General features: G+C 33.9%; 1 protein-coding gene across 1 annotated transcript; it reads left to right on the plus strand.

The window, feature by feature from the left end:
- The first annotated feature begins 20,157 nt into the window (after positions 1 to 20,157).
- LOC123538559 (protocadherin-1-like) lies at positions 20,158 to 26,783 on the plus strand. The gene is made up of 5 exons (XM_045322741.2): positions 20,158 to 20,324; positions 22,468 to 22,723; positions 24,208 to 24,338; positions 24,870 to 24,938; positions 25,484 to 26,783. The coding sequence occupies exons 1-5, from the start codon at positions 20,267 to 20,269 to the stop codon at positions 25,732 to 25,734; spliced, it is 765 nt and encodes a 254-aa protein (XP_045178676.2). The 5' UTR covers positions 20,158 to 20,266; the 3' UTR covers positions 25,735 to 26,783.
- Positions 26,784 to 72,089: the final 45,306 nt, after the last annotated feature.

A 72,089-nucleotide genomic window follows, 5' to 3' on the forward strand; every position in this document is an offset into this window, starting at 1 on the left:
TCTATCATTCAAACTTTAATTGCCGATATAATGTTGCACTCACATACTAATGAATTCAGCTAGTCTTATCTTTATTTATTAGATGGTTTTTAGTAACAGAATAAGGTCTGTCAGAACATCTCATATTAATATGTAATATTTCCACCGACACAACACATTAACAAAGTATCATGATAATGTATGAACATGGTATATCTATTGTTTTTTATAATGAAATGTACGACGAAATTTGCGGAACAAACAATAAAAAGTGAAATACTCGTTTTAATATAAGTTATACGTATAACTACATGTATCAATTGCTTAATGCTGTCCAAAAGCGAGATACATCTTTATGTCAAATCTCTCATTTTCATTAATATATTTATAAAAATAAATGATTCATTTAAATTTTGCCTTTTTTTGTGATTCATTTAAATTTTATCTTACTTTCATAAAATTTATATAGCAACATTATTCGTCCTATGACGAAGACTGGCTTTACGGAAGTGCAAACATGTAAACATTGGAAAGTAGCTAAAATGCATTACAAAAAAATGATTTACCCTTTTTAGTATCATGTTAGTAGCTATGTTATCTCCCAAGAACATTTTTCATTATGAATGTATCAATACATCTTTGTAGGAATTTGCAACCAATACTGTGATAATAATTTTCGTCTGTCATTTGCAAAATATTAATGAGATGACTTTAAATTGAGTTCGGCTTGGTAGTGTATGAGTTCCGTGCACAAGGACGTCTCCGCAATGAAATGTTATGCTCCCACCCATTCATACGGGGGACATATAGCGTTGCTGCTGTCAGTACGTACGTTCGTAGTCCGTACGTTCGTCCCAAAATCTTGTGTGTCCAACTTTTTGGCTTCAAACATTCAGAGATTAACCTAGATGTGCAGATGACCATAAAGGAAGGCATTTTTTTTTCTGTGAAGTAACTATTTTTCATCGCAGTTATGGCACTTTGATAATTTTGCTATATAGAATATAGAAAACAAAAATGTGTGCCCAACTTCTCCAACACTATTAGCCTGATTTGCTTCAAACTTTCTCAGGTGAACACGCTTGTTAAACATAAAGGAAGGAGGTTTTCTTTGACTGTTTTTACCACAGTTATGGCCCTTTGATGTTACTATAGAGAATATTCTTGTGTGTCAAACGTCTCCTATACAGTTAGTTTTTGATATTTTGATAGTTTTTGCTAAATGGAATATAAAGAAATGACATCCAGTAGATAGCATAGTTTCTTGTACAGACGATACATGAAGGATGATCGACTAAAAGTTTGAAGCAAATAGTATTCAGATAAGGCTGTGCAGCTGAGCAACTTTGAATCTAACTCTTCATAAAGTGTATGAAGAGTTGAATACACCAAATTTTGTTACTATGGCCTACTTTATGAAATTAATAAAGAAACATAATTCCAGAAAAATAGCCACAATATAAAGAATTCCATTCTTTATGGTCATCTTCACAAGAAGCTCTTTCGTCTGTGAAACTTTCAAGCTTAACCTTTCAATAGTGTTTGAGAGGTTGGATACACCAGATACACAAGATTCTTCTTTATATTCTATATAGGATAACCATCAAAGGACCATAACTTCAAAAAAATAAAAACAGCAAAAGTTCCTCTATCAACAAAATTTCCCTGAATTACAATGGACATAATAAATTATCAGAATTTTTTTCAGCTCTTTTTGCCGGTATAATCAGATTCCATAACGATATTTTCTATCATCGTGTTTTTCTCTAAATGATGTATAAGCCTTCCGCCAAACCTATCAATGGCATTAGCATGGCTTATGTAATTCTGAATCAACCGTTTGATTCACCGTTGACTCGCTTGCAAAAAATATTGTGACTAACGTCGAACATTAATGGACCTGTAATTACAACCGGCAATTTCCTTGCGAGTTCAGCGTTCGTCATCAGATCATAAAACTACTTTTTTTTATAAAAACGGATAATGCCCGAAATCACATAAGAGGAATACATAATTCGATAGTTGTAGCAATTTTAATGTTACATACAATTTACAACTATCTGTACTGAATCATTGCTATTTCTTTTCCAAAATACACTTATAATAACTATTTTACTGTAATACAGGCTCCAGACAAATCATTACTTCCCTGTGAAATTGGCGGCGAGTCTTTTCAAACGTTTCTTTATTCCAACCCATGAGATTTCTTTAAGATAATGTTGGTATTGTTTTACCTTAAAGAGTAGTCAGGAAAAAACCCGGTTATGATGTCTAGCAGTATAAAACACTAACTTTATATAAAGGACATATTATTTTAGACTTTTCTTTTCAAAATTATCATGTTAAATATCCAATTATGTTGAAATGCAATGTTGTTTTCTCCAAACAAAAAAACATGAAATAAAATGAATAACTATTTGTCAACAGAAATTTTACAATTATAATCCTGGTCTAAGTATTTCAGGAATAAATATCATACATTTTGTCCTTCTAATGTAAAATGCTTTCTGATTAGGGTGTAATTAGTGAAGTTTCAAAGAAGGTACACTTTAATTGTTCCGTTATCTAAAAGAGACAACTTGAAGAATGATTGTAATGTTTTTCACCCTTATTCGTAAAAGAGATTATGCTATTACAACATTTCCTTGTAGAATTTAACTGCCCCAAACCAGAATGTCACATTATAAGAAAAAATAGATAAACAGTTTGCAAAATTTATAATCAGTTACCTTATTGTTAACGATATATTTTAAAAGAACTTCAAGATATAAAAGAAACCGCAAGACGCTGTATTTCACGAGGAGCAGTGACTTTTCTTGAAATGTCTATCGCAAGAGACATGATTCATACAGAATTACATACTTTATAACTCATCCATTAAAACTATTACACTAACCAAACAAATTATTAATATACAATTCTAGCATTCATAATTTACATGCACATGTATCCCAGCAAAATGACTGAAAGTAAATATTTTCGAATCAGACTTTTCAAGCTTCACAATAAAAAAAAATCATTAAGCCCATCGTACAGATCGGATAAAATCATAATTTCAAAGAGAATGCATTTATGTCTATTACATTAAAATGATTAAAAGTATCTAAACAAAACAATCAAAATCAAGAGATTAAACTATTATTCTCGGAGACGATTAACATTATTAAATTAGTTTACAATTATCTAGATCGTGAAAACTAAAGTAACTGTTGCAACTAATGATATAACCCGCTTGTGGATTTTGAAATTCTATTTGATGAGATCAAAAGAAGCCTGCATAAATGACCGTTTTGTTTTCTTTGGATTTAAAATATGTGCTGCTTAAACTACGTAACTCTTTATATCCCAAGTGAATATTCACTTTGATTTTCATTATAGCTATGGAAAGTTTGAATGGATAAGAAATGCATTAGCATATCTAAGATCTAAATGCACGTGAATCATGAAATGTTAAGGAAGATCTACGGTTATACCCTATTTATAAAATCTTTCAGAAGGAAAAAACTTAAAAAAAATACTAATATTTATACCTTTTATTGAGTATGTAATAGCACATTGACAGAAACTAAGAAGCTGAAAAATCTATATATAATATGTCTATTATTATTGTCAAATAGTATTTACATCAACCGAAAGACCCGCCAGCTTAGCTCAGGTGTAACGTCGGTCTACGGATCGCACGTTCGTGAGTTCGATCCTCGGGCTGGGCATATGTTCTCCGAGACTATTATATTGTCTAATAGTATTTACATCAACCGAAAGACCCGCCAGCTTAGCTCAGGTGTAACGTCGGTCTACGGATCGCACGGTCGTGAGTTCGATCCTCGGGCTGGGCATATGTTCTCCGAGACTATTATATTGTCTAATAGTATTTACATCAACCGAAAGACCCGCCAGCTTAGCTCAGGTGTAACGTCGGTCTACGGATCGCACGGTCGTGAGTTCGATCCTCGGGCTGGGCATATGTTCTCCGAGACTATTTATATTTGTCTGAATATAGTTTACATCAACCGAAGTGACCCGCGCAGCTTTGTCCAGGTTAACATCGGTTACGATCGCCGGTCGTGAGTTCGATCCTCGGCTGGTCAATATGTTCTGCGAGACTATTTGATAAACGACATTATGTCTGAAATCATTAGTCTTTCACCTCTGATTCATTTTCGGAAGTTGGCAGTTACGTGCGGAGAACAGATTTGTACTTGTACAGAATCCAGGAACACTGATTAGATTAACTGCCCGACGTTACATGACCGGAATACTGTTGAAAAACGGCATTAAACCCAAAACAAAACTGTTTTCACACATGTACAGTTTGCTGTCGGGGTACTTGTATAAAAAACTTGATCGTATGAAACATGACAATGAATTTTAACAAAGCGATCAGAGTTAAAAGTCAGCTTGATTAGTCGAGGACAGTTGACACGGATGGTATTTCAAAAAGCTATTTATTATTTATGTAACGCAGTTTTAAAACCATGTACTTGTGTAGTTTCGGATTACTCTTAATAGTCATTCCAGACCATATTAGTTGTTATGCTTAATGTCAAAAGTGGTATCACCAGTAATTCCAATTATTAAATTTCAAATTGCTTAGTAATACATGTTTACAAATAACAGTTACTGGAGTATTCTAAACTGCACGTTACATGTGTACGTAATTTAAGAATTATACAGAGTGTACCTAAAATAGAATATATGTTGTTTTTTTTTCTCATTTCAAACATTGAACTATTAGAGTATGCCCTGTATAAATCAAATCGGACTTTAAGTGAATTTAAAGTTAATCTTTCTATTTTCCTTTAATTCTGGAATTTTTCTTACGGACTATAAGATTGTTATACATTAATTATACACTGTTGAATATTAGTTTATGTTTAAACAAGAGCATCTCTATGGAAAAAAACTGGGTCCCTGTGTTCTTTACTTTATGTTATCATCCGACAAAGTACCTCAGTAAAATAATAGCACTCTTCTAGTATGCTAATAGAAGTCAGTGGTTAGTCAAAATACTATAATTGTGCTTAAATAACAGTCTAAAGAACTACCTATATTTAGGTATGATTTTCCATGATACTGGCCATGAATTTAAACCGTGCAGTCACAGTAAGACGTAATAAATTCAAAGATATACTATATCATTCATTAAAGTATTGTATCGTTAGAAAATTGCTTATGCATGTTGAGATGTCTATACTTCTTGTGGTTGTAGTTGTTTGCTGATTTCTCAGAGCTAGTACAAGAGCTAGTACAAGTCTGCTGCGGCGACTTAGATATTTACTGTGTACTATTTTAAACCTTATACACAATACTGACTATGCATCCAAAAGTGTAACTTGCATGTTTTAATAGATAATGTTAAGCATTAATCAATCTTTTCCGATGTGAATTTTAGCATACTATGACCTTCCTTCTCCTTCCTGGGTTTTCAGGCAATTATGCTAAACATAATTATTACAATTATAAAGCTAAACGTTTTGTGTCTGCCCATAAAAAAAAAATATTTGAAAACTTGTCTGGCTCTTGGAACACAGCTATTATCTGGATGACAGAAAATTAAAGGTAATTTGATCTGAAATGCAAAAGATTAAACATTGTGTGTTTATCAATGACCGTGGAGTACTTTATAAATTAATCATAGAAATTTGAATAAGCAGTTGTTGCCTTTGTATCTGATTTAGGTTCCTATTTTAGAAAACCTTTATATTGGATCTCAAGTTATTCGACGTTTCTTTTTTCAGTGTTGCCTACAGGACCTAACGATATATACGATTTGATAGCATTTTTAATGTTGACACATGGGATCCCTAAGCAACATGACACATGACACATGACAAAGCTATAACAATTATTTATGATTTATTAGCAAAATTCAATACGACGTTACCTTTACAGTCAGACAATTTCTGTTATTGTACTTTTGTATCCGACCTAAAGTTAAATTCAACCGCATATATAAAACTGAATTTAACTTTCGGTGAAATTTGATGGCAATGACTATGAAAATACTTTTAGAAAAGTTATAAAATTAATACTGTCCTCATATTTAGGATCCATAATATACACTATGACATTTAATGAAAAGAACGCACGATCAAATAGGTAAATTGTCGTGAATTAAGAAGTGTATTCATACGCATCTTCTTGTGAAACGACTCTATCATTCAAACATTAATTATAGTGTTGCAATCACATACTAATGTATGTCACTAGTTTTCTCTTTATTTATTAGACGGTCTTTAGCAACAGAATAAGGTCTGTCATAACATTTCCACTGATACAACACATTAACAAAGTACCATCATGAATGAACATGGTATATCTATTGTTTTTTATAATGATATGTACGGCGAAATTTGCGGAACAAACAACAAAAAGGGAAATACTTGTTTTAATACAATTTATACATAGAACTATCAATTGCCTTATGTTGTCCAAAAGCGAGGTACATCTTTTATATCAAGTCTCTCGTTTTCATTAATATAATTATAGAAATAAATGATTCATTTAAATTTTGTCTTATTTTTATAAAATGAGTTTTTTTCAATGTTTAAAATCTATATAGCAAAATTATTCGTCCTAAGACGAAGAATGGCTTACAGAAGTGCAATCATGTATACAGTGAAAAGTAGCTAAAATGCATTACAAAACAAAGACTTTATCTTTCAAGACAATTTGACATTGTGTATTGATCTATACCACTTAGTAGGAATTTGCAACCACTTTTCGTCTGTCATTTACAAAATATTATTGAGATGATTTCAAATTGAGTTCGTCTTGGTAATATGTGAGTTACGTGCACAGGAACATTTCCGCAATGAAATATTACGCTCCCATGCATTTATGTTGGAGCATATAGCGTTGCTGCTGTTCTCAGGTGGAGAAGTTGAATACGAAGTCTCGTGTGTCCAACTTCTCCAACGCTGTAAGCCTGATTTGATTCAAACACTCATAGGCGGAAACTTAGATGTGCAGATGGCATTTTTTCTGTCAAGTAACTATCTTTATCGAAGTTATTGCCCTTTGATAGTTTTGCTATACCAAATATAGATAAAAATCTGCGTGCCTAACCCTTCTCGTAATATTATCCCGAATTGCTGCTTCAAACTTTCACAGGTAAATACGCTTGATGAACATAAGGAAGGATTTTGTCTCTGACTATTCATACGACAGTAATGGCCCTTTAATTTGCTGTATGAAATATAGTGAAAAGTCTTGTAACTATCTTTATCGCAGTTATTGCCCTTTGATAGTTTTGCTATACCAAATATAGATAAAAATCTGCGTGCCTAACCCTTCTCGTAATATTATCCCGAATTGCTGCTTCAAACTTTCACAGGTAAATACGCTTGATGAACATAAGGAAGGATTTTTTCTGTGACTATTCATGTGACAGTTATGGCCCTTTAATTTGCTGTATGAAATATAGTGAAGTCTTGTTTGTCGGACTCCTCCTACATAGTTAGCCTGATTTGCTTTAAGCTTTCACAGGTGAACCTGCTTGATGTCTTCAGAAATCACGTAGTCATCGCACACTCTTTCAATCGAGAAACTCCGATTTTATTCACAAAACGCACTGACGAGAGTGTTATGCGCAATGACAAACAGAACATTACGCGATGTTCGCACATGTCTTTGTGATACGAAGAGGGTATTTTTTTGTTTCTTTGGTGTATGGTTTCTGCGATTTCATGTTGTAGAAAAGTGGATTCATGTGCTATTGAGTTTAGATCATTATCGGACAAATAACCTAAGTGAAATAATAACACCTTCATCGTTATCCTATCATAAGACTTTAGTATGATTATAGAAGTTACTTACTAATGACCCCACAAAATCCAGCAAAGCTTTTTGTACAGACCATATTTACATAAAGAAATATTTGAGTTTCTCTTCTTTAATCCAAATCTGACTTTAAGATAGTTCTGCACGTTTGATAAGCCGGAAGTGATAGCGTAACGTCATTTATCCGGAAAACGTAGAATAAAATCTTGATTCGGCGTAATTCGGCGTAACGGAAATGTAAATCACTTTATGAATTAATGGCAACTTGTGATTAAATCTATTACAGTGACACTGTTACTATCTTTCTAAGTTATTATATGATATTAAAACATCTGATATGTTAGAATATTCAAAATAATGTCTAAAATAAGCTTGCAATATGCGGTCCACCATAATCATGATCAAATATCTCCAAAAATAAGCACACGGACCTATACATTTTATTTCACCAAATTATAGGTTAGGCCAAAGGTCTATTTAGGACTGTGAGGAGTTTCATTAAAATCTACATTGTAGAAAAAATTCTATTCAGGAAAAGGTTATATAAAAGCTGTGATTTTCCCATAGACTCCCATTATGAAAAATTTCGTCTAGCAAAAACATCAAGCACATCAAATTTTCTTTTTTATTTGCTGAATTTTCTAAGTATATTTCCGAAGTTTTGAAAAAATTGGTTTTATCAAATTCTACATTGTAGAAAGAATTTCGGCCCAAACGTGCAGAACTACCTTAAATGCATTTAAAGTTATATTTCTCAATGTTCGCATAATTCCGGCATTTTTCTTAAGTAATATTAGACAATTATACATTAATTGCACATTCTTGATTTTGATATTCTTTACGTTTAGACAGGAGCATCTCTAGAGAAAATGGGCCGCTGTGCTATTTATTTTAGGTCGTCATCCGGCACAGTAACTCAGTGCAACAATGACATTTTTCTATTAAAGTATGCTAATTGAAATATATTGTTGTGTTTAAATAACAGTACACATAACGATCTATAATTATGCATTATTTTCCATGATACGCTGTCCGTGAGTATAAATCGTGCAATGACAGTATGATGTAATAATTTAAAGATATACTATGCCTAGCATTCATTGACTCTCACCCTTCTTAATTTCATTTTTCAATTTGGACATTACCATTTACTGTTAAATGTGCATATTGAAACTTGCTGATTGAAATGCGAACAGTGCAGATCATAATCAGACTACTGATCAGAACCTGCACTGGTCGCAAAGGCAAAATCATTTGTTTACAGAATGAGAAGGCTTAAATTATTGTATCGTTAGTAGACAAATTAGACAAATTTCAACGAACTAACGGTGCAGGTTAGATGTGTATAAATTAAACATTTGTAGTTGTAGTTGTTTGATTTTTCAGAGCTAGTACAAACTTATACTGCCGCGATTCGCTATAATCAAGCTCTGCCAATAAACAATATTCGAAAACTTGTTTGGCTATTGGAACACAGCTTTTATCTGAATGACAGATTTTGAAGGTAATTCTATCTGAAATGCAGAATTTTATACATTGTATGTATAACAATGACCTATGGGATACTTGATAGAGTAGTTATAGAAATATGAATAAATAATTGTTGCCTTTTGTATCGGATTGAAACAAAAGGAGATTCAGGTTCCGATTTTAGAAAACGTTTATATTGATTTTCAAGTACTAAAATCAAGGACAAGGATATCCTTTTACCGTTTCTGTTTTCAGTTTTGTCTACAGTAACTAACGATATGTACTTTTGATAGCACTTTAAATGTTAACACATGAGATCCCGTAGCAACATAACACAGAACATTTCATTTTTATCTCTATGTGTCCTCTTACATAACACATTAACAAAGTACCATAATGAGTGAACATGGTACATTTATTGTTTTGTAGAATTATATTTACGGCAAAATTTTAGGACCAAAGAATGAAAAAGTGAAACACTCGTTTTAACACAAGTAATACCTATAACTATCAATTGCTTGTTGTTTTGCAAAATCGAGTTATATCTTTTATGTTAAAATTCTCATTTTCGTTAATATAAGTATAAAATTAATAAACGCTTCATTTAAATTTTGTCTTATTTTAACAGTTATACCTGTTTCAAAATTTAAAGATTATATAGCAACAATATTCGTCCAAAGACGAAAAATGGCTTTATAGAAGTGTAATCATGTATACAGTGAAAAGTAGGTGAAATGCCTTACAAAACGAAGCTTTTTCCTTTTGTAGTATTATGTTGGTAATCAATCTTTTAAGACAATTTGATATGATTATGAATTGATCTATACCTCTTTGTAGGATTTTGCAACCAATTTTCGTCTGTCATTTACAAAATATTAATGAGGTGAGTTTAAATTAAGGAGGTAGGTTACCTTGTTACAAGGGTAAATTCAAATTAGTTGAACCGCAGCATCTTTTTGTATTTCGTGTAATATGAAGTTTTAACTGCTAAAATCTCAGTTTCGTTTGTCTCTGTCCCTTCAAGTTCAATTTTTATCCAGGTTTGAAGAACATGACCCTCCAAAGGTATTTCATATTGAAAGAAGAAGGAAAATACGGATATTTAACACTTTTCAGTGTATTTTAGTTTCATTGATATCCGTACAAGTCAGCATAATCTATAATTTTACTAGTATGCACGTTAGCTTTCTAATATAAGCTTAAAATGTATATGTCGCGGGGCTCGTGTTTCCATGGTAACGCATTTTCTCTCATTTTTGAACAATTATGTATAAAAATAGGGGTTTTCGACGGCTTCAGTGCCATTCTGTTAATGACCAACATGGAATATTTGGGTAATATTATTAGTAAAATACCAAGTACTATACATGGTACCATGTTTTTCTTAAAGTTTAAAGTAACCATGGCAACAGAGATGTTTAAAATGGCTTATATCTTGCTTTTTTTCGTAATTTCTTATAAAATAATATTGAATAAGATTATCTTTCTAGTTGATGTAGCTTTAAAACATATTATTTCTAACGTAAGTTATATTTTCGTGTTATCTGCATTTATTCAAACAAATTTCTAAGCTTAGAATACTTACAGCAGTACCCCTCGTCTGGCATTTTTCATGGAAAAATCGTTCAGCATGCTACTATTATTCTCATGGATATTGTTGAAATGAAAATAAAAAGCCGAAGCTGTGTTTCTTAAATAGACTAGTGTCAACGCTTTTGAATTTTACATTTAGATACATAGGTCACGGGCTTCGTTTCCATGGTAACATCAATTCAATTCAAGAAACCACAATTTTCTACTAAAATTTGAACAATTTTAGATCTTAGTTTTAGTATATAAGTAACAAATTATCAACGGAACCTGAAAAATAGGTATTACAAATCAAACTGCTAGATTTTTTATTTGAAAATGGCCGTAACAAGTAACCTCTCACCCAACTATATTCCAAATAACATTGGTTACCATCATCCATTTTCTTACATTCCGCATAACATTTCAATATAACTACATAAAAGAAGCAAAATATTGATTATTATTCAGAGCAAAAGACTCATAAAAAATATTTCAGCAAATAATGGTTATTTGAAAATAGTTTGAATAAAGAAAATGCACAGAATTACGTACTTTCAAGATAAAAGCTATTAATTTTGCGCGGTAACTGACACGTAACGTCATGACGTCAATGACGTCATTTTAAGGCAACATTGTTTTGAAGCGTTTCTGCGGCAATTTATTCATTATTTCTGCATTATTAAACCATAAAGCGTCAGATCGAAGACAGGTCTATGATTTGTTTTCAGAAGAATGAATATACAAACACATTTAGTTTGTCGTAAACGTCGTCGTAAATCGTCACGTTAGCTTCCGGTTGGACATGCGCACATACAAATATAAAGGTAACCTACCTCCTTAAGCTCTTCTTGGTAATATATGTTACGTGCATAGGAACGTTTCCGCATTGAAATGATATGTTCCCATACATTTATGTGGGGACATATAGCGTATATAAGTCCGTACGTTCGTCCCGAAATCTCGTGTGTCCAACTTCTCCAACGCTATTAGCCCGATTTGCTTCCAACGTTAGGAGGCGAACAATCTAGATAAGCAAATGACCATGAAGGAAGACATTTTTTTTCTGTCAAGTAACTATTTTATCGCAGTTATGGCCCTTTGATAATTTTGTTATACAGAATAGATAAAAATCGTGTGTGCCCAACTCCCCCACACTATTAGCCTGATATGCTTCAATTTTTCACAGGTACGCTTGATGAACATAAAGGAAGGAGTTTTTTTCTGTGACTATTTATACCACAGTTATGGCCCTTTGATTTTGCTATATGAAATATACAAAAAAGTCTTGTTTGTCGAACTACTTCTACACAGTTAGCTTTTGATAGTTTTTGCTCTAAGAAATATAGAAAAATGTTTTGTGTGTCGAACTCCACCTACACTATTAGCCTGATTTGCTTTAATCTTTCACAGATGAACAAGCTTGGTGTCTTCAGAAATCGCGTAGTCATCGCACACCCTTTCTGTCTTATTCACAAAACGCACTGACGAACGTTATGCGCAGTGACAAACAGAACATTACGCGATGTTCGTACATGTACATGTATGTATGATATGCAGAAGATGTTTGTTTCTTTCTATGTTGTATGTCTTCTGCGGTTCCATGTTGTAGAAAAAAGGATTTATGTGCTATTGAGTTAAGATCATTATCGGACAAATAACCTCAGTGAAATAATAAAACCTTCATCGGTCTCTTATCAATAGTATGCATTTAGAGGTTACTCATTAATGTCCCCACAAATGGCAGCAAAAGTTTTGTACGGACCATATTCACATAAAGGATGTTGACTTCGACTAAAAGTTTGAAGCAAATTGTATTCAGATAAGGCTGTGCACCTTAACAATATTGAATCTAACCCTTCATAAATTGTATGAGGAGGTAAACACACCAAAACGAGTCTTCAATTTTCACTTTTTGCCTTGTTCTCGGTGCTTCCGAGGGATCTACTTTCTAGATTTTATTCTTTACTATGACCTTCTTTATGAAATTAAGAAAGAGCCATAATTCCAGAAAAAAATAGCCACGACAGGAAGAATTCTATTCTTTATGGTCAAAAAATCCGTATAATTGGGTGAAATGAATGTTCTTCAAGGAAATAATTGGTAATATATTCTTTTGAAAATCAATTATGATGCCACAATCCCGCCATACATAGCCAATTTCGCCACATATGATTCTCATATGAAATGATTACCATATGAAATTCATATGAATTTCTTATGATAATCATCTTCACATCAAGCTTGTTCATCTGTGAAACTTTCAAGCATAACCTTTCAATAGTGTTTGCGAAGTTGGATAAACAAAATTCTTTTTTTTATATTCTACATAGGATGAATTTCAAAGAGCCATAACTGCGGAAAATAGACACAGGAAAAGTCCCTTCCTTTATGGTCATCAGCACATCAGGCTTATTCATCTGTGGACGTTTGAAGCAAATCAAGGAAATAGTTTGGGGTTAGTTGGGCACTTAAGATTTTCTCTATAATCATTCTATACCGGGAATCATTAAAAGAAGGACATCGCTGCTGTACAAATAGTCACCGCAATAGTTCCTTCCTTTATGGATATCTGCACATCAATGTTGTTAATCTGTGAAAGATTGAAACATGTCATGCTAATAATGTTGGAGGAGTTGGATACATAAGATATCGGGACGTCAGATGTACAGGCAGCAGCAACGCTAACTTTCTATAGAAGGATCTACGTATTAATTCCTCAAAAGCTAAATGCTGATGGCGAATATAAACCGTGCAGTCACAGTGAGAGGCAAATGGTCGTCTGTCAAATATCTAACAAGTGCATATTATTTTATGTGAAATATAGATAGAGGGGGAGGAAGTGGTAAAATGGTGGGGTAGGGGTTAATTTGAAGGGGAAAGAACAAGGATGAAATACAAAGGGAATGCTACGTTTCTTAGTAACAGTCACAGTACAAAGTAAACCACAAAAGCGCAGACACTCATGTACCAGAAAAAGTCATACCAGTTTTCTAAATGCTAGTACAAATTTACCCTGTAAATAAATTAAAATGTATTATTTCTACACTAACACTCAATACCGTTTATGCACGCAAGCATGTAATGTCTTCAAAAATACATGCCGTAAAAATCGTACCAATTTTGTTAGTGCTAGTACAAATTTACACTGTGGCTGAAATAATTTGTGTTCTGTTTCAACCCTAAATTCTGACATGATACGACGTTAATATAAATTTTGTTTTCGCGTACCATAGTGAACTGTCAACGCCCATAAAGATCATTTGCTCTTGGAACACAGCGCTTATCTGATTGATAATCTATTAAAGGTAATTTTATCCTGGAAACGCAAGTGAATGCATTTGGTCTTTATTAACGATCTCCGAAGTTTTTTATAAATTGATAATATAATTATGAGTGAATAGCTGTTGCTTTTGTATCGAACCTAAACATTCCTATTTAACAAGTTACAAATATTGATTTCCAAGTCCCTAAATCGAAGAATCAAAGTATCATTTTACTGTTTTCTGTTTTCTGTTTTCAGTATTGTTAACTGTAATTAACGATATAAACGATTTTATAAAATGTTTCAGTGTTGAGGTAAAATGTCCCCTCAGTTATATAACACGGCAAATCTACAACAATTATTGACAAACATTTACCCCGAGGTACTTAAATAGTATCATTTTACAGTTTTTTTGTTATCAATATTGTGCAAGGTAACTAACGATATTAACGAATTGATATTTATAATAATAATTGTTCAGTGTTGAGACAGAATGATCCCTTAGTAACATAGCATGGCAAATCTATAACAATTATTTATGATTTGTTGGTGCTAACAACAACGTACCATTCAATACCGTTCTTTGATACAGTCTCTGCCTTATACCCCAGTTACACATACGGTGCGGATATCTACGTCTAGCCACGGACAGAAACGTAGTAATCCGCATCGAGCCGTACCTGTGCCGTACCTTAAAGTAGTAATCCGTATCAATCCATACCAATCCGTACGGCTCAGGTACGGATCGATACGGTCACTACATTTCTATCCGTGGCTAGACGTAGCTATCCGCGCCGTATATGTGACTGAGGTATTAACAGTGTAAAGGTAGCAGGGTACACTTCGAATTTTGGCCCCCGTCAATATTTGTTATAAATATCACTTCGTGATTTTGGATGTCTGTAAATTTAGGTGAGAGATAATGATTATTAATTCTTTAGAAAATTTATACAGCCGATACATGTAAAATTCTGATGTCATTTGGAAAACTAACTGCTGGTAGCCTTGTATGATCAGTGAGATACCTTTTCGCGGAAAAATTCAAACCACGGAAAGGTTCTGTGCTTGTTGATTGACACTCAGGAACATTTTCACTATTTTGTGAAAAAAAAGGAGCTGGATGGGCCCCCATTCCGTTTATATCCTGACGCTCAGTAAGGACTATTAAATTGAGAAATGCTATAAAATTGGGCATTGTTCCTGCAGCGGAATCATTGCAGGCTGTTCAAAAAGTGCAAAATTGATGATTTTGGCATGCTGTTTTTCATGGATGGTGTAAACCTTTCGTTTTGATAGCTTTCTTTATTCTTGTATGAGAATCCTGATCTTGCCATTAGTTAAAAGCACAAAACATGCACGCAATTTATAAAATGGCCATCCTGATTCTGCTCATAAGGGAAGTGCAATATTGCGACTCGCTACATGTAAGATCGTCCGTGCCCAAAATTTTCGCATCTAAGTGTACCCTGCTACCAAATATCTCTATTATGACATTCGTTATTTCCAGTCTTATTTATAATCATTTTAAACAGCTATGAAACACATACATAAAACTGAACAAAATTACCAGGCAGAGTAAACAAAAGTTGTCCCAACAAGTGAATCCCTAACATACACTAAATACTAAAGCTTAAATAATGTAAAAAACAAAATTGCTCGTGTATATACAAAAACGTAAAGAATAAGAATTTAAATAAAGACAAAAAACATCGTGACGCCTCTCGTTCTTGACCAGTATGTCATGGATCAGTACGTACTTTTTTCTGTTGTTTAATATAAAGCTTTATAATAAAGACGGCGCAGTCGTGTCTTTGAGTGGTCAGGGCAAAAACGCAACTAATAAAGGACGATGACACGGTTTTTATACCCGCTTTCACGAACGGATTTCAATGTAGAATAATTCATGTTTCACCATGTGCTCGATCCTTCGCCCCGACACGCGAGTACACGAAAAATCGACAGAACTGCCAGATACATAGTCATGAAATGGCAAAACATTAACCACCATATATATCAACAGCATATATGTAACATCAAAAAACTTTTACACATGATGGAATATAAAAGGTTAATCAGCAGTATAAATGTATACAAGTAATGAATAGACACACTACTTTAATACATAGCATTGTATTTTGAACACAGTTGATGTTTTAGTCAATTTAAGTTCATTTGATGGGGACTTTTTGTCCTTAATGTTAGTATCTAAACGTAATCTTTTTCTGTGATGATCTTTGCATATCTGTAAATGTAGTTGAATAGATCATGTTTGTACAGCAACGTAAGGATAACTACCCGTATATTATGACTGGACTAGTGCAGATGTCGCCACAGTCTGAAAGGATGCAATGATGCTAGTATAATCTGTATAATTAACTATTCAACTGTGTCTTATGAAGCAATCAAACCAAGGAGGAAAGCCACAGTCAATGAATGAAGCAATCCATTCAGCACACGAAAAGACGATAGGCAAACTTGTATATGTATACACATGAAAACATAATAAGTACATGTACACATATTCATATAAAATCTGCATTGAGAAAACATTACGAATAAAAAACATAACAACATATACGACCGAACAATAATGAACTTGCAGAAAGGACACGGTAGTGCAACGAATTAGAATGGTCATCTTCCAACGACGAATTTTAATTGGTTTACTTATGCCTGACCAAGTGTAATTCTTCTTCAATTTCTTATTATAATAACAGAGGACAGTGTAAATAGAAAAACACCCAGCAGTCACAGAAACACACTTGAATATGCTCAGGTAAACATATACAAATGATAAACAATTGAATTATAAATGTATGTACTGAATTAATTTTCTGGAACAAGAGCACTTAGAGAAATGGGACAACATAATCTAGTAACTTTTAAAAGTTAATTGTTGCGAAGTCCCTACCAATCTTGTCATCGCGTAATTTAAAGGGAAAGCGTTGTAACAATGAATATAAAATGTGTTCCAGCATGTTATGGCCATTGCTCCTTATAGTAAAGCGTTTGTTATATTTAATAAATATCTGTTACAAAGGGCAACGGCCGAGAATTTATTACAATGTCATCTAAAAGTGTTTTAACTTTTTGAATTAAATAATTCAAAAGTACGTTGATGGTTATAATTCTTCTAGCCCTGATGAAGACGATTCTGGTAATAAGTATGTTACGACGGCAATTTGTCCCAAAACGACTACGGATTTATCAATTATTCATACAAGTTCTGACTTAAAATCACCGTAAGGGTTAGGAAAAAATTATCCCTTTTGTAATATATGTATGTGAGTAATAGCTCAATAATAACTGGAACCAAAGAAATAAAGTCTTCAAGTCATTCGTTTATAAATATTCCATATTTAAATAGATATGTAGCATACACAAATGGCAGTTAAGTGCAAAAAATTGTAAAACAATCACAATGCAGTATATCAAAATGACAAATAAAAGACGCAGCAACGTTTTATCTCGGTTAAAAAGCAAAAGTGTCAACTTAAATGTGTTATTTTAACCAGAATGAAAGACGCTAAGGAAAACAAAAACTTCCTTTATCATTGAAACACGGCGTGCCCATATAATTGAAATCAAGCTTTGAAAAAAAAATTCTCGGTTGAGTTAGACTTTCTTCTGTTACCGTATTTTGAATAAGTGTTCTGGGAAATTTGAACTGCGTATGAATTGTCATAAGTCATCAACAAAACTTCTGTGAATGACAATCAGCTTTTATGTCGGTATAATCAAATTCCATAACGGTCTCTTCCAGCATTGTTTGCATTCAGACATCTCTAAATGCTTTATTAGCCGTTCCTTTCTTTCCTATCTATAGGATTAGCATGGTTAGTTTGTTTCAACTGTCTGATTTTCCGTTGAATCACTTACAAAAATGCTGTGACTAATGTAGAACGGTAATGGACCCGTACTTTCAATCGGCATTTTCCGTGCGAGTTCGGCGTTCTTCATCACGAACATAAAATTACTTTATTATAAAACGGATTTTGCTAAAATAACATACGAAGAATATATAGTCCGATAGTTGTAGCAATTTTAATGTTACATACAATTTACAATTATTTATATTGAATCATTCCAAAATACGTTTATAATCACTCTTTTACTGAAATACAAGCTTCAAACAGAATTATGACTTCAAAAAAAGAAACTGGGAAGTTCAACGAGTTTTACTTGTCAAATTTTCTAAAAGGACATAGGGACTAATGAAGAGTTAACTTGCACGATTTCGGTACTCAAACTTTGCCGAACAAAAATGTTGGTTGTCACAATGCACAAGAAATTTCTAAACAAATATTTTATTATTAACCTAGTGTTCATTTTATTGTCGAAATCAGAGTCTCAGACCATTTATAAATGTACGGTAAGGTGTTTTGACCAAATCGAGCATCGTTTCAATAACCGTTCTATATCAGAAATGTTATAAGAAAGCTTATTATTATTATAAAATACTATTTCAGTGGCTTAAATACGGACGTGAAGCTAGCCAGCATTAATTTTCATTTTTATTTTGAAACAGAAACATAATGGCTGTTACTTCGATAAAAGCTATAAATATACGTACTTTGCTCATGGCACGAAGTTATTGAAACGTGTTGATGCAAGCTTAGATTTTGTTTTCGAGAGATACTGTCGTTATCTCCAATCCGAATAAGATATTCTTGTGTGTGTTTCAAGAATAGATTCCATACATTTTGTCCTTGTCTATTGAAAATCATGGTGGAATACCCTATTTATAAAACCCTTTTCTGACAATGAATTCTTAGGTGATCACAATACCTTCAAATTTGACAAAAAAAATCTATTTCAGCTCTGGGATTCTTTAAACTACTACTCATGTTATGCACGTTTATATAATAACTTCATTAAATAAAGCTTTTATAATTCATGATAATAATAGTAATAATAAAAATAATAATAATTATCATTATTTTTGTCATAATTATTGGTGTTGATGTTTTACCTTGAAGGAAAGTCAGGAGAAACACCGTTACGGTTTAAAATTATCAAAACAGTAACTTCATATAAAGGGCATATACTTTGAGAATTTTACATTTCAAAATGCTCACTTTGTATTTATCCGTGATGTTGTTAACTGGTTGTATATAGAAACTGTTAACTTGTAATCAAGGCCTTTGATTTTGCATAGTATTTCATAGTTGATTAGAAGCGTGATAGGCGTTACAAGTTCATTGAGCCTGGCCTTTAAAAATTTATAACAAAAAAAGCATATGTAGTAAATATATGGAAACTGTAACTAATTGTTAAGTTGTGTTTATTGTAGAAAAAAAAACAACATTTATATCTCCTATAGAATAGTATTTGTAATAATATACATGAATATTCAAGTCTTGAGTGTTTCAGTCTAGTACTTTAATATTTTCTCGTTTATTGGTCAAGTAATGTTGCAATAATCTCAATCGTATCGTTGTCGTATTCCTTACAATCGGAGTCAAATATGACAATTAAATTAATTAAATCATATAAGAATAAACAAAAGAGTAAAAAAAAAAACATACCAGGTCCACACGTGTTTATTTCCATGTTTCCCGAAAAGCGGACTTGTTAAAAAGTATTCGCACATGACGGTTGTTTTCGATACGTTATGAATTATCAATATGACTCTTAGCGGAGGCTGTAATTAGGGTCCTTTCCTATTTAAAAAAGAAAGAAATTGTCATTAGCTTAACGTTTTCACATAAAACTAAACAGTCTGTCAAGTTTTTGATGATGCAAGTAGGAAGGTTTTATTAGTTAGGGCATATCGTGTTGTAAAAGTTTCTGCTGTTTGTGAAATATGAGTTTACTTTCAGACTTGTCAAAAAAAAAGACCCTGTCATATGCACCATCAACACACCCATTATTTTCCCGATAGAGTAATGCGTAAGCTCCTGATTGGCTGAACTGTATGATTCAACAGGTGGGTGTGGTTTGTTCATCTTGGAAGTTGGATTAATGGCAGGTGTGTTTTGTTCTGTTGTTATTAGTATTCAGACTTTTTAGAATATGAAACGTTTCCTTAGCTTCATATATGGAAACAGGGTCACGATAAATATTTTGGTGTGTTTTGAAATATCAGCCCATGGAAACCGATGGGGATGAGGGTATATAAACGGAAAGGCTTCTACGGAACGTCAGCAAATCCTTCGACTTACATAAGGACCCGAAAGTGTATGTTGTGTGGAACTGAAAATGATGACTTGGATTCCAGTTGCGTTGTTGGCAATTGCCTGTTTCTTTCAGGAAGGAGGTAAGAAATTTTATGCTACATAATTAGCGTGCTAGGATTTGAGTTGCCTAAAAACCTACATATCTAGTGTAGTCTTAAAATTTCAAATTAGATTCATATTCTGTTTTGCTTATGAAACGTATTAGACAAAATAACTTAGCATAAACGTCAGGAGATTTTTATGTTTCGCTTATCTATAAAATACTGTAATATATCAGTTAAATAAGATTAATATGTTTAATGTTTTCGAACAAATATACATCTCTTTTCTGGCACATGTATTATAGGTAACATCCTTGTAAAATCTTTGTAACAATATTGTAACATCTACAACACTAAATTAATGATGTAGTTTTTCTGCCAATATTAAAAACATGGGGTGTAACATGCGTAACATTAACAGAACCATCAATGAAACATCCCTGCAACATCATAGCAGCATATATATAACATCCCTAATACATGTAATATCACGTTTGCTTTATAAGCAAAACCAGTCAGCTCAACTTTGATCCTTGCATTATGCAACTCGGGTGTAAACGAAAACCGGACTTTTATTACATCTATCACATGTGCTTTAACATGTTTTGCTTTTAAAAAGAAAGTTTTTTTTCACATGAATGATTAACATTAGCGGATGATATGAACAAACTACAACATGCACTTAAAGACAAAGTAGATGGTTTTGGCCTGAGAATCAAATAACTGAAACCAATGGACACATCGTATTTAACCTTTACGTAAGGTGTAGTAAAACCTTACCAACTACAATATTAATTTTTACAAGGTAACATCACTACGTTTCAATAACATTGAGCATTTGAAACTACTGTTTTGACTGAGAATGCCTCATTCCTGATATAAGGAAGGAAGCAATAAAATATGCATCAGACAAGAACTATGCTAAGTACAACTTGTTTCTGTGGCGGTATCAGATATTACGTTGCCACCCAATGTGGTGTATTGTTCGCGTTTTTACAGTGCAGCATTCTGTTTCACAGTACCTTTTTGTAATATTCGGCTAGTAAGGACCATTAAAATCTAAATTTTCTAAGTGCAGTTACCCTAACTTTATTGTCTCCACGAAAGAAATTTTAAGATGTAAACTTAAGAACACTGCACACATATTGGGAGCTAAATATGAACATTTTTACTATTTCCTTTTCCCAGTATAGCAGTTAAAACAGTCTATACGTATGGTTTTTAGTTACAAGATATAATGAATTTCCTAAGCTAAACATTCTTGAAACATATTCCAATAATGTTGCAAGTATTCAAAATATTCTCCAAGGTCAATATAATCCAGTAAAACTGTGCCTCATAACACAAACTTAATACCAGAGTATCACATAGCGTTATCAAGATATTAGATTAGATTGCTATTTGTACTTGAACGGGTATGTGTGCAGATAAGCTTCTAAATATTTCAATAAGCGTCTGACGTGCAAACGTTTTGAACAGTACCAGTAAATCACACAATAAGCGTCTGACGTGCAAAAGTTTTGAACAGTACCAGTAAATCACACAATAAGCGTCTGACTTGCAAACGTTTTGAACAGTACCAGTAACTCACACAATAAGCGTCTGACGTGCAAACGTTTTGAACAGTACCAGTAACTCACACAATAAGCGTCTGACGTGCAAAAGTTTTGAACATTACCAGTAACTCACACAATAAGCGTCTGGCGTGCAAAAGTTTTGAACAGTACCAGTAACTCACACAATAAGCGTCTGACGTGCAAAAGTTTTGAACAGTACCAGTAAATCACACAATAAGCGTCTGACGTGCAAAAGTTTTGAACAGTACCAGTAACTCACATAATAAGCGTCTGGCGTGCAAAAGTTTTGAGCAGTACCAGTAACTCACAAAACACAATCTTACACGTCAAAATGTATTCAATTGTAACAGTAAACCTACACGTTTTAATCCCATATATTGAGCTGTTCGATGGAAGTCTCGGACAATTGTTCGAAACGTGTCTTTTTATGTATATTAGTTTACTACACGTACGCGAACACGTACACGTATGACATTGCAAATACTTTATTTGTTTCAGTTCGATGTAACATGTAATGGCATTTTAGAATATTGAGCTTGTGCGTTAATGTACTTCTTAAGTCTGAATTAGTAATGTTACATTGAAGTACACCATTATATTTACAGATGCGGCTATTACGGCTTGGACTGAACCGACTATAAATTCAGCAGCCAGCGGAACTGGTTCATATTCTTTTGCTGAAAACATTGCCACTGGAACAGGCGGTGTCAGTAAGACTATTGCCGCTACTGGTACAGGTACTATGGCATACACATTACTGACGAGCGGGACACCATTTTCAATTGCAAGCGCCACAGGTGTACTATCCCTAGATACGGCTCTTGACTATGAAACGACAACAACATATACGATAGAAATACGGTAATGTTTATTTTTTATTCATCGCAAGGTTACATTGCGTAATTATTATTATCGGAGTTATATCATAGTTAAACGTCTAGTTTCTCGTTGGTAATAAAAAAGAAGATATACTTAATTCTAACACGACCAGCAAATAACCTATATACACATAGGAGAAAATCAATCAACGGTTATTTTGTGATAACCCTTGCAAGTGCAAAGTAGTGACGTCATCCTCTTTGTATATAATGATCCAGGTGCGTAGCACGAAGTGTAGTTTATGTCGTAAAAAGTAGTTACCATTTTTGTCTAACATTGTTTTTACTAGTATGTCGTCTTAGAAACGAGATAACAAGTTCCCAAGTATGATTTATCGTAGAATAATCCGAATTTTTCGTTCTTATGTGAAACTATATATATCACGAATATTTTTTACGCATAAGAACGCAAACACGGGCTATTCTACGATAAACCACGCTTGGGAACTTATTATTTCTTAAATATATTTCTGAAAATGAAAATTCAGCAACAAATATTCAACCTCATATTTAATACGAGCCGCGCAATGAGAAAACCAACTTAGTGGCTTTGCGATCAGCATGGATCCAGACCAGCCTGCGCATCCGCGCAGTCTGGTCAGGATCCATGCTGTTCGCTTCCAAATCCTATTGCAATTACAGAAACCGTTAGCGAACAGCATGGATGCGCAGTCTGGTCTGGATCCATGCTGGTAGCAAAGACACTATGTTGGTTTTCTCGTGACATGGCTCATATGGTCTTGTTGCTTTATGTTAGTATGTAAGAGTAATACAGAAAGTAATGTTAATGGCGATTGGTTTGAAAGTTGTTTGGCTAGACAGGCAACTATATTGCAGAATGGTTGATAGTCAAATCTTTATCTTCTTGTCACATGAAAAACCAAAACAAAAATCCCAGAAGAACAATACATACGTAATGTAAAAACATCGTAAAATTAATCTATATTACTGGTATTGTTATAAGTTAAAATCCAAGCAAAAGACTATTCATCTACAAATATATGAAAAAGATTTTATACTTTATTAGTACAACTTGTATGATATGAGCCGCTCCATGAGAAAACCAACATAGTAGCTTTGCGACCAGCATGGATCCAGAATAGCCTGCGCATCAGCGCAGTCTGGTCAGGGTCCAATCTGTTCGCTTATGGTTTCTCTCATTGCTATAGGTTTTGAAAGCGAACAGCATGGATCCTGACCAGACTGCGCGGAACTGGTCGCAAAACCACTATGTTGGTTTTCTAATGGCGTGACTCATATATTGTCTTACAGCATACATGCCTGAGTAGCAGGGCGTATAGTTCGTTGTTTTAAATCCCTGTTTAAAAGGTAAATATAACGCAGGAAAATCATAGGAGGCAGATATAGAATGTAGTATATATAAATATCAAGGTTAAATGGACTTTTCTACTGACGTAAAACAAATTTATATGATCAAGTTTTACGCCCTTTTGTCTGTATTTTCAGGGCTGTGGACTCTGCTTCGCCTGCGGGTTCCGGTACAGCCACAATTACTGTGACAGTCACAGATGTAAATGAAGCTCCAACATTTACAGCAGCAGCATTTGGTGTCTGCATCTCCGATGCTTCCACTGCTGGTATAAATTAATCTGTTTTCATTATCAGTTAAAAATTAAATTGTATAGTTCTCAAATTGAGAAAAAAAAAACGTTTTAAATTTCAATACTTGCAGTTTTTTTAATGCCCTTTTCCGATAAAGTTACTGAATATGATAAAATCAAACGTTAGAAAGTTACATAAATAATTTACCAGATGCTGATTTGTTTAGAGTGACTCGCTTTATGCATTTTAGACGAATTGTTTTCTCTAAAGAAAACGCATGAAAAGGAAGAAATGGATGAAATGTAAGGGTGACTTATTTAATTAATTCTCATAAGTTACCAAACATAATTGGGAAAAGGAAGTAAACCGTTGCGACGCTTTCTACATTAAGAATAACATCAGTATTCTTTTTTTTTTTACTAATATCTAACACATATTTTACACACTTCATCACTTTTCAGTCTATATTTCAAAAAATAAACCTTATTGTGGGCGAATAACTTTAATTGTTTATATTTACTACGCAAATGTGTTCAATTGCTTAAGAGTTTCTTTCTTCTTTGAAGGAACAACTTTAACAACAGTGACTGCAACCGATCAAGATTCGGGAGACACCATTACATACAGTATTGCTGGTATGTTCTTAATTTTTGTTAGGCTTTTCTCTTTTATCGAGTTCATTAAAATTTTCATCGAATTAGAATGCATTGTTACGGGGGCTTCATCTCGCTCTGTCCCACTGGTCAGATCGTTCTGTGTCTGTACTAGTAGAGGATGTTTTTCGCGCTCTGTGTGTTTGCTTTTGTTGTGTGTAATGCGCCTTTGACCGTGCGTTTCATGAAAAGAGCGCAATATAAATCTGGTATAATAATAATAATAACGTTATCGAGATTTTATGTTAATCTAAATAGAATATAGATGGGAAAATTCTTACAAATAATATTGATACTGTAGCATTACCGAGAGATAAATGTCTACAACCATCGACATTTTGTTTTTTTTGTTTCGTTTTACATTGTATTTTGTCCGTTTTTTGTTCTGTTTTTTTGTTTGCAACGGTCGTCAAATTTCAAATGCTATTATTGCTACGTATTTGACTGAAATAAAATATAAATAACAAACCTTGACTACTATTTAATTAAAACTGTAAAAAAAAACATAAACATTTTGTGTATATCAGGCGACAGCACGAACACCGACTTCAGTATTGCTTCAACCGGTGTTATCACAGTGGCAACAGGAAAAACACTTGCAGCATCTACAACGGCTGCTTATGCCCTGCAGATTGAGGCTGCAGATAACGATGGAACACCACTGACTGGAACAACAACAGTTGGCGTACTTGTTCAAGCATGTTCATCTGGGTCGGCTGCTCTGCTTGCAAGCTCTGTCCTGGTACTGATGATGGGTTTCACCATGCTGTTGAAATAAAACACAAATAAGCTGAAGGATGTGTACTAATCATTTCAAATGGCATATTGTGACGTTGTAAATCGTGTGTTGTGCGGTCATAAGTCGATTGTTTCGACGGCATAAGTAGAATGGTATGACGTCATAAGTCGAGTGCTGTGACAAATGATATGTCCATCCTGTGCAAAAAGACATTTTATGGCCATGTAGAAATTACATTTATAACCGAAATCAAAGTCGAGTAACACTCTTTTATAAATACAAATAAATTTACTCGTAGTAGTCAAATAATTTCACCAGAAATAGTTATAAAGACTGCAAATTTGGGTTTGGATCAATTATTTTTTATGAGACGTATAAATTTAATGTGAAATACCCGGTAAGCTGATTCCTTTTCTTTAATAAACGTATCTTATTTATCAAATGAATACTTTACCTGGAAACAAAATAGTCCCTCGAAGGATGATGCGGATTTACAAAAATTCTGATCAAAATCTACGCTTTAAGCTAACTATATATAAATAAATAGAAATATAATATTCCTGAGTATTAATCACTATAAAGCGGATAGTCAAGAGGTGATAACATGCATTCATTATTTGTTAAATCTGATAAACATTCATTTTAAGATAATTTTTACCCCAAAAAATAACGAGAAGTGTACTTACAATTTCACAACTTACTGTGTGTTTTGTGTGTGAGTGAATTTTGTTACAACATAGGCTTTCCCATTAATGAAATGGCAGACATTGAAATATGGGTCAGTCTGTGCCTCTTACTCTTCTTTTAGCCTGGCTTCAATAACATGTTACATTTAACTTTGTAATATTGCAGTTAATTACGTCAACGTAAACAGCGTTTTGAAGTTTAATATTCCTTTTACAACGAGATATCACACAGTAACGACAATAAAAAGTAATTATCATTTTAAGGATACAAATCACAGTTTTATTTATTGGTTTTGTGGTACTTAATAGATAAAATTATACAGTTGATAATGTTTTACAGTTTATAGCAGCTTACTATCTTTTCTGCTCTTTGTGTTTTGAAATAAATCTTTAAAAAACACGGCATGCCTATTGATTGTTTCATTTCCATCCTACGGCCTTGAGAGTGTTATATGTACATGTAACCACGGTCGTCAAAGGTAGAGGTATTTTGAACAACGTGAAATACCAAATTTATTGAGATCTTCATCACCCTGTATCACGAAGACCGGGACGTTTAAGGCCAAACGATATTTTAGTTTATTGCATTAAGGAGCATTCACACCGACCGAATGTTCCAGGTCAAATCATAGTATTTGATGCTACAAAACAAAAACATACAGAGCACTATTTTCAAGTGTGTCATGAATGCTTAAGAATTGTTACTGGAAAAATTAACAGCCTTTCAACATTTGAGCCGTGCCATGAGAAAACCAACATAGTGGGTATGCGACCAATATGGATCCAGACCAGCCTGCGCATCCGCGCAGTCTGGTCAGGATCCATGCTGTTCGCTAATAGTTTCTCCAATTCCAATAGGCTTTAAAAGCGAACAGCATGGAGCCTGACCAGACTGCGCGGATGCGCAGGCTGGTCTGGATCCATGCTGGTCGCATACCCACTATGTTGGTTTTCTCATGGCACGGCTCATTTAATTGACAATATACGTGCTCTACACATACAGAAGGGTACAAAATTGTATCCTACAGGTCTCCTGATACCACACGTATTGGGATCAACCTCAGTTTGTCAGAAAAGCAGCGTGGTGCTCAAACAAAAAACAAAGGAAACTACTTGATATGGCATGTAATTATAATTATACTATTACGAGGAACGAGTTTTGCCACACTTTACCCTCTGTATTTCATCTGTTACATTAGCCCATTTGAACCACGCGGAAGCAGCGAGGGTTCACAGCCAGTGATGCCTGCTTTGTATGGCTTTAAATTATCACAAACTGTCATTTTATCTTGTTGCAATCCGGCACTGCTTTTGTTATGTGTAAACAAACCATATCTGTAGTCCTGTTCTTTGTAGGCATTACAAGCCCTTCTGCTTATTTCTTTTCTTCGTTCCAAAGTACATTAAAAACCTTTTAAAAGGAAAAAGATCGAATCTATCATACCTGTCAAGTTATAGATATATGTCACAGGGTGAGGAAAATGTGCAGTCAGTGCGGGGCTCGAACCCTAGGACCTCTCGCTTACCGACTGAGCTAACCGGCTGCCTGACACATCTTTCCCCCTAACGTGACCAAGTTCGTACCGTAACATACACCCCCACAAGTTGGAAACTCGTCCTCGAGTTCCGGACGTACTTAATATTGCATGCGTCGTTAGACTGACCAAGAAGCATGCAACGGTCCCATGTTGGGCGCCAAATGTCACATGGTGAGAAAAATGTGCAGTCAGTCCGGAGCTCGAACCCGGGACCCCTCGCTTACAGGGCGCTCTACCGACTGAGCCCACCGGCTGCCTGACGCATCTTCTCTCCCAACGTGACCAAGTCCGTACCGTGACATATATACTACAATGTAACTTAACACGAAGTATTTATATGGTTCTAAACATGTATATTTACATATATCTGTGGGTCTCTGGGTGTGGGGTGGGAGGGTGTGTGTGGGGGGGGGGGGGTGACAATGGCGCTGAATTTAAAGGCGAATTCAGCGGAACAAATTTTACCAAGTCGTAGGTAACTTTGTTGTTATACAACTCTGTAACATGACTATGTAATTACTCCTCAAATTTGATAGTACTAACTTGCAGAAAGGATTACATCGATATCATATAGTCGGCCCTTATTTGCACGTCATTAATCATTTTAATACTGATTTTTAATGCACAGTGGGTTTTCCTTTGTAATCTGCATATTTTGAGGCTGTAGGTTATTTCATAAAAGAACATTTACATCGGGACCCTATCACAGGAAGATATCCGCATTATTTACTTGGTTCTACTAAAATACTCATGTAATGTTGATAGTTTATTTATACTCTAGCAATGATAGTGAACACTTGTAATTACATATGTTTTTCAAACTAAATTATCACAGACTGTGATAATACTACAAGACAATGTAATCATTGCATTCAACTGGAACTGCCTCCTAACAAACGAATGAGATCAGATTCCCATGCCTTTCCTGTAAGGGGAAAATAGCAATAAAATCACTTTAATTGACGCTCCTTGGTCGTCTCTCTTTAGTAGGCAGAGGGTCGTCGTATTATGAAATAGTATATTAGCATTCAGTTTAAACACTACATGAAGATGTAACGACCATTTTAAAACGTCTTAAGTCAAACGTGTTTTGTTGCATAGAAAGTATTACAGATATAGATTATTGCAATGAAGACACTCACTACCAACATAATAAGCATAATGAAAAACAATAAACATATCTAATGGTTTTAAAATGATTTTCGATGCATTGGCGGGTCAAAAGTTAACAGATGATATTCAAGTGAAGTCCTGATATTGTCCTAAAAATAAAACGTTACTTATGATATTGTTACAAATAGATATATGGTTAATAGTTTAGTAGGAAAAGTCCCAAATATGGAACGTTCTCACCCATACAGCACTGCATACGTTTAAATAATTATACGTGCTAACCGACAGGCACATCATGCTTATATCAACATAAAGTAATAATAAAAACACAGACCTAAAAAGCAGACACGAACATGCTACCTGAACACGCCTTGAAACTGTAGTGGCAAAACCACTACTACTAAGTAATAGGGATTTAAACCGGTTTATTGGCGCCAAACCTTACTTTTTGACCATCACTATGTCTCTATATGAAAATGCAGTATGAATAAATCCCCAATTCCCATCCCCCACTCCCACTAACTTACATATGAAGATGCATTCTGTTCTTTTATAAAGCATTTTAATTACTTCCTGTACACATGCAAGACCCGATCATCAACCAAATATACTTGATACTGATAACCCTATTTTTTGTTTTGCTACATTTATCGAAACTGTAAAATAATCATTTTGTTGAGAACTTTTTCCTTCTTGATCATTTGTATATTTCGTCGAAACGATACTTACATTTAGAAAATTATTAGCCCGCCCACTTAGCTAAGTAGGTAAGAGCGTTGGTCTACGGATCGCGGGGTCGCGAGATCGATCCTCGGGCGGGGTGTATGTTCTCCGTGACTATTTGATAAACGACATTGTGTCTGAAATCATTAGTCCTCCACCTCTGATTCATGTGGGGAAGTTGGCAGTTACTTGCGGAGAGCAGGTTTGTACTGGTACAGAATCCAGGAACACTGGTTAGGTTAACTACCCGCCGTTACATGACTGAAATACTGTTGAAAAACGAACGGCGTTAAACCCAAAACAAACAAACAAATTGCTTAAAGCACTTTATAAATATTGTAGTACTTGGCTTGCTCGTTTACGACTGACTCAATTCAGGCAGACAATCCTAGCTTTTTTAACAGGACAAAGTGTGCATGTTAATTCTAATGAGATAACAACTGATTGTTTGTATCTAACATTATATACTTGTAATATACTTTAAGGTAACTTAGATGACTGTTTTTACGTTACCAAAATGATGGTCAACTGACATATTCTTACATTAACCGTGCCTATCCAAAACCTCTTTTTGTCATTTTTCTCAATGATCTCTTTCTTATGTAACTCTATGGTTTCTTAGTTTCCTGCACACGTACGTAAGCACGAACGTTCACACAATCATCCCTCAATTTCGTGAAATTATGAATGATTTTTAAAAATAACAGTTAAATAAAATGTGGTCTGAATTTCTGTGCTCATTTCTTTCATTAGAAAAAATGATGAAACTATGAGAGAAAGGTTTGTTCCACAGTTTCATCATTTTTTCTAATGAAAGAAATCAGGTAACGAACAAAAATGAAGCCAGCACTTTAAAGGTAATGTCGTTTGATTATTAGCGTAGTGCGCTCAATTATGATAATCACAAATGTATGTTTTACTGATAAATTAAATTTTTGTGGTGTTAGGGAAAGCAGAAGGTTTCTTTATGATACCCCATAATTAAATTCTGCATAGTCTGAGAAAATGAGACTTCAAAAGTGCAAATGCCAAAGTTTAACCAATTTATTTTTTTATTAACAAGGAAATGTTTATCGACTTTGACGTGTGAATTAAGATGAGACATCTTTAAGTATAGGAAACTACACAATATGTGTTGCGGCCATCACCAAATTCCGTGACATTTTCATTTTTTTTAATAAGTTCTATTTTATATTTTTAGTATCTATTTAGATGCTATCAGGTGAAGTGCTGAAACTTATCAGTGAGATAAATCTCTAATGTCACTCATAGCGCCGAACATTTTTTTCTTCGGAAAAATTTATGTCCCTTGAACTATATTCTTTAATTACCTCCTTTTATTGACATAAGATATCACACTGAAAATAAACAAATATCCCCTAAATGTTATGATCAAGCACGGTTTGTTCTGTATAGTTAAGCAATATGCGTAATTTATTTTCTATTAAAGAATCCTGCAGGGGCACAGTATGCAACCTAGGAAAATGATAGCAGACTCGTTTTTGCTGAGTCTGTTGATCATAGGTTAGAAAAGTGCATAAACCTCACATGACCCTTATCACCGTCTAGAGAATAACTGTATTATTACACATGCAAATAGGTTACATTATCTCAAATGACATGAATAATAACTATTGTGTGAACGTACGAACTGAAATAAAACTGACACCGTACGCAACAATAATGAGGTGAGTAAAAATGTACTTAAAATGAACTTTGATTACGCCTTCACGGGTGGTAAACGCGCAATCCAATTCCCACTGGGAATACGCTACAAATTGGTTGCGCGACTTCCGGTGCTGGTGTTGCGCATCAATATATACAAAATCGAGGTAGGTGGGTTTTTGTTTTTGTAAATAATGACACATTTACGAGTGCTTTCGAAAAAAACGAAAATGTTATTCGACACAAAAATGAATAAAGATCATATGTGTGAAATACAAACTTATTAATTTAAGAATCAACTCTGTTATCACGAAAACTCTGCTGGCTCGAGCTGTCAAAAAAGCATGGAATCATGAAAAATGCAAATTTTCTAACTCTTGTGCCTTCTTTCTGGAAATGTGACGCTTCTAATGATCAAACACGTGTAAAACAGTCATGAATATTACATACACTTGAATGAAATATTGCTTTTTTTTTTGAGGGGGTGGGGGGGGGGAAGATTGGCAAAAAATAATCGGGAATGGGGTTGCGCCCCGGGAATGGAGTTGCGCGTATACAATGTATACATTATGATGTATAAGAGCAACTGCATTCCCGGTGCGCAACCCCATTCCCAATGATTTTTTGTCCCCGTAAGCAGGATTTGAAGCAAATAATTTTGATATTCGTTACTTTATAATAGTCGAGTTATCATAAAAAGCATCAGATGTCCTCAGATTAGAGATTAGGCATATGAGGTCAGAAACTTCCATTTTTGTTGATTTCATACTTTTTTCACGCTTCGTGTCGCCTGAGTTTTTGTGATAATGGAGCCGAATCATAAATTACAAACCAGATATTTTATACGTATGATGTATTACCATATTTGTGTCGAATAGCATTTTGCTTTTTTCGAGAAAATTTATTCTTGTCTCATACTAAGCAAAATCATAACTTCACATACCTCAATTTCGTCTTTTTTTTATGCGCAACACTAGCACCGGACGTTGCGCAACCCATTTTAAGCGTATTCCCGGCAGGAATTGGATTGCGCGTTTACCACCCGTGGCCTTTTAAACCGGACAGGAAATGGTATGCGAGGGGAGTATATTGATTTCATCATTAATTCGTTTGATATTGTTATAGTTCTCTCCCTTTCCTACACAAATCTATTGCCATAATTTGTGGTTATGTTTAGAACCCTTTTTGATACTGGACAGCGACAGCATGTAACACTGAATCTTTTTACTCCCTTCTGTGTCTAATACGACATTTTGTTATCACTCTTACATGTATAAATTATTCTAAAACCAAATGAAAGTACTATATTCAATCAACTGTCAAGTCTTAAAAATTTTAAACCGATTTTAACAAGCCATTTTACAAGGATGATATTTCCAATTAGTCAAGTAAATAAACCTTTCCAGAGCAACAGCCTTTGTACAACAAATATCCTCCGTTTTCTTCTCGATAATACTATATGCATTTACTGCATACACATTTTAAAAATGATAATTTCATTAATTATTTACAATGTAATAAAGCTATATGTTTCAGGATAAAGTTATTATTTTCATACAATATAAATTTGATCTCTAATATTGCTTGGTAATGGTGATTACTTTTTGCGTTTATGGTATGAACATTCCCAACAAGTTTTAGATAGTTCTTGCAACAACAAAAATCTTGACACAGTGTGTTTTGATACATTGAACAAGAAATATTTGGAAAAATCAACTATTTTACGGTCAGTGAGTGAAATAATGCCATTAAATAACTTTGGTATAACACCAGTGTAAGAAGCAATAGCTGATAATAACATTGATTTTACTGATCTGATTGGATCAAACCCTAACTCTTTAAGCACAACTCTGTGTGGTGTCGGGTTGATTTCACGGACCTTATTACAAATATTCGATATAACTGTGCATAAGTGTCCATAGTTATTTAGCAGATACATCATATATATAAAACGGTAGCCTAAATAAATACGAATTTTGTCATGGAGTATTGGTCTAATTTAAAAATGTAAGCATGCAGTAAACAGCAAATCTGATTATCTCCAGAAATTGGCATAAAATAAAACGACCATTTGTTTTCCTTCAGTGAGATATTCAAATATCGAGAAGGGAGACACATCACCACTATTTTCTCTGAAGCTCCGCTTTCGTGAAAATATTGAAATGTCTGCCTTTTCTGTGAAGATCTATTTCAATATCAAACTGAAAAAAAATGAAAATAAACAAATATGTCCTATATGTTAAAGTCCAGCTTGGTTTGTTCTGTATAATTAGGCAGTATGCGTAATATAATATTTGTTGATCCTGCAGAAGCACAGCATACAACCTAGGAAAATGATAGCAGACTCATTTTTGCAGAGTCTGTTGGTCATAGGTAATAAATGTGCAAAACCTCACACGTTCCCTATCACCGTATCACCGTCAAGAAAGGAATTCTATTATTCATACACATGCAAATAGATTATATTATCGCAAATATCCTGAAAATTAACTATTGAGTGAAAGTACGAACTGCGATAAAACTGACACCGTATGCAATAATAATGAGGTGAGTAAAAATGCATTTAAAATGAACTTTGATTACGACAAAACAACTGCTAAACCGGACAGAAATGCCATGTCAGGGGAGTATAGTGCTTTTATTATTAATTCGTTTGGTTATGCTACAGTTTTCTCCCTTACAGAAATCTATTACCAGATTTACAACCTTTTTAATACTAGGCGGCAGCAATTGCGATATATTATTACGGACAGGGTAAAACATTGGAAGCAAAGTATATAAGGTCTTAATATGCCTGAATATGGCTATTGTTTCAAACAATAAAAACACACTGTCTTGTTTAAAAAGTTTAAAAATTGTTTAGGGCTTCAGTTTGTAATTATATATACAAATAGAAATTATGTCAATATCTTCAAGGGGCAGGACGTGAAGTGGTTGCACACTTGGTTCAAGCGAGCGAAATGGTCGCAAACTTACAAAATGGCGGATATTTACTGACATCTTCGCGTGTTCGCTTGCTTTTTTATCAGGTAAGTGTGTTTCTATGGTTTTCTGAACTCTACGGGTATGTGCATGCACTAGTTCCATGTCTACGTCACACTCGGTTTTGCGTTTCAGCGTCGTAGACATCGAATTCTCGAAGTTATTGAAGTTATTAAATGGTCATGTCAATGTTTTGATATTTGCAATGCGTCGTTTCTTGCCATTTTTTTTCATTCTAATGATCAAACTAGCCTGTTTTGGGACCCTTAAACGTGACAAAACAACTCATTGTGAAGAACTCTATACAAATTTGGTTCTGCATGTTTTCAGGGGTAGTGCTATACCCAAATAAATCTTGTTCAAGCTCTTTTTTGTCGCACACTTGCACTTCAAGCAATTTCGGACGCAAACTTTTTCTGGAAAAATAGTGTCCAACTCTCACCCTAACCCTAACCCTAGGAAGTCTATGGAAAAACCTTTTATAACCATTCTGGGAATAGAAGGTGTTCTACGAAGTATATATATTAATGAAACTTCTCACAGTGTAAATAAACATAATTTTTATTATGGCCTATAATGTGTTGAAATAATTTTTTTAATAATTAAAGCAAACCGCACATTTCTAGATCTAGATTAAGAGCTCGTTTTAGGAAGTATGAAACGTGTCAGATGTTTGAATATTATATCTAATACTCACAGATTTCCATTTATTCATAAAATTACTTTCATATCCGTACGCCGAATCCATGCTTTATTCTATGATTTCCGGATAAATGATATTACGCCATTGCTGCCGGTTTATCAAACGCGCAGATTTAACTTAATGCTTAACCTAACCAGTATTCCTGGATTCAGTACCAGTGCAAACTTGTTCTCCGCAAATAACATATGTATCAGCGGTGAAGGACGAATGATTGTAGACACAATGTCTTTCATCAAATCGTCACAGAGAAAAGACGCCCGCCCCAGGGATCTAACTCATACTCCGCGACTAGTAGATCTGCGATCTCCCTAATAAGCAAAGCGGGCGGGTTTTAGCCGATTCTGTGGCACAACAATGTTGGCAACCTAAAGTTCAAATATATAGAAGACGTATGTTAAGAATTGCTGCAGGACGAAACATTAAAATGCCGTTTACTTGCGAAATATATTTGAGCCGTGCCTTGAGAAAACCAGCATAGTGGCTTTGCGACCAGCATGGATAAAGATCAGCCAAAGCATCGGCGCAGTCTGGTCAGGATCCATGCTGTTCGCTTTTAAAGTCTATTGCAATTAGAAAAACCGTTAGCGAACAGCATGGGTCCTTCCCACACTGCGCCGACGCGCAGGCAGGTCTTATCCATGCTGGTCGCAAAGCCATTGTGTTGGTTTTCTCGTGGCGTGGCTCACTTTAATTGTTACTAAAAGAAACAAAAAAAAAGCGTCAAACGCAACAGTGTATAATGTTATTTGTTCAGTTCCTTATATTATATAAATTTTGCGTTACATCGCAATATATTGCACAATTACCAGTGTTACTTTTTATTGCAGAGATCATGAGTTTGACAAAAGGAAAGGAAGTCTACCTAAATTTGGAACGTTACGAAAATTAAATGATGTGCCCAGAGGAGTTCAGCCAGTTAGGTCTCATTATAAAGTGGACGAGTCTAGAATTTTACCATCACTTAGGCTTGGTATTTCGGAGATGTTGAGCGAACTCACAAAGTAAACTGTATACAGTTACTAACATCTATAAACAATTACTAGCAATTCTAATATGACTAACAATGTTTTAATCATCACAACGATATTATGTTGACGTATGTTGACGTCACGTCATAGTGATATTTAGCGCAATATACGCATCAAGAAATAGCGCTTTCAAATTTTATGAAATATTTTGCTTAACAGTATTTTAAGAAATGTCCCATCACACAATGTTTCACATATTTTGTTAGCTATCCGCTTTGCTGAATAATTCGCAATATTTTTTGCCCGAACTGAACGCTGCCGCAAGACTTATTACCGTTTCCGGTCTTGGCGTGTATGAAGAAAGACCTACTGTTGGCGCCATGCTTGCGCAAAGGAACAGTGCCATCATACATGTATTTGATATAAATTTTACAATATAGAACATATAAGAATCGAAATAATTTATAGGAAAACGGTGCTTTATCACTTTTTTATACACTCGAATGGCTGTGCCCTCGTGAAATTAATACGCCCACGGTATAACCGCCCATCGTATATAAATAATGATAAAGCACTGTTTTGCTATAAATTATTTCTTAAATGTTCGGCTGTGATCAAATCAATGTTCCCTTGAAATGAACAACCAGATGATATCTTCTGTTGATTGCTACCACAGGTTTAAATGCCACTTCTACTGTGTTCAATTTTGCCTTAATCGAAGTTACTTCAATGTGTTCAAGCTTATATCTTTTTGGATACCAATTAAGATTTCCAAACGAAACACGCGATAGCATACGGGTACTTCGCTCCGCTTGACGTATACACTTGAGTTTTGTCTTGTGGTACTTCTTCCTTCTGTTTGATAACTATTCAATTATCCAATCAGAAACGACGAAGTTAAGCACGTGATAAAGTGATGTGAACTGCAGATGTTACACTGAAACTTTGGTGACAACAGTTAAACATTTTATCTCAGTTCTGCTCTCCTGAAAGTTTTTAATTTTAAAACGTTCATGTGTATTCATGTATTCATTATTTTGCTATACGTATGTACATATGTCTTATAATTAAAGTTGACGATGCATGTTTAGGAAACAAAATATGAACTATGTTGCATGTCCGTAAAGAAGTATTTCGCATGCATCTTGTTTCCTGTCCGTATTGTGATCGTGCAACATTGACTCAATTATGGGTCACAAGATTGTGCAGGTGAATAAACAACAACAATAATTGTACTTTAGTCTCTTCTAATGAACTCAAAACGTTTTACATCATGATTATATCTTCAAACTGAGATATGCTTTTGTACATGTATCATGGCAATGTAACATAATGTATGCATTTATGTTATTACATCACTGGTGATATATAAATATGTGTTTTTTTCTATCTAAATTAGATGCTCTACTTATGTTTTTATGAAAAGAAAACTGTATTTTTAACTAATGAAGTTGATGTATTCCAAATGTTTCAGAGATAAGCATACAATAATTGCCACACAAAAAAAAACAACAAACAAAAAAAAGCAACAGTAACTGTTGTTTTTTTCCTGAACACATTATGTATCTTGATCACGTGACTAGACTTAATAAAGGAGACTTAACAAGGGGATAACAAAACAAAACAGAGTTATTAGTAAAGCAACCAGCTCGGCTATTCGTACAAAATAGTCAGTCAACACTTACTTTTCAAATGTAATAGTACGTATTGCCAAAGAAATTGTAATTTCAGCTGTAATGATAACTAGCAGACACAACATTTACTTAATTCTCTAACCTGAAAAAGAGCGATGTGTTAAGTTTCAATCTAATACCTTTTGCTGTAACATTAAGTGAGATATGGGCTACAGTGGCTTTACGCAAAAGTCTAAAGAAAACAGTATAAAAAGGGGATTCAATAAGAGTTATCTTACTTAGTTAATTTAGTAATTTTGATGACTAGGATCAATTATTTACTTTAAATCAAATACAATAATTGTTACTGGAATCTTGCCGAATGTACGCAAAACGCCGGTGCCGGCGCCTGGGTAAGCAGATTAGTCTGTGAATATTCGAGCCGAAAAAATAGTAAACAACACCTAAAGTAACATTATACATATATACTAATGTATAATTTTGAGTATACTTAATAATGTTGAAAGGGGTTCATTTTTTTTTTTACTAAACTTACTGTTCTCGTGATTCAAAGCTTGCTTCTTACTTACACTAAAGTAAGAAAGTATAGGTTTATGTTTCATTACATTTTTGAACGTTTTAAGCCTAAAAGTGTAAAACCACTCTCTGAATCTAGATTACGTATTCATCCTTCAATTTAATAACAAAATTCAAAACTTGTAAAAATTAAAAATATAGTTGCCGGTTGCTTACTGACATTAAAAAGAAAACAAAAAATGGCAGACTTTTTGACAATGCCAACATAAAACATTGTTAATATCAATTAAATCTATGTAGGAATATTTCTTTTATGTGTTATATTTAACAATTGCAAATTGATGGCTACATTTGTTTCTATACATTTGTGTTGTATGTGACCTTTTCATATTGATATTTGAATTTACATGTAAGTTGTATTTGACATTGACATATCAATTAATATGTTACATAATGTCTGCATTACCCTTGACATTACATATAATATGATATTGTGCTTCCTCATTGTAACAGTAAGATAGTTAAATTTTTGTTTACTGTAACATGTGCAAACTGAATTTTGTACAAAAACTGATTATAATATATATGAGCCGTGCCATGAGAAAACCAACATAGTGCGTTTACGACAAGCATGGATCAAAACCAGCCTGCGCATCTGCGCAGTATGGTCAGGATCAATGCTGTCCGCTTTCAAAGCCTATTACAACTAGAGAAACCGTTACCGAACAGCATTGATCCTGGACAGACTGTGCGGATGTGCAGGCTGGTCTGGATCCATGCTGCTCTCAAACGCACTGTGTTGGTTTTCTCATGGTGTGGCTCATATGATCTATATGGTCTTAATTAAAAGCAAAGAAACTTAAGTGTGTGTTGTTTTATTATTCCCTCCCCCCATTTAAATGCACTATGATTTCCAAATTACCAGGACAGCATTCGCGATTAATTACGCAAACATTGCAATTATTTGAAAGTATACTAATTCAAAACATTCAAATATTCGTTGCTAAGGAAACATTGACAAAATATCAAAGATACTTCAATCAATAAACATGAAACTGAAAGTATAAGTTTAAACTTTAAAAAATACAGATATTTACGGTAGACCTTTTGTCACTTAATGCCTTCCTGACAATAAATAAATAAATAAAATCTACATTTGAAAAAAAGCAGAAGGAATGTAAACATTCACGCCTCTTTACTCCAAAAATTATCAATTGTACTTCAGTCTTTGCTTTCTTCTACTACACACGCTTTCAGATGAATTTGAAGACATTTCTTCCAATGGAATGACTTTCCACAAACATGGCAAATATTCTTGGGCTCTCCATGTACTTTCATATGCTGTTTCAATAGCCTGGAAGCCTTGAAAGATTTTTTACATTTCTCACAAGACCAGTCATTCTTCGCATGAAGATTCTTGTTGCATTCACACTTTTTTTCGTGCCTCGCCAGGCTGGATTTGTACGCGAATGTACGTGCACATTTTGAACACTTAAATGAGTTATTAGTATTCCCATGTATAGAAGTATGAGCTTCAAAACTCCTTTGTGACATCAATTTCATTCCGCATGAACAAGTATACGGCGACTCTTCACTGTGCAATGTTAATTCATGTTTCTTTAATAAGCATGGTTTAGCGAAGCCTTTGCCACAAATAGTGCAAAGGTGTTTACATTCTCTATGTATCTGCATATGTTCATTAAGAGAATACCTATTGTGAAAGTCCTTTTCACATACGATACAGTGGTAGTTTGTCGTCTCATTTGACGGCAAATGTCGCTTTAGCCCAAACTGTGAGCGGAACTTTTTTTCACAAATGCCACATTCTAGAGAACTTTCATCCCCGTCTGAATCTTGCATTGTTTCCTGCAAAATAAATTGGTCTATGAAATACAATACTGTGTAACGATTTCAGATCTGTTGAAATTAAAACACAAGTTTACCATATAATAGCGCGATAATAATATTTTCTATGTAAAATATATCTAAAAAAATTCTTAATGTCAATTATAAATACAGGATCAATGGGAATGGAAACTTGGGACTAAAAATTGCATCAAAAACTCGGTCTTGGGTATATACAATGCTAATGCACACCATAGCAAAACACCTATTCCATATTTCACTGATCTTCCATTTGCTGTTATGAAACCATAAAGTAAAACCAGAAAAAAAAAACACTTCAGAAATGGGAAAGTCGCACCTAGTTAAGCACGATTGAAAGTCTTAATTTAAAAAAAAACTAACAGAAGGGTCCCCTTCCTTTTCCTCTTTAAGATATTTATCTTCTTTTTGTCTTCCTGCTGACTTAAATAAATCCAGTCTTATTCTTATATCTTATTTTATAATTCATTTGAAGGCGCTTGAAATACAGATCGTACGACATAAAAAGGGCTTTAAAACCTTGATTATTTACAGATTATGTGTTATTGAAACACATCAGTAGTTTTTGCTTTAAAAAAGTATTTGTAACCGGGTACTGGGGGTAAACTGCTTTAATTTTATGTTTTTATTGTATTGTAATTGTATGAAGTGCATGTATGCAAGAATGAGACGTAGAAAAAGATATATATATTTAATTATAAACCTTTATATTTAATGACCACAAGGTACGAATTTCAGTTTCACCGTGGTGTATTGGTTAAGAATGTGAGGCAGTTTTATTTCCAAGGCAGCCTGAGTTCAATTACCGACATAGGCATGTTTTTACTTGTTATGGAGCATTTTAAAACACAGTTTAGAAACAAAAATTCATGTTCATAATACAAAAATATTCCATTCTAAAGAAAGATCATATTAACGCTTACCCTGCAAAATTTCTATAACGAACATGTCCATCAGTTAATTTGGACAGTACCATTAACTGTATGTGTGCTTACCAAAAGATACGGACTGAATAGCGAACGGTGCAGATCTTGATAAGACTGCACATATGTGCAGGCTTATTATGATCAACACTGGTCGCAAAGGCAGAATCAATCGTGTCCAGCAAGCTAAGGGTTAAGCAAGAAAAAAAAGACGTCAGTGTCTTTAATGAACAGCAATAGACCGTCCATTATGCTGTTCTTTAAACCGGCACCTCTAAGGATTTATATTTAACGGGTAGTTATGATTTATCAATGTCATCCCTTGATGGATGGTTTGTCAACAAATCTGCTTGAAAGACTTACAACATGAACAGAAGCTCCATTATAGACTAAGAATAATTCATGAAATACGTAATAACTACACTTACACTCACTCAGCTACTATCCTACCTAAAATAACTGCTGCGTTTTAGCCAGTAACAAAATGCACGTTACTTCTACTTTGTTGCAAATGGCGTTGTCTAACAAAGAGAGATAACTACGATGTCATTTCTGCCAAATTTTGTAGGCTATATACCAAAAAGAAAAAAAAAAAGTTCTTTGTTTCATATAAAATTCAGCATCTTCAGATCAATTTTGATAAAGTTGATAGATTTGCACTCCGTTGTAGACAGGATACACATCTTTTTTACAAGAAATCGAAAAGAAAAAGGAGTGTCAAATAGTATGCAGTGAAATGCAAGTCAACTGGTTAGGTAACCTTATATTGCCGCATAACACATGCCCTACTTTCGTTTTCAAGTAAACAACTTGAATATATGCGAAAAAAGTGTCTTCTTATGTAAAATACATTTCAAGTGTGAAATAATGCCCACTTACGCGCATAATATGCTTTAAAATGGAAAACAACTAGGGTCTATTTATTAGGGACTTTTCCGACACCACGGAAGCACATTTTTTACCAAATTAAATAATAAGGGTAACTATATTTTATTTACTTTCGGCAATTCATACGTTTATTTCTCAGAAAACCTTCAGTAAAACATTCTGCGCAGTTCCATTACGAAATCATATGTGAAAGTCGCGAAATTTACGTTTCACTGATACCTCCCTATGTCCGCTTCTCACCTTATGTGCAAGATTTACATTTTTTCCAGTGTTTTACAAGAGTCTAGAAAATGTTTGAACGCGCAGAAGGTAAAATGATCACAGCTTCATTTAAAATGTCACGGATTTAACAAGTACATTGTGACTTCATGTCTTTATCAGTACAGTAATACGGAATTTGGCCAGCCCCAGATTTGAATCATCACCTCAAGTGCGAATGTTTGGTCCAAAATCATAGAAAGCTAAAAAATAAACCTCTATTTAGTGCTCAAACGTATTTATACGTGATTGGAAATAGAATTATTACATTCCAGTCTGTCTGCTGCCACTTCGAGAAAATTACATGATTTGCCTCTTCAGCGAGTTGCACAATAAACATTTTCCGAGAGTTGGACACTATTTTTCCAGAAAAAGTTTGCGTCCGAAATTGCTTGAAGTGCAAGTGTGCGACAAAAAAGAGCTTGAACAAGATTTATTTGGGTATAGCACTACTACTGTATAGAGTTCTTCACAATTAGTTGTTTTGTCACGTTTAAGGGTCCCAAAACAGGCTAGTTTGATCATTAGAATGAAAAAAATGGCAAGAAACGACGCATTTCAAATATCAAAACATTGACATGACCATTTTATAACTTCAATAACTTCGAGAATTCGATGTCTACGACGCTGAAACGCAAAACCGAGTGTGACGTAGACATGGAACTAGTGCATGCACATACCCGTAGAGTTCAGAAAACCATAGAAACACACTTACCTGATAAAAAAGCAAGCGAACACGCGAAGATGTCAGTAAATATCCGCCATTTTGTAAGTTTGCGACCATTTCGCTCGCTTGAACCAAGTGTGCAACCACTTCACGTCCTGCCCCTTGATCTTGAACATTCAAGTTTAAACCAGATATGCATCAAATTTATTGTTTTGCGTTTTTCTACTTTGCTAAATGCTAGTATCTCCTGTGGAAGCTGGTAACATTGAGTCTTTTTTACTCCCTTCTGTTGTTTTTGTTATCAACTCTTACATGTGTGAATTATTCTAAAATCAAATGTAAGTACTGTACTCATTCAACTGTCAACTGTTACAAATTTTAAACCGATTTTAGCAAACCTCTTTACAAGGATGGTATTTCGAATGAATCTTGCCGCTAAGTAAATAATAAACCATTCCATAGCAACAGCCTTTGTATTATTAACATATGTCCTCCGCTTTCTCCTCGATAGTACTATATTCATTTATTGCATCCAAGCGCAAAGTTGTCTATATCTATTTACAATAATATAAAGCTATGAATATTCTATTACAGGATAAAGATATTATTTTCATGTTTGTTTTTTAACATTCTGTATAGAATTGATCTATAATATTACTTGATAATGGTGCCTTTTTGTGTTTATGATATGAAGACTCCCAACTAGTTTTAGATACTTACTTTCTTGCAACAAATAGAAACTTGTTTATTGAGAGACTAAATACATATTTGGAAAAATCAAATGTCTGACGTCGAAGGAGTGACATGATGCCATTACATAATTTTGGTATAACACCAATAAAATAAAGCATTCCGTTGATGTCGACGATAGTAAATTAACTTGGTTATATTTCATAAAACAGTGAACATATCACATTCGTTGCCTGAAACCTTACAAATACATGCAGAATAAAACGGCTGATAAAACATTTTTTTACACAAATATTATGGGATATTAATAACACTGATCTGATGGGATCAAGCCCTTACTCTCTTAAAACACATAGACCACAACTCTGTGTCTGTGCTAAGGTTACTTCGAAAATACAACATATATTAAAAACCTATTATATCAACTACTTGCTGTATTATGTTCAATCACGGAATAATAGATGACTTTCCCGCCATTTTAAAAAAAAGTCGGAAATAGACGTTAAGCAAATCGTCCAAGTCTTTATAAATAGCCTACTACGCTACGAAAAAAATGATATCTCTCTACAAGAAATAATATATATCAGCAGCTTCTCATGAAATTGTTTATGACTTGTCACTATCAACTAAAGTGAAGAATGACATCAAAACAGGTTTGGAACGACCACATGACTTAACACATGAAAAAAGAGCGGGAACATTAAATAACTACAAAAGCGAAAGCAGTAGCAGAGAGACGACAAGCCGGATACAAATAGGTAATATGCTGCGATCATTGTCGAAGCAGAACCCTATTACTTCAAGTTACGCGCATTCAACCGCATTCTCATCGGTCAAGTGTTCGTCAAAATCCCCAGTTGAAGTTCTGATAAATTTACATATTCCGTTTATTTGGGGTATACGCTCTCGTAATTAGTACCGATAGTGGTTTTAGCCAATCAATGACTCCGCAATACGTAGAACTGAGCTCTCCCTAAGCCGGTGGGTTCGAATATGAAAAGATCGCAACCACACATGTAGCAGATTCGGTTTCTGTGATTCTATTCAAGAGAAGTCTGCACTAAATCATATTTGAAGATTTATTTCCTTCTTCCATTTTGAAATAACTTCCGTTCTGCAAGTTTAACATCAGACAAACCGACAATGCCGCTTCAAGAATGATTTGATATTTGGCAATTGCATTGAGGGTTAATCCAGAAGTAATTTCATTCGTCTACTGTGCATTTATTCATCGTTGTATTAGTATACTATTAGATATAAAATAAAAATGTACGCGAATACAATTATGGTCACATGGATAAAGCTTATTTTCTAGGGTTGTTTCGTTTTGATCTTATAGAATACCAAAGTTTCTCCCTGGTGACATTTAAAATGCACGAAAAATGGCGTCGCTTTCATAAACATTAAAAACAACCAAGGAAAGTTATCAGTTGACATCAAAACAAGATACATACTCATGTGAAATTATAATTAACGTATAGTCACGTCTTTTAAGAGTCAATTGTAAAAATTACAGTGGCATCCTCATGGATTAAAGTTTGTTATGTGGTGCAAAGGGTTGTTATTGCTTATCGGCAAACATATCAATTTCTGACGTCAAATAACGCCAGTGAAGTGCGGCAATCTTCATAACAATGCTTTCTGTGCATGTCGATATCTCGAAAAAAAAAGCAACAACTTTCTACGAAGTATTGCAAATAGATTAAGGTACTTGGGTAGGAATTTGTGTAGTTTACTTTTCATTATACACAATGCTATGGCTCCGTTGAGATTACTTTTTGATCAAACTTCATATATGTGTTCAAATAACAATTTAAAAAAGCTGTTATCTGATCTTTGCGTTCGGTTTTTGATAAAAAAAGAGATAATTTTATTGTTGACACACTTTATTGAACACATTTTCATTAAGTGTCAGCAGGTGAAGTAGCACAGCGGTCACGAATAAGTAGTGTCGATTTATCATTCCGTATATCATTAAAATTGGTAAAACGGTTGACACCAGCACGTACCAGTCAACACGTTCAATTGTTCCTTAAATACACAGAAAATCGGACTCGATATAAGCCTTTCATCAAAGGAACGAAACTGTGTTTGATCAAGAGTTTTGAAAAATCATTTTATTCAAAAGTCGGAGAGAGTCCGCATATTTTCACCTCTTCACACAATGGAATGGAGATGTCCCATATTTTAACACAAGATGACAAGCAGCGAACAGTCTTTCATTCAAATATATGTATACCGTACGTGATTGTGAGTGCATTATTTAAAGATAAATATGCGACTACTTGTGGTAGTGTAATTATGGTCAGAGGGCTTAAGCTTTTTTTGCCGGAAGTACAGTCAAGCAGGTTATTAGCATTTTACTACATGCATTGCTATATGCCACCGACTGAGACCTACCAGGGACCGGACTACATATTTTTAAATAGGTTACGTTAAACACATATCACATCTTGCTAATGTGACATAGGCACAGTCTGCCAGATAGCATGTTCTGGCGTTACGTATACGTGCAGTGATTATCAGCAAGTACGCCAGAGCGAGCCGTTAACTTCTTTTCACTCAAACTCGTGTACAACTGTAAGCGATTTATTAAGGGGAAAAACCATCTATTACAGTGTGCCAACTTCGTGTCAGAAATGTATTTCTACTAAATCGTATTATATATTAGAATATATGATTGTCAATTAAAATCCTTGGCAAATTTAGTAATATGTACTAACATGCTGGCTGATCGTTTGTTTTCTTACAAAGTTATTATATAGCAAACATTATTAAAACTGAAATTCACGAAAAACTTCCGATTAGGCGTAAAAAATAATTGTTTGTTTCCGGTATCCCGACCTACCTTAAACTTTTGGCCCGATACTAAATGTTTTTATGGCCTTGGAGAATTTTTTTTCAACTTTTTAACAAAAAATTGCAAAACTTCACTTTTTATGTTTTGAACATGGTTAGTGATGTTAGAAATTAACTTACTGAATATGCTCCAAAGGCTTAACCTCCTTATCTGTATTCATTTTTTGACATAAAAATAATTTCCAAAAAGTCTCACTTAATAAAAAAACAATCCAAAAAAACAACAATATTTCGTACCTACCCTTCCCTAATTCTTTTGAGCATGTTACCAACAAACAAAGAATTGTTAGGCCTTAATATCTTGCATGAGTACATATTACTCTATGTAGTTAACTTCTAGCCTGCTGGTGGCAAGTTATTCTGCCTTTGCAGCCAGTGCAGACCAAGATCAGCCTGCACAACCTGCTGAAAATACCGAGAATACCTTACCAAGCAATCCGATTGGTACATTATTCAGGCGGCATAAGGTCATACGAGGTCATAAAATCGTGCTTAATACGGCACGCCGAAAAAACATTACGGTGTGGGATTTGCATTTCAGAGGCATGCAAATGTAGTACGACGTGCGTACACGTAATTCAGCGGTTTCCAACTGTAACTTTGTGCTGTTGTCAATAATTTTCATAGCATGACGTATGCAGTCACAAAATCAGTCAGAAGTTTCTAATGGAGGACATTCCGAACATAATGTTTTGTCTCACGATTTGGCAGAATATTTGTGTCTGAATACATTCGTTCTTCACCCTGTGTGCGAGCGAAGAAGCTGTCGGTTACTAGCTGAGAATAAGTCAGAACTGGCACAGAATCAGGGAACACTGATTAGTTTGCCGAGCCCAAATGCTTTTGGAAACGGCATTCAGCAAATAAGCAAAATGTTTTGTTTATTTGTTTGTTCTGGGTTTAACGCCGCGTTTCAACAGTATTTCAGTTATGCAACGGCGAGAAGTTAACCTAACCAGTCCTCTTGGATTCTGTACCAGTACAAACCTGTTCTCCGCAAGTAAATGCCAACTTCTCCACATGTAAAACAAAATGTTTATTTCACTTTGTGTTCTCTTCACTGTATATATCAAAACATTTGTCCTCAAGGTAAGACAAAAACCACATTATTAACTTTCTTAACGTTGTGATATTTAAAACAATAAACGTGAATATACAAATGTAGCACAAACAAATGTAAAATGTACATGACTGTATATTTGAATCATAAAAATGATGAAATATGTTTGTTTGGTAATGAAGGAATATGCAGTTAAATACATGAGTTTCTGCTGGCTTATTCAAAAATAATTATTTAAAAGACAGCGCCATCTTATCTTCGCTAAAATGCCTTTTTTTCATTATCAAATTTTTAACGATGAACAGAAACATGTTTTTGATAATTTCCGTAATTTCAATATATATATCTACAAATTATTTATTCTGAGAGTGTATATATATGTTTGCGAAAATGTTATTGCAGTTGCGATATTCCCATACACTCTCAGAATAAATAATTTGTAGATGTCAACTTTTCAAATCAGTCTAGCTAATTATCAAGCATACAACCCTATTATTTTTATTAACATACTTTTCTAAGTATATTCTGAAGTTTTGGAAAGTCGGGGTTTAAAAAATATCTACATCGTCGAAAACAAGATGATCCGAACGTGAAGAACTCGCTTAATTGTATTTTAAATCCATATCATAAAAAGAGACATCTCCTATTACAATATAACATTTGAACAGATAAAAAAGGTTAATGTGTCAACCAGTTGACCGGTCATTGTAAGGTCAAGCGCAGTCATTTAGGATCGATAACGCATTAACCCTAAACCTGCTACATTTCTATAATGGACTGGTCCATCTTTCAATTTTGACAGTACCGCTTATTACTCAAAGGGGTTTTCACTGAAAATTTACTGACTGAATAGCGAACAGTGCAGACCATGATCAGACTGCACGGACGTGCAGGCTGATCTTGGTCTGCACTGGTCGCAAAGGCAGAATCATCTGCCACCAGCAGGCTAAGGGTTAAAGTGGTTGTTACGACCAGCTTAGTTTTCTCATCTTTTTGAAAGCGCTTACATTCTAACTATTATATTCTAATATGACTTAAAGCAATGCTTAAATCTTCACAATGATATTATGTTGACGTTACGCCGGCGTAATATTTAGCGTCATGAATGCATCGAGAAATAGAGCTTTCAAATTTGATCAAATATTTAGCTTAAAACATGTTGAAAAGAAAATTTCAAATAGCACAACTCTCTTGATTATTTACATACATACATACTTAGTTGATTATTCACCGTGAATAATAATTCTACATCATTTGCGCTTGAATGGAACTATTCCGTATTCCGCAAACGTATCACATTTTCCGGTCCTGACGTGTATGAACAAAGGAGCGTAACGACTTGCCATTTGGAACCATACATGCGCGAAGAAACTGTTCTATCATATTCGATCAAAATGTTATAATAAAAGACATATTAGAATCGGAATGATTTATTATAGTAAAACCGTGTTTGAACACTATTTATACACTCCGGCGGTTATACGTCTAACGAAATAATCTCAGTCGTAAAATAAGTATGCCCGACGTATAACCGCTCATCGTGTATAATTAAGAAATAATTTATAGTAAAAGAGTGCTTTAACACTATTTATGAACGATGAGCGGTTATAAGTCGGGCGTAATAATTTTTTATTTCCGCCCGAGTGTATAAAAAGTGTTAAAACACGGTTTTGGTATAAATTATTTCGATTCTAATATGTTTTTAATTTAAAATAGTAGATAAAATGCAGGAGCGCTCTTTCTTGGTCGCAACAAAAACAGTGACGTCTCCGCACGTTAACGTGACGTCATTCTAGCGTAAGAGTGTTTTAACAGAGAAAAGCATATTAGAAATAGTGTTTACAACACAGTTTTGCTATAAATTTATTTCTTAAACAAACTAAAATTTTCTTTCAAACGAAGGACCTGATTGAAAGCATTGCTAACTGAACATGATTACCTGAGACCTTCGACTGAGATGGTGGATCAAATTGGTAATACGATATTATAATAGTTCCCTTATTGTTATAAGATTAAAGAGTCCAAAATCTTGAATCTAATTAGAACATACTTGTACAGTTTTGAATTGCTTTTATCACGACTGGACCATTCATCATCTATTTGCTTTTCTATCTATACCTTTTCATGTTCTTTTTATTGTAACTATAGAACATGATAAGTTAGCGTTATCATACCAAAGGGTTGAAATGAATGTCACCTTCCAACCATTTACATGAATTGAAAAGAAAAGGTTATCGGTTGAAAAACGGTAGAATGAGATTTCGGAAAATGGCGAATAATGAGGCATATGAGCCGTGCCATGAGAAAACCAACATAGTGGGTTTGCGACCAGCATGGATCCAGACCAGCCTGCGCATCCGCGCAGTCTGGTCAGGATCCATGCTGTTCGCTTTTAAAGCCTATTGGAATTGGAGAAACTGTTAACGAACAGCATGGATCCTGACCAGACTGCGCGGATGCGCAGGCTGGTCTGGATCCATGCTGGTCGCAAACCCACTATGTTGGTTTTCTCATGGCACGGCTCATATATGTTAGCGCTTGTAATACACATTTGTATTACCTATTCGTCACACAGCATTTCAGATAGATTTTTTTACTATTCAAGTATATGATAGTTGCTTTCATTTTAATTAGACAAATATAGATAATTTATCTCTATAACTATTTATAATTTAACAATCAAAAGCAATTACTTCCAAATAAATAATCTAAAAATTCGCCATTTTGTTCAACGTTACAATTTTGATGGAAACAGAATGACGACCTCTTTAATGGATATAAACTGAATGCTCATAATTTTCTAACCTTTAAAGCGAATATGAATGTCGTTCACTGTTGGAAATGATTTTAAAAAATCTCAACCTACAACTTTAACAGGAAAGTTATTCATATTTTGTTATTTATAAAACCGAAATATTAACTGTTAGAAAGATTTTTTTTACTTAAAAGTGTAACTCTAACTTAAAAAAACAATTTATAGAAAAATCGTGTTTAACACTATTTATGCATGATGGGCTGTTATACGTCAGGCTTAATAACTTCCCGAGGGCGCAGCCCGAGTAAAATTATTTCGCGCGATGTATAACCGACTGAGTAAATATTTTTCTATAATTATTTCGATTCTGTATGTCTTCTATTGTAAATTTCAGATCAAATATGATAGAACTGTTTCTTCGCACAAGCATGGCGCTATATGGTAGGTCCTTAAGCTCCTTTTTATACCCGCCGGGACCGGAACCGGTAATACGTCTTGCGGAAGAGTTCAATTTGGGCAAAAATGACGGCGGATTATTCTGCAAGGCGATTAACCAACTCAGTATGTGTGAACATTAAATCAAGACAGTTGTGCAATGTGACATGCTATTAAGTTTTTTTTTTTTATAAAATTTAAAAGCGCGTTTTCTAGATGCATAATGGCGCTAAATATCAAGCCGACGTGACGTCAACAAATATCGTTTTGATGATTTAAGCATTGCTAGTCAGGTTAGAATTCCAGTTATTTATCCTCAATACGGCTACAAAAAACAATTAGAGTTTAATATTCGACTCGAAAGTTGCAGCCATTATTGTCAGGTATCGCACGCCGGTCATGCATTGAACATTTTATTATTTACATATACTTCGTTTCAATGTATCAATTCAACATCAACTTCTCATTTTTAATGAAATTTTGACAATATTGAAAATGAGCCATGACCGAATTCAAATTTTAATATGGCTACAGAAAACGTGCCTACTTTGAAAAAAATGACACATAGAAGTTTGTATTCAGAAGGTCGTCGGCCGGGGCAACGTCCATTAAAATGAAAAAAAAATATATTAAGTGTTTGCTTTCCTATCAAATGAAAAGTGGGTTATGTTTTTTTTCTCAATTACGTATATTGATTCAGCGGTCTTTGAATAGAAGCTATTCGATATCAGTTTACACAGTTTCAATGTTGTCAGTAGTTACTAACGACGTGTGTGAGGTCTTTGATGGAGATTTTTTTCAGTATTTTAAATGTTGGATATCCCTGCCTGTCACAAGAAACAACTTGAAGACACACTTATTAATCTTAGTCATGTGATAATAGTGGTATCCCAGATATATATGACCTGTCAAGTATAATGTTATCTGAACCTTTTAGAATTTTATGGTATATTGTAGTAAATCATTTGTGCTATATTTTCAGTCAGATTTAAAGGGCTTCGTGGCCGAGTGCTTAAAGTCGCTGACTCTGGATTGCATTTTAATTGTGCATATATAAACATACTTTTATCTCTTTGCAAACAAATATGTGCTCATTGTTTGTAATCATAGATATATTATGAACTGCAACCATGTCCGGTCTCTGTCTAAACCAATGACAATAACAAAGGCCGACACCCGTTATTCACATTTCTTTTAATTTCTCCTAAAATAGATCACAACATCGATCCATAATAAAGAGAGTATACATTGTATACCTTACTTAATATATTCTTAACGATTTTAGAGGATTTTCAGTAATTTTTATTTTTAATTCTCGCAATTTTAACAAACAAGTTTAAATATAAAAAAAAATGGCTATTTATACATAACGTCTTTTTTATCCTTAAAAAATAGATGACAGTCCTCTTTTATACGCTTATATCAATTTCTTTGAGCCTTATCATGCTGGACATGACTGAGTCTGCCTTTGCGATCAGTGCAGATATGATGAGCCTGCGAATCCGTGCGGTCGGATCGCTGTTCAGTTAGTTTGTTTTTTATTAACACCCCTTTTAACAGCTAATGGTACTGTCCAAATTGAAAGATTGACACGTTCATTATAGGTTCGTTATAGAAATTTAGCAGAAAAAAAGGTTAATTTGAAAAACAATCCTGGTATCTATCATCATGATCATGGTAGTAATAGATTCGTCACCTGTTATGACTACGAAAACAAAGGCAAAGAAAAAAAGGTAAATATGGTAACATTATAGCTTCAAAAGTCAGACACTGAAGACTTTACTAAATATTTGTACAAAAAAAAATCTGTAAGAAGACCATTTTGGAAGTGTAAAATGCCACTAAGCAAAATAAGAGCAGACTGGGTTTGATCGAGTCTGTTCATAAGAGGTAGTGGTACCTCACACGCCCCCTAGCACCCGCTTAAACGGATCCGAGCTCTATTAACTGTAAAAATAAGTAAATTTCGTTTTTTATTTACTTTTTATTACACTGACAGCCGAATAGGAATATAGCGCTGACCACGATTTGTTGCATGTTTTGTGCTTTGTTATCTTATGGCTACAAAAGTTCCATGGACTAGACAAATAGAGAGCTACCTGTAATACATGAACCGCCTCGTTAACCTAATTGTAGAGCGCCCGCTTCAGGTACAGGAGGTCGTAGGTTCACTCCTTTGCTTCATGTAAATAAATAATAAAAAAAAGTAAAGTACACGTAGCTTTCTCGCTCAATATTAAGAGAATAGCTGTAGGCCCGGTCAGCTTGGTGTCAGTATAATCCGACATGTAGGGATATCAGGTTAATTATCTACGGCATAATATTGCAGTGAGGCAGAACTATACAGTTTGACATTTAACTCACTGCTACATGTAGACATCATCGTTTGATAACTTGTACATATAAATAAGAAAACGGGATAGTCCTGTTATGTTCAGATATTAGCAGCAAATGCCATTTAAATGCTGCCCTTAACCCTTACCCTGCATAGAAAACTTGTCGAAATAATTTTTTTTTAGAAGTTTTCATGGTTAAAATGTAGTGTGCCCTTATTTTTAATCAATTTTAATGATTTGTCGGACGAAGTTAAAAAAATGCAATGGTTTGTTTGAATTGTTTTCTGATCACAGTTTTACATATTGCATTGATACTATCCTGTGCTGACCACCCTCTGTTGCATGTTTTGTGCTTTGTTAGCTTGTTCCTAAAATCGAGCAAGAGAAATAGAGAGATACCTGTAACTCATGAACCGCCTCGTTACCTAAATGGTAGAGCGCCTGCGTCAAGTACAGGATGTCGTAGAGATACCTGTAACACTAGGACCACCTCGTTAACCTAATGGTAAAGCGCCTGCTTCGAGCATTAATGATATGTTTTCATGTTTTAAAATGTTGTGTACGTACCCTTGTTTAAAATCAGTTTAATGATTTATCGGACGAAGTTGAAAAACTACAATGGTTTGATTGTATTGTTTACTGATCACAAAAGTAAATTTTGCATTGATGCTATCAATGTGCATGTATGACAAATACATGTTTATTTCGGTCTTGTGATAAACATTTATAAAGAAAACCTTAAAACATTTCAACGTATGCATTGTAAAGTGTGACTGATATCATACCGCCTTTTTATGTTACTGTTAATTCACTTTAAGGTTCTGACAGAAGGCTATGCTATAAATAAGTTACTTGTGTTTTATAGTAAACTTAGCAGGTCACCTTTTGTGTTGTTATATTTTTCGTTCCTTTGGGAACACGGAGCCCATGTAATAGGTGTGTGCCGGTTTTAGGGGGCGTGGGAGGTGTTGCACACATCATTACATTTCATACACAGACTCAATCAAACCGACTCGACTATAATTTTCTTTTTTGGTTGCAGTCTATGCTTCCCGGGGATCTTTTTATAGGTCTTATTAACTATCACAACAGCAATATTTAAGTGCCATTTGGCGGCTGTCTCCCCGTACTTGGATGCAGTGTTGTTATATTTTCTGGTCCTTTGGAATCATGGCGTCCATTCATTAGGTCGTTTATGACGGTGCTACGGGGCATGAGAGGTGTTGAAGATTTTATTACCCCTCACGAACATGTTCTATCAAACCGAGTCTTCTAAAATATTTTTTGGTTACATTCTTTGCTTCCAAGGGATCTTTTTACAGATTTTATTGTAAAAATAAGATAAGTTTTATTGTTACCATCATTATCATCATAATTATAATCATTATCATTATTAGTATCATTAATGTTATTATTATCACCAACGTTACCATTCAATTAGAATGTACCTAGATTCATTGAATACTTATTTTGCAGATCTTTTATAACTTGCATTAGCGGGCATTTTAGTTTTGTTTTGTTCTGAAATAATTCTAAATGTTTGAAACATTCCGTTGCAAACACCTTTTTATTTAGGATTAAGTTTGTTCAAAAATGTTTCTTTTTATTGTTGCTTTTTTAGTTTAAAACAGAAATAACATACAAGTTTGAAATGTATATATTTTTCATAATTTTCGAAACATCAGACCAAAAGCGAAGCGTTCAAATGTTTATTTTCTGGTTATAAAATTAATGTTTTTATTTGCAAATACTTTCGCTCAGCAAATAAAACATTAAACAAATGACACTGCCACTTATAACTATTTGTTTTTCGGTGATTTTTAAACCTTTATTCAAATTTTGTTTTATTTTTTATCTTAAAGTTTTATAAGTGTAATTCAACCATTTGGCCAGCCACTCTTGAGAGTTTTTTACTGTTTGCATATTAATTGAACATATTTTCAAATGTCAGCGTCCGAAATCAAACACCAGTCGCGATATTGGGATACGAGTTTTTGGCGTCGAGTTTCGACTGTGTACCTGATTAAAATTCAACGCATGAACTTTTTTAAATGAACGGTCGAAAATAGCAATTATAACTTGTTTGAACAGTACACACTCATTTGTTGAAGTGTCCTGCAAATTCACAAAAATAGGTAAGGCTTAAAAGAAACCCTCACTTAATATAAAATGGTGTTTGATGAGATAAGTGAACAAAATTTTGATCTGGTAATTTGATTCGGATAAAAAAATCGTGAACGACCTAGTGTATATTGACCTGATCTGCATTTTATCCGATGCCGATTTGTCAATTATTTTTCAAATATTTTTGATATTTCATATACAGTTATAGTTATAGACTTATTTTCATGTCAATATGTGTTTTTACGGACCTGTAAAAATTATATTGACCGAGGACGCAGTGTAAAAACACATATTGATGCGTCCGAGGTCAATATCGTTTTTTTACAGGTCTGTAAAAACATATTGACCGAAACATAAGTCTATAATTGTTATATTATTACATACTCGATTCTATTCCCCGTAAAGTTACACTGGTACCGGGAACGTCAATATTTTTCCATACACTGACGCCTGAATTTCATATCGGGTGCGTGACGTAATTCAGCACTATTTCTTTCTATTTAGTTCAGTACTGTCAATCCTATTCAGGCTATTGAACATATTTATGATACTTACATAATATCTATACGTGTAGATGCGTATGTAATAAAAAGGTAATTATCTTTAATTCGGGAAATATGCACGAATTCTTAAGCGGAAGAATATTGCCCTCCTAAAGTCGCGCAATATTTCCGCTGAAGAACTCGTGCATATTTCCCGATACAAAACCAATAACCTATAATTATATGCCCTTCTCAAATGCCTCATTTGACTGCTCCATATTTCATACATATAAGAAAAGTAATATCACAAGAGTAGTTATCACGTTTGCGGGTCAATATCGTGTGTTTGGAGTGGGGAGGGGGAGGGGGGTGGTGCGGACAGGCGCGCGCACCCCTTTCAACCAATTAAAATGAGCGCATTTGAGAAGGGTATATAATATCACAATTTAAATTAATCTGACATAATTTCTGGATTGGTTTTTTTTTCAGAAATAATTTGTAAAGTATGCTGTGCATTTTACCTACTGCGGGCGTTAATGAGCTGTCGCTGTACGTAAACCAGCTAGTAACACATTATTTTTTCACTTAATTTCAATTTAGATACATGTCTTTTACAATATGCTGTGCAGAATCTAAGGCACTTATTTGAAACACTGTTATCTTCACACATTTTGTCCTATGTTGAAATCCTATTCCTTTTTCATTATTACCAGAATTGGTCTGGCATAGTAGACTTGCTTGCTTACCGTTGCACTAAAGTTACATTATTGGAAACAGAGACTATATATAATTCATTAATGGTATAATACCAGTGCAATCTTAGAGCTTTTCTTAACTCTTAGCCTGCTAAATTTCTAAAATGGACTGGTCCATCTTTCAATTTGGAAAGTACCATTAACTGTTAAAAGGGGTGCTTACCAAAAAAAGTACTGATTGAATGGCGAACAGTACGGACCATGATCAGACTGCACGGATGTGCAGGCTGATCTTGGTCTGCACTGGTCGCAAAGGCAGAATCAATTGCCACCAGCAGGCTAAGGGTTAAAATTATCATTGCTATCTGACGAACTGGACCTGCTGTCATCAGTGAATCTGAAAGTCTGAATCTAAGACATATACTTAAAATGCTTGTTCAATTTGTCTTTTTTGATCTGGCATTGTAAAATATGTATCAACTGCAAAATGAACACTTCCAGGAACCTTTATTCAGTATAATGTACGTAGTTCCGTTTAGACAATCGTGACTTTTTATTTAATGCTAAACCGCGATGCACGATGGTACGATGACGAAAACGCGATGGCACGATGATGAAACAACGATGGTAAGATGGTGAAAACGCGATGGCATGATGATGAACTCGCGATTGTGCGATGATACGATGGCGAAATGTCGATGTAATATCGCGTTTTCATCATCGTACCATCGCGTTTTTCCCATCGCACCATCGTGCCATCGATCGCGTTTCATCGTTGTATCATCGTGCCATCGCGTTTTCACCATCGTATCATCGCGTTTTCAAAATCGTGCCATCCCGTTATCATCATCGTACCATCGTGGTTTCACCACCGTACCATCGCGTTTTCACCATCGTACTATCGCGTTTTCACCATCGTACCATCGCCTTCCGTTTAAAAATGCGTAGTCCCGTACACTTGTATTTTTGTCAACAATAGATGAATGTGTCTCAATGTATTTTGTGAGAAGAAATTTACCATTTAGATTCTGCTGTTTTGCAAAATGTTTTACAAAATGTTTAGTGCTCAGTTCATTAAAACTGTAAAATCTTCAAGGCCAAGTCCTTTGTATTTCATGTATGCATGAAAGTAAATAAAAAGCTAGGTGTAATAGTCACATGGTATTATTCAAACTAATATGATGATGACCACCGGAAGGCGATGGTACGATTGTGAAAATGCGATGGTACGATGATGATAATGCGATGGTACGATGGTGATAACGCGATAGTAAGACGATGAAAAAGTGATGACACGATAGTGAAAACGCGATGGTACGATGATGAAACTGCGATGGTACGATGATACGATGGTGAAAACGCGATGGTACGATGATGAAAAGGCGATATTACTTTTCATCATAGTGCCATTGCATTCTCACCATCATACAATCGTTGTTCCATCATCGTGCCATCGCGTCATCGCGTTTTCGTCATCGTACCATCGTGCATCGCGGTTTAGTATTAAATAAAATGTCACGATTGTCCAAACAGAACACCGAAATAATTAAATACAAGAAGGTTAGATATTTTGTTCTTATCGTTTAAACACAAAACGACATCACAATGTCTCTTTTTTATAATTTATTTTATCTAAGATTAGGACTTCAAAAATGAATAAACACACATAGATATAATCTTCTAACAGAGAAAACTAGTATGATAAGTATGATATTAAAGACGCTCGCTGCAGTTTCTTGTATTAGAAATGGGGTAAAAAATTTCCAATAATAGAATTTGTTTAAACTTTGTATATGGACACAGTTTTGTGTCAGAAACAGAAAAATGCAAAATTAATTATATGTCACGGTGCTTGTTTACTAGTTATCTGCCCCTAAAACTGGATTATTCTTTAAATTTGCATATTCAAGGGCAGATAACTCATGAACAAGCATGATGACCTATGATTGTTTATTTTTTGTTGTTTCTTTCCTAATTCTGTTTCTAACATGACACTGTGTTTATATACAAAGTTTTGGTTGACTCTACTATTTGGATTTTTCTACCCAAGGCTGTCGCAACCATTCTTAATAACGTCATTTTTAACAATATTCTTAAAGTGTTTTATTTACATTTACATACAAGAATGTACATCTATTATGACAACAACTGTAAAATTATGCTATTAAAAGCATAAATGTTCTAGCTTTCCTTCTATATATTGATTATTAACATAGATTTCAGTATAAGTCATGAATTAATTTCAACAGACATAACAAATGGCGTCAAGGAATATATAAGAAATGTATTAATATTTCTCTAGGGCTAGGTATATTTAAATTACTTATATCTTGTAAGAAATAGTGATTGTTATATGAAATATCCTTGCGGATTAATCCCGTGAAAACGCGTAAATTTCACGGCGATATTTTATTTGGCGCCATACAGATTGCGAGAAAAAGTGCCAACGCATTTGATCTTCTTTATATATTAGACGTTTATTATATAACAGATCGGTGCTGCACCTTATTCATACACATTTATATCTAGAATTATGTGCGTAGAATAACTCACTAGTTACTCACTTCTAAGATATTCTGCAGGACGTTTTCCTTTCTATATTTAAACACTGTTAAAACACTGTTTCCCCAAGACCTCACAGTGACTTAGTAGATTTGTCGCCATACATGAGCCATGAAATAGTGTCTCCTTATTTCATCTGCTTACAAACAAACGAAACAAAAGATTATGTAGGAAACGAAAGAAAACAAAAAATAAACCATTTTCAAAGAGTACAAATCGAATTTAATCAAAATTATGAGAAAACAAAAATTTATCAGGTAAAGTATATCGTAAATAATTTTGAATAATTTTGCTTGTAATAGAAATGTTCGTGACAATAAAATGTGGATAACAAGCATTGCCCGTTGACGCAAGACCGCTGTGTAGATGGGCATATAATGAGGTAGCAATGACAGGACAGGTGGAAAGAAATGCTAACACCAGTCTTTTTCAACAACAACTGCATCGTAGCAACAACTGGAAGTAGGTATTAAAATGACAACTAGATCTACACAATACTATGAAAAAAATAATTCCGCATTATATTATTGTCATTTAAATTTTCATTACTGTTGGTATTGATAAATGTATCATCAGTTTGTTATTATTTCTAGAATTATTTTATCATTATTATTCTCAATATCATTACTATTATCACCATCATCATCATCATCATAATTATCATTGTTATCTTTTATAGTCATTATTTCGTTATCATTTTATTATCATCATTATTATTATTTTTATTATTATTATTATCATTATTATTATTATTATTATTATTATTATATGCATATAATGTATTATAAATATAGTTGACAAAGAACCATACTGACGAAAGAACAGATTAAAATTAACGAATTCCTGGTGGACGTTTCATACTATCAGAAACTTTTCATTACTTTTGGACAACATTTTCAGAGAGAATGCCGACTTGTAAGCAAAGTTACTGGGACGAATTGCTCAGGCGGAGCAACTGAAGTATTGACTTGCTTCATAAAATTCTGTTCGGCTTCGATACTAGATGATAACAAAAAAGCAACAACGACATTTTAAATGATTAAACTTTAGAAATCCACATTTAAGGACGTATACTAGAATTTGGTGCGAAAATTTTCCAATAACAGAATTTCTTCAAACTTTGGATATTGAAGGACAATCATCTAAGAAACAAAACAATGCAATAAAAATCATAGGTCACCGGTATCGAAAAAGAGTTATCTGCCTTTGAAAACGGCATTTCCCCCAAAAATGACGTTTTCAAGGGCAGTTAACTCTTTTTCGAATCCGTAGACCTATGATTTTTATAGCCTTTTTTTTGTTTCTTAGATGATTGTCCTTCAATATCCAAAGTTTAAAGAAATTCTGTTATTGGGAAAATTTTCGCACATCTCATATACAGGGAATTCTAGCGTACGCCTTTAAGGACAAATGGGCACTGCTGTGAAGACTCGTCTATTACGCATTTCAGTTGTGTTGCATACCCAAAATACAAAATAATGTATATGGGTATCTATTACACAAAATGTGATTTTACCTCTTTTGTACTAAGTGTAGTTATCTTTAAAGTCTCATAGAGTTTATACTGTTTACTAACTTTCGAACCGTTAATGGTCTTGCTCATTTCGTTACCTATCATTAACCTTTACCCTGCTAAATTTCTGAAATGGACCGGTCAATCATTCATTTTGGGTAGTACCATATATCATCGAAGGTGTTTTCACTATAGAAATACTGAATGGCAAACAGCGCATACCATGATCAGCCTGCAGGACATTTTGTTGTCAAAACAAAAAACTCAAAAAAAAAAAAAAAAATGCGACATGCTTAAGCCTGTTTGTCTCTTGTCATAAACGATAATTCGGATGTCAAAACATCAAATATTACTTTGTCTAAAATTACTATACAATGTGTGTTTAACACTGAACTCTGCGGGTGCTTTAGAAATTAATCAAAGAAATATGAGTGAATGTTTGCTTTCGTTTCAAATTTAGAAAAAAAAGTCTCATATTTTTAAAACGATTTTTCAAAAGTATTTGAACAGAGGCCAACTGGTATCACTTAACTGTTTTCGAAGTTGTCTACGGTTACTGTTTAATATGCGAGGTCCTTGATTGATGGAGCTATCTAAAACTGTGAATAACTATTAACCATAGGCAACACCATGTTTAATGGTGGATCTTTACATCGATTATTTGTCAAAAGTATTTGATCAGAGGCTAATTGGTATCATTTTACTATTGCCGATGTTGCCGATGGCTACGTACTATTTTGCGAGGTCCTTGATAGATGGAAATTTCTGAAGTTTTGACAAACCATCAACCATTGGTAACTTTACATCTAAGGTTGAATCGAACAAGAAAACAACTTAAGAGCTGTGCCCAGGAGGTGATTAATCTACCCTATACCTTAACGTTTTGATACCATGACTATAGAATGTATATTTTTGTCGGTCTGACTAAAATTGTTTTAAAAACTGATGTATATGAAAAGCTATCAAAGTGCATATATTACATAGCATTTGTTAAATACGCTTCATAAATTCATGATATCTAAATGAATATCCAGCTAATAATGTACTGATGATCACTGAAACAGGACAACAGCTTATCGTTCAGCCTTGTAAAATATAATGAAATGAAAGAGTACACCCTTAGTATATAAAAAAAAACGCAACAAAGTATAATGCGCAGTGTTATGAATTGATTAAGGCTTTTAGGTTTTAATCTTTATTAAAATGGTCAAAGGCACATGCCTGCGATCCTATACAGTCCAAAGGCCGCATCGAAATAGTTGCATTTGTAGAAGAGAGGCATTACTTATGCATAAATGGACGTGATCATATTTTTGATTAAAAGAAGATTACGGAATAGAAGCGTTAAAATATGATGTTGTAGTAATAAGATGCTTTTAACTTTTTTTCTTGGTTCGTTGTATACAGGTATACAGGTTTAATTTCAATGTTATGATTTTCATTCATTGAAAACAAAACGACACTTTAATTATGCGCTGGTAACTCTATCGGGGCCTCCGTGGCCTAGTGGGTAAGGTCAACTTCAAACCACTTGCCCCTCATCGATGTGGGTTCAAACCTCACTCTGGGCTTTGAATTCTTCATGTGAGGAAGCCTTCCAGCTGCCTGACGGAAGGTCAGTGGCACGGAGGGGCACCTGGGGTCTTCCTCCACCATACCATCAAAGCTGGAAAGTCGCCATATGACCATAACTGTGTCGATGCGACGTTAAACCCAACACAATGAATAAAATAACTCTTTCCGCCGGATAAATTAAAATGACTTTTACATGAAGATTTGATAGACATGACACCAAACCTATTGAAAACACAGATGTTATTGTTGTAATTGATATTTTGATGTTATTGTTGTAATTGATATTTTGATGAACTTCTATACACCTTTGATGTACAGATGAAAAAGAAATTGTTATCCACTAGCAGCTTATTCAGTCGATAACTTTTAAGCTCCGTCTTAAAAACTATAACGTAAACAAAATTGATACTAAACAATATCAGAAAGCATTTACTTTTTCCAGGATGTCTTTTTTAATTTGTTATCATACCGTTGATAAAACATTATTTTAAAACAACCCTATAGGTGTTGATTTTAACTCTTTTTTTTTTAATTTTTGATTAATAATATATTTTTTTACTTTCAGTCGGAAAACGTTTTTGATTGGGTTATTTTCAATTGTAAGCTAACCATTTTTGGTTGTTGTTTTTTTTTTCAGTCATTTTGTGACTTAATTTGTGAATGGATTCTTTAGGACATTTTATTTGCATAAAAAGAATATTTCCATGCAAACACTGCTAAAGTAAAATGTTGTTGTTGTTGTTTTTTCTTGTTTATTTTCGAAATTGTAACTTTGCCAGATTTTTACAATGGGACTATGTACTTTTTGGCGTTTGTTGAAGATATTTTCAAAACATCAAAAAGATCCTACTACCACTCTCAGGTTACTTTATAATTATGTATAGATTATACCTTTATCTTGTAAAATATAGCCGTAATTTATGTAAAACCTTGTTATGTGTCTGATGGAGCAAGTAGTAGGTAATTCGCAAGTACTTTTGTAACAGCTAAGCTAAAAGCCTTTAACTCCATAAAACGTGAATTTTTTTCTGTAATTTGATATTCACCACGAAATAGCAACATAATGTCTTACGACGCCTTGATCATGTTGATATGCCATAACATAACATGGGTCATGATTCAAAACAATATCTTATATAGTCGAATGATTTTATATAACACAGTTACACTTAAGACTTCAAAATCTAATTATTCGTCGGTAAGACTACATTTCTTGCAGGTACATTGGTAATATCAGGCTCGAGTGCAATGGTTTAGGCGGTAACGGGGTTTGCCGAGCTACCAAGTTAATGATAACACCAACGCCGAATATTCCCGTCCATAGATTTGGCCCTGAGATTTTTTTCCTGCATACCATAATCAATAATAGAATAAATGAAGTCATAAGAATTATTTTCCTTATAACATTATTTCCTAACAGTAGCGTAAATAAACAAAGCGCGAGAAACCAACGTCCTTAGATAGGAAACTTTACGTCAAGACGTTTCAAGAACAAGCAACAGCATTAAGTTCCGATTTTATTTTGGCAAATGCATTGTAACGTTATGATGCTTTTCGTAAAATAACATTTTATATTTCGTCTTTAAGACGGAGTACTTGAAACTAATAAACGGACTCGTTTACTAAAATTTTGTAATTCTGTGTCCAAAACTTCAGTAAAAATGAATCATTAAATATAACATATGTACACATTTAATATTTGGATGGATGTGGAAAAAAGATATACCTTAGATATTTAAAAGCCATACGGGATACCGTCAAAAAACGGGAACAAATACATAATTTATTATATACTTAGGTTTACTTTACAGTTGATAAAATACATGTTCGCTATTGTCAGATATCAACATTCGTACATACATGTACTCGGCCGCTTACCCTCGGATTTGTTTTCACCAGAACACAATATATTGAAGAGTGAAATATCAACATTAATTTTCAGATATGTTTATAAGGAAAATAAGAGCGATTAGCTATATGATTATAATATTATATTTGTAAGCAAATCTAAATAAAGAAAGTATTCACTTCAAAAGTTTTTAGAAACGACAAAAAAAAAAACATCAACATAGTACTTGATATATTTTTCTTTATATAATTACTAGCTTAAGCATGTAAATACAATATGTTTCGATCTATATTATTGTTTCATTATAAGAACGGGGACATATACTTTAATTTATAAAGTTAAAATATATATAAAATTTAATGCAAAACTGTTTTGCGATTTATTTTAGTCTGCAAACGCACAATATTTTGTAATTATTTTTTTTTTACCTTCTATTACATATTGGGATCTGTTTCAAAAAGCAATATCTTTTCAGTTGGAAAAATATTGAATGAAAAACAATAGTTGAACGTACTTATAAAACTTAGCAGTCGATTTTTTTCATTTCTTTGGAGTGGACAATTCATGCATTTTAACTTAACACATATAAGGCAGTGTTAATAAACATTTCCAGGGGCCTCCGTGGCCGAGTGGTTAAGGTCACTGACTTCGAATCACTTGCCACTCATCGCCTCCCTCGGGGCGCTGAATTCTTCATGTGAGGAATCCATCCAGCTGGCTTACGGAAGGTCGGTGGTTCTACCCAGGTGCCCGCTCGTGATGAAATAATGCACGGAGGGGCACCAGGGGTCTTCCTCCACCATTAAAGCTGGAAAGTCGCCATATGACCTATCATGTGTCGGTGCGACGTTAAATCCAACAACTAATAAGCATCTTGATGATACTTGAATTTGTCCACACGCTTACTGTATAAATCAGCGATGACACTCTTATGGATGGATGGGTGGATGGATGGATAGGTAGGTAGGTCGCTAGGTAGGTAGGTAGGTAGGTAGGTAGTTCACTTCTGTGAAATTGTTTCAAAAAGTAGACTGTTTTAGACGAAGAAGGTATTTTTGATTTATATTCTGTTTGTAACCCCAGCAGCAATATTTTTGACAAATCAGAATATCATGAATATTCTTCTTAGTTGGTCATCAACAAAGCATTTCTGGATTTGAAATTCAAAATCAGATGAATGGCATTTGACAAAAAAAAACTAATTCCAATTATACAGATATGGAAACTTGCAGTCACGTTCTAAAACGAATTGGAATAATTCTAATAGTCTTGGTAAATGGTCATCCAAGGAGCGTTTCTTTTGAACCATAATGAAATCAGACGAGTGGTTTCTGAAAAAAAAGAGTTTCAATATTTTCTTTTCTGTTTCCACGACAACAAGAATCTTGCGTAGATTAGAATTATTTGAACAACCTCACTATATGGCCATCATAGAGTTATACAACCAAAGTTTCATCAACTTGCATCGAATTGTTTCTGAGGATATGTCGACTGAGGTGTGAAAGGACAGCGTAGGTACGCACAACAAACAAACGGACAACGAACGACGGATGGCGGGTGATCACAAAAGCTTACCCAGGTTTTAAAAAATATTTGACTAAGATGTAAAACAAAACTTTGAATACGTTTACTTTATTTTGAAAATATGTACATATTTATACACGAGTTTCAAATCATTAATATATAAAACGTTTTCGTTTAAATCATTTAGAACAGATAATATATTTTCACAAACAAAAAGCAACCAGTTATACTATATTCAATTTACATCCAAATTATGGTTATTTAGAAACATAGTTTTACTACATGGTTCGCGATAAAATACACTATCATAATAGATAAAAACCAACAACGACTGTTTTGTCACTTTCTACTAAAACTAGAAATGAACACATAGTGTCGTACAAAAGCTGGGTAATATTGCAGATATCAATGACATGATGTTCAAAAATGTTATTTGTATTTATGAAATATGTCAACAGTTTGTATATACTTAGTTGATGGCTGCCATGACCTATACTGTACATAACTGCCTAGTGTTTAAGACACCCGTATCAGTAAAATATATTTGAATCCTACTGCGTGCTGATCAGATGTTAAAGAAGTGTAACCGACTCTCTACCTGTCGGATGCTTGGCATTTAATTATATGTATCAAAATGTAAACACGTACAACTCAAAGGCGTCTAATAAGTCAAAATGGCTGGCCTATTCTAAAGAAATACAATCACAACTGATATAAAACACATGTATTGTACTTTCCTTCAACTTAAAGAAAAGTTACTTCTTGTACCAGCAAAGAAATGTTAACATGGGTGAAGTTTTAATTTGACACATAAAACAATGTCTTATAATAGTGAATATTTAGGCCCAATTATTTGAATATATATCCATGCATAAAAAATATTGAATGGACAAAATATGCCTACTATATTTGACCTTTACGGGTGACCTTGACCTTTGGGTCCAGGTCTTTGCAAATCACACGTCGGCTTACTATTGGGAAGAATTGCGCAATGCTTTTTTGAAACCTTTTGTTGATTGGTAGAGTTATGGAAATACCGGATATAAAACTGATGCTATTAATTAAGAAATAATAAGTTCCCAAACGTGGTTATTCTATGATAAATCACACTTGGGAACTTATTATTTCGATTCTAACACGACATACTAGTATCAATAGTGTTAGAAAAAGTGGTAACTACTTTTTACGACCGCGTTTCACACCTGGATCGGATGACGTCATTGCACGCGAGTGGTATATTGCGGAATAACCAGAGATAGATTTTGCTCTACATGTATGACGGTTATTTGCTGGTCGTGTTAGAATTTGTGATCACCAAGTGTGACCTTGATATTGGAGCTAGGTCTGGGTCTTGCTCATGATGCGTTTTGATAATTTGGAATAACTGTGCTAAGTAATTTTAGAATCTCTTAATGAGTGGTAGAGTTTTGAACTCTAATAATGATTTAGACCTTGGAGCTAGGGGTCTTAGTTTTTGCGCATGATATGTTGTCTTATGAAGAAGAACATTTGTACCAAGTTATTTCAAACAGCTTTTATGAACGGCAGATTTATTGACCGGACACAAGGTCTAACGGACTGAAGGACGTACGGACGGACGAAGCCCTTTTTGATGTTCTCTTTTGTGTTGGAACTAAAAGGAGAGGAAAAAGAAACAACAAGTGTATTGAATAGTTTCCAAGTTTCCAAATAATTTAAAATCAATTATCATAACTTTGATCCATTAATATGCACTAAAGCATTTCTTAATGAACAACCTAATCCGAGGTATGTTAGTCAATAGTCAAAGCAATAGGGATTTACATGATTGAAGAAAGCGCTTGGTTTTTTTTAAAAAAAAAACTTCTATAAATTGATTAACTTGGGTGAAATCAAACTCAACAAAAAAACTATGAATGGTATTTTAACTCAAGTGCCAATAAAGATACTCACGTCTACTTTTTTGAAAATATGCGCACATATATACATGAAATTCAAATAATTAACGCCTGTCTGTCTTTATTTAAAATAGTTTTTATAATGAAATTGTATTCAAAACAATTGTTTGATATCTGTAAACTTATATTTACTAGTACATTTTGATTTTAATACAATTTTACATATGATAATCGCTACATCGCTACATAAAAGAATTGACTTAGTCCGGCAATGTTACTTAAATATATATATATAACCTATATCATAAAAAAGAGTTTTCTTTGAAAAATGTTACAATATTTATACATTATTCTGCTGAAATAAGGAATCAGTAATACAACTTTTACTGGATATTCTCCGTTGGAAATGTTGTCTATTGTTGACCAAATATTTTAAAATACAACATTTGTTTGACAGCATATGTCGATATATCTAAATAAAAGTTTTTTTTGAAAACATTTTGATTAACGTTCATATACAATGATCCTATATCCTATGTGCATTTAATCGCATTTAGTCACTATTAAACTGAATCACCATCTATCCAAGTTCAAATCACTTTTAAAGTAACAACATTTGGAGGACAAGTACTGACAGCTGACAGCAATAACAGACGGTTGCTCTACCGGAGCAAACGCAATATTGGCACGACTCGTTGAATATGAATTAAAACTAGTACTTATTATTGTAGAACAAGTGAATGAAGTATTGCCATGCAAGTCCTTTACTGGAAGGCACCTAATTCTCTCTACTGATATTTATATTAATAACAGAGATAAATATATTCTAAAACAAATTATAATACAAGTCTACACAAAACTCTTTACAAGGTAGAGATAGGTCAAATTACACCTGTAAATATGATGTAAAATGTATATTTTATCACAGAAAAGTGGTCTCGATTTTTTCCCTACACCCAGTAAAAAGTTACAATATAAGCTATCCATAGTAAAAACAAAGGAAAGCAATTCTAAAAACAAGGGTACCTCATAATAATGAACATTTGTTCCAAGTTACATCAAAATCCCTCCATGCATGAAGAAGAAATGCTCCCGACAAAATAATTATTGAATCTGATCTTTGACCTTTTAAGTTTGATCTTGACCTTACACCAAGGGACCTGATTTTTGACTATCCGTCACATGATGATGCACTTTTGTGCAAAGTAACACCAAAATCCCTTCATGCATGAAGAAGAAAGGCTCCGGACAAATTCATTCTTGTATCAGACATTTGGCCTCTAAGTGTGACCTTGACCTTAGATCTAGGGACCTGGTTCTTGAGCATGACACTCCATCTCATGGTTGTGAAAATTTATGCCATGTAATGTTAAAATCACTTTAAGGATTGTTAAGTTACAAACTGGAAAGAAAAAAATCCGTTTGACCTTTGACTTCCAAGGTTGACCTTGACCTTTAAGTAAAGTGCCCGGGTTTTGCGCATGACACGTTGTATCATCCAAGGAAATATTTGTGCCAAATGATATTTAAATCCTGTTTTGCATGATAAAATTAAAGACAGGATAGGAAAATATCATATTAATTTTTGATCATCAAGTATGAATTGATCTTTAAACTAGGGTTCTGGGTGTTGCACATGGCACGTCATCTCATCATGGGGAAGATTTGTAATCCCTTGATCGATGACAGAGTTATGGACCAGACAGGAAAATTCTGTTGACATTTGACCTCCAATTTGAGCTAGGGGTCCGTGATTTGCGCATGACACGTCGTTTTATCATGGTGAATATTTATGCTAAGTTATATGAAAATCCCTTAATGAATGGCAGAGTTATGGACGCGGACACGAAATAGACACTGTTCATGCCATGCCATGCCATGTAACATCTGACTGCCAAGTGTGACATTGACCTTTAAGCTAGGGGTCTAAAAGTTGTGCATGACACATTGTCTTATTATGAGATACATTTTTGTCTTTAAGCCAGGGCTCCGGATTTTGCGTAAGACATGTCATCTTGTCATGGGGAACATTTGTACCAAGTAATATCAAAATCCCTTCATGATTGACAGAGTTATGGTATTGTACGGTATAAGAAAAATATCGGATTTTAGAGACAGGCTACAAACCAAAATTGCTTCGTTTGTAGTTAGGAAGGACTTTTATTTATATATTTGTTTATCTTCAAACGATGCATTTAAATTGTATTTATTCACTTCTTATTTATTAATTTTTACTAAAGTAAACAGAAGTTGTAATGAATGAGATTATAATTAAAATTGTTGTTCACTGTTACATTACTAGTATTCTAATTAGAATTATTGTTACTTTAATATTTATTATGATTGTTATTTGCATGTGTTTTATTATTATAAGTATCATAATAATTATTATTCATACTATTACAAGAGTAGTAGTAATATTGTTATCCACATTAATTATGACTCCTATTTTCATTTCTATCAGACACATAATCATAATATCTTTTAATTATATTCATTTAATATTATATTTATTTTAATGTAGTAACAGTTATAGATAATAGAAATAATGATATAGTAATGATTGCTATTATCATTGTTTATTGTTATTAATATCATTGTTGTTGTTATTATTATTATTATTATCATTATTATTATTATTATTATTATAATTATTATTGGTAGTGGTGGTGTTGGTGTTGTTATTAATATTATTATCATAGAAATAACAAACAATTAGAATAAATATTATAATATTTATTATATATCACAGCAATTTCAGGTACATTTAAACGGTTGGAAACATAAAACTATTTCACTTTGAACACGTTTTCGAGTACAATTTAATGAATTCCAGCAACCTTAAGTAATTTGTCGGACAAAATACACAAAGTACACAAATCATGTTACCAATGCAAGATACATGGCTATTAAATGTTTTACGCTAACACTGGATACAAACACAAAAACATGAAAAAGATAAGTAGCTACATTGATGTCTTTTCATCTGCTAAGTTGGTACGGAGTCAAGGTCGCTGAACAGAGTCAAGATTATCAGGGTACATAGTGTGTTTCTGGTCTTACTTTGCTAAAATTTGAAAATTTGTTTGATGACATAATACTAATTGCGATTATTTTAAAAACAGATTTCATAACTAATGCATTTTTGTCTTCTCTATGGCAATGTCAGTTACGAACTTGAAGCAGCCAAACGTCACTATGAAGCAGTCATACCATACACAAGTAATCAATTCATGATTACAAGTGGTTAAGCGTTTCTTGTCGTTTGGATCATTGCCCCTTCAATTCTTCGAACAAAAAGATATCTATTCATATCACATTACTGTCATAGTGACGAGATTGGACATTGAACTATGTTGTACCGATCTCTATCAAGGAACCATTTAATTTTCAAAACGTGACCCTATGTTATTGTCTTTTAACGTCTGGACCTCTCCTCACAAATTTTAAAAATCCCGTATCACTTATAAAAAGTTGTTTTCTTCAAGGCGTTAACTCTTAAAATTTAAACAGCACAGAGTTGTTTTTTTCATGCGATTTGATATTAAAACACAAGATGCTCTCTCCTGTCTTCGTTCAACAAAGTTTTGAGACGATGACAAAGGGAATATGCCTTACAAAAATTTCAGTGATGCCAAATTTGTATTTCAATGTTCTTAGCCTGATACGTACATTTCCTGTTAATATTTAACCGATTTAAGAAATTAAAGATAGTTTGAAATATAGGTAAATAGCAAGTAATGTTTAAGCGAGTTCCAAATAGAAAAAGACACAAAATTTGGCCGGATGACTTCACATCACGTTGTCACGAGGATGAGCATTACAATATTTAAGTCCACATAAAATATATCTTTGACATATCAGCTACTATAATAACTTAATTTAAATTATATATACAGTTTATTGATTTTTGGTCATATAAGATGAAAAGACAGAACTTTTCCCATGTGTTTAACTAAACTCCCGTCATATGTCATTTTTAAGAGTAACCTTTATTCAAACATTAAAAGAACTGTATACAGTGATGATTATGTTAGATCTTCAAAAAACTTTTGATACGGTCGACCGCCAGATACTATGTCTTAAACTGAAAACGATGGATATGAAGTCGTTGGAGTGGTGTCGCTCACTTTTAACCAGAAGGGCTCATGCTAGTTATGATAATAATACTATGTCAGGTTTTGAAAGTATAATTTGTATTCCCCAGGGTAGTATACTAAGGCCTTATTATTTTTGCATGATGTGAATGAAATGGATATTATTAGCGTAAGTAAAAAATACAAATTAATTTTGCATTCTGATGAAAGCGCTGTACTTTTCTCCCATAAGAACCCTGATGTGATCAGTTCTGTTTAAGGTAATGAACTTGCTAATTGTAGTAAATGGCTGATTGATTACAAACTATCACTACACTGAAGAAAATCGTTGTGAACTCTTTTTGAGTCTGGACGTAAGCTTTATAAAGTGCATGACTTTTCAGTTCATTGTAAGGGGCATCCAATTAAGGCTCGGGACTGTGTAAAATACCTGGGTGATATGTTGGATAAATACCTATATGCCACCACTATTTTTATTTATATTGGCAAAAAACGTCAGTTCTAGACCAAAGTTTTTATGAAGGTGTCATTTTGATTATGATAGTTCGTCGTGGTATTGTGGGCTCTCAAAACAACTGTTTTAAGTTTTAATCGCATATTGCCCAAAATAAGATTGTGAGATATATACTAAATTAGAAATGTAGGACTTTTCTGCGTGGGTCAGATTTTAGTTATATTAGTTTCTTAAATATTGAAAAAATATTCTAACAACTTAAACTTAATCATGTATATAAAATATTTAATGATAAATGTCCGTCATATCTTAAAGAAAATATTAAAAGATATAAAGAACAACACTAGTATAGCAGTAGG

Source organism: Mercenaria mercenaria, chromosome 18 (assembly GCF_021730395.1).
Source record: "Mercenaria mercenaria strain notata chromosome 18, MADL_Memer_1, whole genome shotgun sequence".
Lineage (NCBI taxonomy): Eukaryota > Metazoa > Mollusca > Bivalvia > Venerida > Veneridae > Mercenaria > Mercenaria mercenaria.

Coding starts and splice junctions, on each gene's coding strand:
- LOC123538559 (XM_045322741.2), top strand. CDS start 20,267: ATGATGACTTGGATTCCAGTTGCGTTGTTGGCAATTGCCTGTTTCTTT. Junction 24,339..24,869: donor CTCCGATGCTTCCACTGCTG/GTATAAATTAAT, acceptor TCTTCTTTGAAG/GAACAACTTTAACAACAGTG. Junction 24,939..25,483: donor CATTACATACAGTATTGCTG/GTATGTTCTTAA, acceptor TGTGTATATCAG/GCGACAGCACGAACACCGAC.